The following is a 72089-nucleotide window of genomic DNA, read 5'->3' on the forward strand; positions in this document are numbered from 1 at the left end:
CATGTTGCATATAAAAGCATTTCATTATTTTGCATTAAAAGAAAAGGTGCGAGCAGTTTTATATGAACAGCATGCACAATTGTCCACTGTGTTTTAGTACGACCAGAGTATTTTTGTTTTGAAGCCAGCATAGCCATGAAATTATATATATATTAAGGCAATTGTCCTTGAGTTAATATGGGCCTGGTTGTTTTGTTCTGTTGCTTAATGTAATACTTCCAGGCAGGGATGGCCAACTTGGTGGTTTGCAGAAGGTGCCTGTACTGCTCTCCAGGCTACAGCCAGAGTGCAAGGCATGATGGCATCACTTCTCACCTGCTTCCTCATGCCACTCTGCTCACACATCCTGATGGGAGGAATGCCTGCCAGGTAAACAGTGGCTCCTTACCTGCTCTATTTTGGCCTGGCCAGCCTCACATAGGAAGCAGCACTAATCTGGAAAAAGAAGCATGCAAGGAAGATGCACACGGCTCTGTACCTGGCAAGCAATCCTCTCTTCAGAAGCGGAGAGTTACTGTGAACCTTCTGCTGTGATTCTTATGCTCTGCGGCCAAGCTGCCTTGCGGGGTAAGACAGTTTCATGGCGAGGGAGCAGCAAAGGCCTCATTGGGAACTCCTGGGTTATACTGCATCTGGGAAGTCTTTATTTTTCATCCATTATTTGTTTTAGTGGGGAAACTGACTCCTAAATTCCACGTTCATATAGTTTCTCCGCAAAATATCAGGATGCTTTTATTAACTGAGGCACTCGCATTGATAAAGATATGCCAGAAACATGACAGAAAGCTTCATATATCACACACCTCTTAACAAGTTGAAAATGGGTGGGGTTGTTTTTTTTTTTTTGCACTAGCAGATATAAATTAAATTTTGTTCCTACTATTGCTATAAAAAGGCATTGGGAATCGGATATTGTTGGAGTCTCTGATCACTGCCATGATCTCTGATCACTGCCAAAACTGGGACTAATGGGAATTTGAGTTGGGCAACAGGTGTCCCCCATCTCTGTTGTAAAATTACATTTCAAATGGTATGAGGGAAAAGAGCAGCAAATCTACATGCAGTCCTAAGATGTTTAGCACCAGTAGAGCCCTAAAGTGTAGAGCTTGACTTCATCTAGTATGATTCTGTGGCAACAATCAAACAAGGCCCTGCTAATCCGTTAAGTGCACCTAAGACAGTGTCAGATTGTGGCTTTTGTCTGTTAATAAATAACACATGAAATGGGTGGATTTCTGAGAGCAAGGTTTGAGGCAACATGTGATTCTGTCAGTGTGTTCTGTCGATGGGAAGACATGTTGCAAGTTTATGTTCATTTCTTTCTGATTTTATTGTACGAGGTATTCAAGGACAAAGTTGTGAGGTTACAAAGCCAGCCCTGCTACGTTTGTCAAAAAAGCCTTTTCTTTTCCAAAAGAAAAAAAACAAACAAACCAGTTTTGGATTGCACTTTTGCAGAGGAAAGAATATGTACATAGCAAATGAATGTTGAAGAAATTTAAAATAATTGGTTATGATGCCATTTTTGTGTGGTGTTTTTTGGTTGTGATTTATCTGTAATAAAAGAATAAATTGCAGTGAATTGTGTTCATGATTATTGTGGTGTAATTATACCTCGGCCCAGTATACCTGAAGGAGCGTCTCTACCCCCATCGCTCAGCCCGGACTTCCTCCGAGGGTCTTCTGCTGGTTTCCTCACTGTGAGAAGCGAAGTTACAGGGAACCAAGCAGAGGGCCTTCTTGGTAGTGGTGCCCTTTCTGTGGAACACCCTCCCTTCAGATGTCAAGGAGATAGAGCTACATAACTTTTAGAAGACATCTGAAGGCAGCCCTGTATCGGGAAATTTTTAATGTTTGATGTTTTACTATGTTTTATTATATGCTGTAAGCCACCCAGAGTGGCTGGGGAAACCCAACCAGATGGGTGGGGTATAAATAATGAAATAATAGTAATAATAATTACAGGTCCACCACGCTGTGCACTAGCCCTTCATAATGTGTCACAATCGCTGCTTGCTTTTTAAAATTTTGTTAGGGGCTGAGGAAGCATACACAGGACTGATCCATTTTGTCCTCACAACAATTCTGTGAGTTACTTTAGGGTGGGAGAGGGCAAGTAGCCCAGTGAGCTGCATTGGTGAGATAAACTGATTTCACAAGCCTTCCTGTTGAAACCAGTTGCCACTGCCAGGATTTTGGTAATAGCTGAGTGAACCATCTACTGCATCTTAATCTGGGTTGCCTAGAGCAGGGCTGTGCCCACCAGATATTGTTCGGCTACACCTCCCACCTTCCCTGATGATCAGCCACAGGTAATTAAAATCAAAAGCCAAGTCTTCTTAATAATCTGTTTGATTTTTTTTTTGCCATCACACCCAATCCCTGCCAGTTCCTGCAATTCCAAGGAAAAGGGAGGGTGTTTCTGGTTAAAGATTTACAGTCTGATCTACAATTCCACTTAGGAAGACTGCTCATGTGGCAGTGCAGATGCGTCTGTTGTAGTGGTAACCAAAGAACAGATGAGAACAGAACAGTACAAACTGCAGCAAGTGACTGTGCACTGGAACACAACTGATGTTCAGCTGACCGGTTGTTTTTAGTAACATGGGCACAGCTTAAGTCTAAGGGGGCCAAAGAACAATTTATTTGCACATCCCAATGTGTTCTCCACGGTTGCAGCTCCACCCGTTACTCAAGCCTGTTTTAAAACTGTCTTGCATGTTGTCTTGCTGTATACGGGAGCTACAGTGGAGGAAACTATGCACCAGAATCTCCTGTTGTGTGCTTAGTTGCCTTACACCTATGCAAACATCTTTGTTGAAGGGCAGCTTAAGACGTGAATTTCCATTCTGCTTTATCCCTATGACTGTCTTCTCTTGCCAAGCAAATTAATTCGTTTGCTGATATTACACTTTGAGCCCCCTTACTGCGGAAGTAGTATGTTATGATTGCTTGCTACCCAGGGAATTGCATGACCACAGAAATAAGGTCCCAGACAAGATGTGGGAGTCTGTGATTAGAGTCTTCCAAATGTGTGTGTGTTTTAATAACTGCGTGGCACTTGGGTGTGGAGAGGGGAGAACTGTTGTCCACTAAGCTTTTTTTCTGATTAAAATCCTCCCACAGAAGTTATTGTGGAGAATAAAAATATAATAATAATAATAATAATAATAATAATAATGATGATGATGATGATGATGTTTGTTTGTTTGTTTGTACCCCGCCCATCTGGCTGGGTTTCCCCAGCCACTCTGGGCGGCTTCCAACAAATATTAAAATACATTAAAATATCACAGATAAAAAACTTCCCTAAACAGGGCTTGTGTATCGTGTGCATGCTTGCAAACTTTCTCTGTCAGGGCAAATAGCTTCAGCAACAAATGCAAAAACCCACAATGATGGTGTTTACATCAGCTCCCATATAATGGCCATAATCTCGAGCTCTGAATGGGCAGAGGTTTCCTATGACTACAAATGCTGAGTACCTTTAGTCTGTGCACACATTTAAAGCACCCTTCCCCTGAATCCTGGGAACTGTAGTTTACTCTTCACAGAGCGGCAATTCCTTGCAACCTTAACGAATGATGGTTCTCAGGATTCTTTGGGTGTGTGTATGCTTTAAATCTACTTTAAATGTACAGCCTGTGGGAGCATCTTAGATATTTCCTATTATACGTATTCAGTATTTTCCCCCAGTATAGAAAAGAATGGGCTAACACTTCACAAGGAACGGTTCTTGCTCTCGTTCCAGCATTTATGTTTGACTGTGGGTAGAACAGCATCCTGGAATGTTTTGAATAGTACCCAAATGTGCTTCTAGTCTTTCATCACAGTAGAGAGTCTATGTATGGGCAGGCTGCAGAAAAGGAACAGGTGTGTCAGTCAGTCTGAATGTTGGTAACTTAATGGCAAGGTGCCAAGGAAAGGGAGTGTTTGCAAATGCAAAAATACATTTGGCAGACTCTTTAGAGTGCTATCTGGACACAAAGTAAAAAGATAGGCAGCACTTTCATCTTGTTGCATGAAGCCAGTTTGGGGCAGAAAGAAGCATCAGGCTGGTGCCCCCTAACAAAAATTTACCAGAGTAATATGAAGAGAAGGAACAGCAAGTTAAACTAATTGCAGATGTTGGTCTCATATGTCAGTAACTAGTTTTATTATTTTGGCTAGGAGTACAGGAATATCTACTTCAGCTTTCATGATCTTGCTCATTTATAGCTTCTGCGGATGAAATTTCCTCTCATTTAAGCCATTTTTTGGGGGGGGTGTCAGAAGGAATAGCTTTTAAAAGCACGTAACAGAACAGGACAATAAAAGTTAAGTTGCTTTTTAAAAAAATACTGGAAAGTCTTTTAGCTGTGTGGACAGGGGCTTGCTATTTTTGAACCTTAGCCATGGGCACATTCTGCTCCTTTCCATTTTTGTCAATCTGTCTTGGCTGTTGAACTTAATTTTGTATCACGTAAGGGCTGTGTATGCTGGGGTGTCCCTGCCCAACGGCTAACAATAGCGTCGGCTAACACCAGTAATGATACACCCTTCTGCTGACATCAGGAAAATAGCAGCTTTCTGGAATCAAGAGTGTGAATCACTTGACCTGCTGAGATCAAAATATAAGATGTGCTTCTACTGTCAATTCGTTCTTTACATAAAGGTAAGCTATTTTGGTGCTCAAAGTGTGGGTGGGTCACTAGCTCCTGACAAGTGTTAGGAGCACAAAGGAACAAGCTGCTGGTGTTGCAAGGTCAGAGATTCAAAATGACCTGCAAGTTGGACCTGAATGAAGATACTGTTCTAGCTCGTTGGTCATCGATAATATTGGTCATTTCTGGTTTATTTTAAGATGGCTCTACATTTTTTTAATGCATTCCTTCATTAAAGTTTTGTTTAAATCTGCATGCACAAAAGCATGGCAGTTAATGGTGAAAGGGGTCAAGAGGGACAGCGGAAAACTGGCACCACAGACTTAAAATTGGTCTGACAGTAATTTCCTCTCCCAGAACACCTGGTATTTTGAAGCTTTCAGATATGTGACTTTGCTGTATTCTTCTAGGTATACTTCACAATGCAGGCCAAGATGGTTCAAGAGAGATGGTGTGTAGGACAAGAAAGGCAACTAGGAAACCTCAAAAAGCATTCACAGGCGCAGTCTTTTCCATTTGCAATAGTATGCATGAGCATCTAGCTATTGTTCTGGACCTGTGCCCAGTTTTCAAAACCTGCAAGCTTACGACTCGCTTCCTTTCATTAATTCTGCATCACAGGTGTGGCTGCTGCATCACAGACTTCACGTAGAGACTTGCAGGCCATTAATTACTCCCTTGGCTGGTTTGTGTGGTCTCTTCCCGGATATTATGTGAGAAGGATCAAAAAGTTTGACGTTACTCTGCCTACATGAAACCTTTTCCCTTTTTTTTGGCTTTGTAGTCTTTTATAGCCTTTGTAATCTGTCTTGGAGACTTGCCAGTTCTCACACACCCAGAAATGCCCCCTGAAATAAATTAGTCATTCGGATACATTTGCTCAGAGAAACTTTCAGGTTTATTCATTGCCCAATGCTAAGGACAAGTCTACACCAGTTTAGGCCTACAAAGGAGACATGTCCTCAAACGTGTTTATAGCTGCTAGGCTTCTCCCAGGTGTCCCAAATCTAGCCAGCAGCACTGAAAGGTGAATTGGTGTAGTTTAATGGCTAAGGATTTGTGCTGTGTGGCAGGGAGGGGTCGCTGGTTCAAATCCCTCTGCAGTTATGGCCTAAATGGATGAGTCTCCATCAGGGTGAGATCTGGCAGGTACCATGGGTCCTAATTTCACTTGACCAACTTTGACAAGTGGGCAGGGCCACCCACCCATTAATCACCTGATGACTTCAAAGGAGCTGACCCTGGCACTGACAGAAAGTGTCTTTGAAGGTGTGCTGTCAGTGCTTGCCAGCTGATAGGTCCTGGCAGCAGCCCCATAGGCTGCACTAGGGAGTTCCTGGTGGGGAACTTTCCTAGTGCATTAGATGCTAGCCAAGTCTTTACCTGCCCAGCGCCTGTGACGTTAGGTGTTGCACAGGCCTATGTGGTTTGAGGGAAATGGTCTCATGGGCCTAATTAGGACCCCTTCTGGGCTTAATGACGCCTATATGCTGGAGATTCCCAATCATTGCCATCCCCCCTTATAATGCAAAGAAAAAAAAATATCAACCCACCTTAACAGGTTGGTTTTTTTCATTACTGAATGTGTCCTACGGCTTGTCCATTCTAAACCACTTAATCACAGTTAATAATTAGGAGGCCTACAGCAGATGTGTGTTCCGAACCCCCATATATAATACAAATTTTGTAGGAATGCTAGAAAATGGACAACCAGGCAATAAAAGAGGAAACAAGCAAAGCAGGAAAGTAGTAGGTATTGAAACTGTATTAATTCAGTGTTTAAACTACTGATAAGCAAGCAAAACAGTTAAATTATCAAATTCAGTCTAGAATTCTACAGATTTAATCAATTCAACCCTACAAGGAAAAAGAACACCCCTTCAGTTTTTATGTTATGCAGCCCACCCAGGTTACAGTTACAAGTTTAATTCAATGGGACTTAATGAAAAATTACTCAACTGTGACCAGACTTGTTGAAATGGTGACACTGTAAGTGACATAGGGTAAAGTATTAAAGCAAGGCACATAGGCAAATAGTTCAGTTGAGGCAGCCAACCTATGGTCTTCCAGATACTGTAGGACTCCAACTCCCATCAGCTCCAACCAATATGGCCAGTGGTCAAGTCTGATGGACGTTGGGAGTCCAGCAACACTGAGAGGCCTGTAGGCTAGCCTACAGTAAACGTATAATCTCATTAACTATTTTTCATATCTCACTCTCCGTATCCAACACTTCATTAGCGACTCATAAACTATTCTTCCTTGTGAGAAAAGGATTGTGTTGGGGGTAAAGAAAAGAATGAGGGTCCCAGGGATACACACAATTGCTTGAAGTCAGGAGAATCTGTCCAAACAAAAATGTTTTGAAGATCATAGACTAATTAGTAGTTACTCTGGAGTAAGATTTGACCCTCACCTTATTGCTTTTCCAGCTTCTACTTCCGCAAGTAGAAGTTCCCCATGCAACATTTATTCCTATATTTAGAAGTGACATTGTGGCACCTCAGACCAAACTAACGCACTCAGGTGTTTTGTGAGAGCACGTTGAATTAAAGTGCTGTAGTTCTTAAAGTAGGGAGTCCTACGAATTGTCAAAACGGGTTGATGGGACCAAACACCATGCGTTTTGTGACACTTTAGGGAAGCACTTTTTTGCTTTGATTTGATGAAAAAGTGAGCAAACTGAAAATGCATCGCTACCAACGGGGCTCGATGTCACAGACACAAGACACGCCCCACGATTTTGAGGAGAAAACCTGTGAACAGTTTAAAGCCGCATATAATTAGAACAAAAATATATGAAAGGATGGCAGTTGGGAAAGAAATATAATCACATTAATGCTAATCGACTCCTTCCACGTCAGCATCCAACAACTGCAGAACTGGATGACCCTGAGCAAGTTGTTTCGCCGTGTCCCCTTCATGTTTTTCTGCCGTGGGTGTGGATGCTGCTGGCTGTATGGAGAGATTCTCTGTGTCTTGAGGCATGGGGAGCAATGGCTCGGGGGGACAAACTGGACCGCATGCTTGCAGGCGACACGGTTCTTCAGAGATTTCTACATTAGTGGCTACCAGGGCTTCAGGTGTGTTCACATTAGTGGTTATTGGGAGCATTCCCTCATGATGGGTCACCATGAAAGCTGCAGCCAGATCCTTCAGAATATTCTCATTAGTGGCAGGTAGCTCAGCAGCAGCAGCAGCCTGGCCTGCAACGGAGGAGCTCACACTAGCCTCATTTTTCAGACCATCGTCCTGTCCAGTCAGTTGTGGTGATTGTTCTTCCTCCTCCTCCTCTTCTTCCTCCTCCTTCTCCTCAGGGAATTTTGCATCTTTTATTTTTTTGTACAGCACATTCCTTTCATCCTGAAGAGCTCTGCACAGATTCTCCAGCCTTTGAATTTTCACTACAAAGCACTCGTACTCCTTGGCTCGCATGGCTTTCTGCGATAGAGCAAACAAAGCGTTTGAAGGCTGCCGCGTCGACAAATGGCACAGGACAACCAGAGGGGCCAGTTTAACAGATCAAGCAAAAATCAGGAAGATGGTTAAAGAACGTGGCTTGAAAAGTGACCTCCCCAATCAAGAAGTGGCCTGGCCACTTCTGCAAAGTGTTTTTCCTGCTGACACACAGTCTTATTTCTTGCAAGTTCCACAGGTGTTACAGTTCTCTGGGGTGGTTCTACAGGCCCTGGGGTCTTTATAATAGTTTATGTAAATCTTTGGAGCTGGCCAAATATTACTGAAGTAAACCTTTACTGGCAGAATTGGGGGGGGGGGAAGTCACAAACTACATGTAGCATATACTGTTAAACTTTCACTTCTGCAATGTGAAGTTCAGATAATTTAGAAGGAGTAGAATGTCATGTTAAAACATCTCTGTATATATATTTTTAATTCCCTGCCCGAACCATCTTGCTCAGAGAAAATGTTATAGCTTTCTCCACACCCGACATCATCCATGCAAAGAAAGGTGATACTTTATTTTTAGTTACTTCCACAGCCCAGAGGCCACAAAACAGTCAAGAAAGCACCCTGACCATTCATACTGGCAGCTTCCCCATCTCAGAACTAGGACCAATCTGCTTCCTCTCGAAAGCCTTACATTTCTATGTTAGTCATTCAAGTGCTTAAGCATCCCACATATAGTAAACTACTTGCCCGCCCTTCATTTATTAGCTGCCACTAATTTGCCAAAAACTAAGTTAGAATTTAATTCCCCAAAACATTCTGCAAGAAGGTGACCATCTTTATTTAACCACTCTTAAAAACACCCACCCCAACCCTCTGTTGCTATTTTTCAAAATGTAAAATTCCTGACATCTGCAAAACTTTTTAGGAAGACCCAAAAATTGTTTAGCTTTTTTTGGGAAACCTCCCCCAAAATAGTGATTTTTAAGCTTTTGGAGCTGTTTCCCACTGCTTTTTCCATCATGTTGCCATATGTCAAGTCAGACTGAATTGATCCATCTAGCTCAGTATTGTCTGCACTGACAGGTGCAAGCTCTTCAGAGTTTCAGGCAAGCATGGAGATGCTGGGTATTAGACCTGAGACTGTTTCCATGCAAAGCTGATGCTGTACCACTGAACTAAGACTCCTTTGCGATTGTGAATGCTGTATGAACTTTACAATGGAAGCTGCACCAGAGAGCTATTATTAAGAACTATTTGTGAGATTGTATCATTGACGCTTAATTAATTTAAAATTGTTCAAGGAATGGTTTCTCACCTCTTCAATCATGTCCAATAAAGCTTTATTGCAGTTCTCAAACCTTGCTTTCCATGTAGCTGTATCCTTTTCCAACTTTTTCATTTTCTTGGTCATCTACAGAAGGGAAAAATCCAGTTGGCATCAGGAACAAGCAAGCATTTACACATATCCCATGTGAACAAGTGCTGATCCCAACCTTGGCAATAGTCAAGGGTTCTAGTTTGACTTATGGCAGTACAGTCCTACCTTGGAGGTCGAACGGAATCTGTTCCAGAAGTCTGCTCGATTTCCAAAATGTTCACAAACCAAAGCGCGGCTTCTGATTGGCTGCAGGAAGCTCCTGGCAGGCAATCGGAAGCCGTGGAAGCCCCATCGGATGTTCGGCTCCCAAAAATAGTTCACAAACTGGAACAGTCACTTCCGGGTTTGTGGTGTTCGGGAGCCGATTTGTTCGGGAGCCAAGGTGTTCGAGATCCAAGGTACGACTGTAATCACTTATCATACCATGAAAATGGGAGAACATCAATTTGGGATCAGCTCACAAAAATCTCTGACTACTCTGCCCATGTTAAAATACATTTGATGGGGGAGGGAAGGTCTTAGAATAAAAATACATAGTCAACTAGATCCCCAAGTGCTACTTGCCTGTCAGATTTACTGTTTCCTTTTCTTCAGAGATCAACTGAAAGCTCACACATCAAGGTGTGCATACAGCTATATCTCATGTATGTGATACACATTCTTGCCTCAAAGCAGTAAAAAGTCAGTGATTTCACAAAATGTTTGTTGCAAGGGCAACCCACATCTATAATAGCACTGCCAATCCATTATAGTTCTTTTACTCTATTAGTTCTTGCTTTCAATGAATTAGTCACTTAATTCAAATGAATAACACGAACATTACAGCACCTTAATGGCAGTGTGGTTTTGTGGATAATTAACGCAGGAAATAATTTACTGCTTGGAAATCAATCTTTGAGTGCTTTGCACAAATTACAAGCTGCCCCATGATAGTCTGCAACAGTGTCAGCACCGAACACCTTCTTAAAAAAATAAAAGGGTCAGTTGTTGTGATCCATATTTATAATCTCTGAGTGAATGATAACTAAGTCATATGGAGCCACAGACACTTTGGCAGTGCAATCAGGTACTGGAAGAGGATGCAAGGCAGCTCATAAAATGCTTGACTTATGCAGTGGGAGATATCTGTGCTGCTGTTTTAGGAAGGACAGCCTGGTTAGAATGACACGCTGCAAGTAAATACCTGTGGAAAAGTTAGTATGTCAAGAAAGTTGATCTAAATCTCTTCTCCCTAGCACACTTTCCATATACAGCAGAGCATTCAAAAAGTAGTTACCCTCTCTTACCTATTGCTAAATAATAATAGATTATTATACAGCAGGACTGACCTGCTGGGAGCCTGAAGGGCCCTGCCCTGCTTCTCTCCACCTGGCTTAAGGCGGGGCCTGACAGGCTCTACAAAGGACTGCTGCTGCTGCTGGGCAGAGAGGGCCCGGTTTTCTTTTTTAATTGCTTTTATTTTTTATCTATGTCATTTTAAATTGTGATTGATATTAATGCTGTATTCTTAGTTTTAGATTTTATGATTGATGTGGAAATTGTTTTCCATTTGGTTGTGTTCTTCTTGATGTGTTTAATTATTGTTTATGACTTGTTATGTTGGTAATTATGCAAATCTTGTCATGTTGTAAGCCGCCTTGAGCATGGTTTTAACTATGAAAAGGCGGCATGCAAATAAAATGATGATGATGATGATGAAATGTCTAATTCATATTTGCGCCACTAAATGCAGTTTCTGTGCTCCAACAATGTTTAATGGTGATAAGGTATGCACACCTGTGTGATAGCAATGCAAGGTTTATGATTATTATTTATTAAATTTCAATACTGCCCTTCATCCAATTTTTTGAGTTTGACTCTTAATGGTATGCATTGCACCTTACAGAAAAATGTCAACATGTTTTTAATTGATTCCACAACAGAAAAAGTCTTATATGAACCTGAAGAAAATTCAGTGGCCTCCGCTACCAAAATGGCAAGCCCTCCAGAACAGATTTGAGAGACAAAATGCATTAACTGACCTTATCCATCTCTTGCTTGAAGCTGGCAAACACCTCATTGCTTTTTGTCAAGGTTTTCTGAAACTCCTCAAATCGTTCGGAATAGAGAGCAAGCTGCATTCAGAGAAAGGAAACGTAAGTCAATTCCACAAATTTCATTCATAGTTTCACAACAAGAAAGGTGAACCTTCAAATTATTGTGGGAAGAGAGCAAGATGAAAGAGACTATGATTCTTGGCAAATAATTTATTTTATACTTACAGAATATTTTAATCCATTTGGGGCAAAGGATCTTTTGAGAGGAGGATATCAAAAACTAAAAATAGGAAAAAGGCACTTGGAAGCAAAAACAAACAAACCACCACATATGTTATTAGGCTAAAACACCAGCATCACTCAAAGTAGGTAAATAAGATGTGCTGGATGCTCTGAAGCTTGATAAGGTCTGGGAGGGACCTCTAGTGGTCAGGGCAAAAGACTTTTGCATTTTAAAATGTGTTCTATGTCAGGCACCCCCCAAACTCTGCCCTCCAGATGTTTTGGGACTACAACTCCCATCATCCCTGACCACTGGTCCTGTTAGCTAGGGATGATGGGAGTTGTAGTCCCAAAACATATGGAGAGCCGAGTTTGGGGATGCCTGGGTTGTGTCTTCTCTCCCTTATGTCTTTCAATATCTCTTAAATCCAGTTCTTCTCTTACCTCTGCTATTTTGTCATAAGGACACAGTACATAACAGGGGTGGCTCTCTCTTAATGACCGCTCCCCACATCAAATGGGGAGCGACGTTTGCGTGGTCGCGCGCAGCCCCCTGAATTCCTGGGCGACACCTGGTAGTTCGTCTGGTTGCGCCCTCCCCTAGAGGGGATGCCTGGGGTCTCCGCCTACCCAGTTAACCGTCCAATCCCACCTGGGGGAGGCATTGCCAAGGGATTGGCCAGGTAAGGGGAGGGACTACCCAGCCCACACAATAGAGGGTGTAGCTTACCTGAGAAGCAGCAGTCGGCTACACAGGTAATGATTAGTGGCTGAGCGACATTAGGCATGGCCTTTTGGAATGGTTGGCAGATTGCGAAGCGTCTTTTCAGGTGAGGGTAGTCTGGGCGGCAAGACCACGAGTTTGCTGTCTCGGGTGGCGGTTTCAGGCCTTGGGCGGAATCCTTTAGTCATCTTCCTAAATGGGGGGGGGGCGTGGGGTGGTGACTCCATGCCCCCAGTGTGGCGGCGATAACAGGGTTCCCCGTTAAAGAGGTATTGGGGGGAGGCATTGTCCATACGCTGAGAGGTTGTCATTGCTCTCCCCCACCAGTGGCGGCAAAATGGGGGGTGGGCTATCTGCTTGAACATATGTTCTCCAGAGCCAGCCCAATCCCCCCTGACATTTCCCAGATCCCTGGCTGGGGGCTGGGAAGGATAAATGCCCAATGCCTGAGCCAAGGTCTCCCTACATCTGAATCTTAATAAAGTTGTGGCCAATTTTAATCCCATAGCACGTTGTTGTGTGTCATTATTCTGCTCAGGGGTTGCCTAGGGTTTGGGGGACTCCGCCTGTCCACGCAAATAAATTTGCCACTGGATTAATTCATTAAAAAGGGGGGGGGGACTTGAGTAGCATTTGCATAATTTCACCTCTTTATTGTAAACATGAAAACAAGTTATGGAATTGTGTTACTACTTTGCTGCCCATTAAAACCTTGAAATGCCTTCTTCCATCTAGGAAAACTCCCAAGTCTGAGAGCATTGATAAGAATAGTACTAAGACTATCCCTGCACTCAAGTCTTCCATTTAGTTACTTGTCCTATAGCTGACAGGTCTTGGCACACAAGAGTAATTGACTCGAAAACAGGAAGTAGGGACATCATATATCCATTTTAAAAAACTCTCATCTTGCCATATGATGCCCCATGTCTGCCTCCATTTTTGAGGTATGTGGTATTACAGTCTATTTCAAGCTGCCTTGAGAATCATTTGTTAAAAAAGCAGCATATATAATCTTATAAAACGAGGGAGACTTAACTTTTTCTGGCTGGGGGCTGCACTGACAAAGCATGAACTTTCCAGGGGATACATGTCAAAGTGGACTTGTCCAAAGTATAAAAGGAAGTATAGCTAATTTTTAGTTTGTTTTAAAGGGCACATTTGGAGAGGGGGGTCATAAATATTTTTGCACTTTCAATTAAAAAAAAAACTACTTTTCTAAAAAATAATAATGGGGGAAAGGGTGGGTTGGGAGCCACAAAAAAAACAAAAAACGATTGAGAAGGCTGGATTTGCCCCATGGACTAACCACCCATTAGAAATAAAACTATCACGAAGTGAAACGTACCTAAAGTAGCTTGCAAAAATAATAAAAAAGAGAACAAATAATTAATAGCCTCTGACATCGGGCAATGGAAGAAACCACCAAGGCAGGGGCAGGGACCACTGGGCATGCTGGCTGGGTCTGATGGGAGCTGGTGTCCAATAAAATCTGGAAGGCCGTAGGTTCCCCCCCTCCTGCACTAAATAAATAATTGCTGGTGTAAAGTTAAAGAGAAAATGACCCAATACAGTAAAATAATAATACTCCTCTGACCCTGGGCATCATATGTTTTGATTTTTCCTGCCCCTTGAAATGTGACATAGATTATGGACAGATCAATGCAAATATTTCCCAAGTGCGTGCTCATCTGACCTTTGCTTGCAGAAGATATGCTTTAATGAAGCGTGAAGCACAACCATATATTGAACTCTTCCCTGTCTTTAGTACATTCATTCCCCCCCTTCAAATAAAGAAGCACATGATACAGTCAGCAGCTGTTCTTCACCTGGGCCTGGAGAACTGTCTCTTGCTCCTTCAGCATTTTTGCTTGTAGTTTCGACTCTGCAGCTTGGTTAAGTAGCTGTGTTTGACACAAAAAGAGTAGCAGTGGAATAGGTGGGCTTTTCATTTCAGTAAAAAGTCCTCAGAATCCAGCATTCATCTACAGTCATACCTTGGGTTGCACTTGCTGCGGGTTGCGCGTTTTCGGGTTATGGACACACTGAACCTGGAAGTACCGGAACGGGTTACTTCCGGGTTTCGGCACTCGCACATGCGCAGAAGCGCCGAATTGCGTCACATGCGTGCGCATACACAGCACTGCAGGTTACGGATGCTGCAGGTTGTGAACGGGCCTCCCGCACGGATCACGTTCGCAACCTGAGCGTCCACTGTACTTGTAAAGTGCGCTCTCTCTCTCTCTCTCTCTCTCTCTCACACACACACACACTCAGTCTTTTTTTCCTGAGGGTATACATACCCCTAAACATTTTGTGAATCTAAGTTTGGCCTCATTGAGGGGCAGTATTTCAATATTAGTAGGAAAATGAGAGTACCCCTAAACATTACTATCAGAGGTAGTTTGGTCACACAGGGCACTATGATGTAGAACAGAAGGAAAGAGGCAGGGGGCACCAAATTTTGGCACCGCTGAAATTTGAGACCCCAAGGTCCACCATTGTTAGCATTCTAACTTTCCAAACAACTGCTGCAAAACCTAGAGAAATCAAGCTAAGCAGTATACACAAGGGCTTTTCGTGTGGTTTTCAAAATGATACAGGTGTGGGGTTTTTTTTACCCCCTTCACCAGAGGGTAAAAAAGGAGGGGGGAGATAAAAATAAAATATTTTGGGAGGATTACAGGTTGGTTGTGTTTAATGGTATGAAACAAAATGCTGAATAGCCTGAGGGCCAAGTCGGGCTTCAGGATAGTCATTTATCCTGCAAACTGGGTTTTGACACTGCTTAAAAATTTCATCAAGCCTTCACTGTCACATATTCCAGCAGGGATGTTGAAGAAGTCCAGCATAACTGATGAGGCAGAAATCATTTTTCCTAGTAATCTGTTGTGGCTCACTAATCAGTCCCCCCCCCACTTCTACGGTTTTATTGATGTCCTGTAGCCAATGTATTTTAAGTTATTCTTAAATATTTATTTTTAAAAAAACACCTAGGAGTTACCCTGCAATAAAAGCAAATGTTCAAAGCAGTGTGTTAAATTAACATGGATTTCTTTTTTTTAATCAAAATAAAAATTGCAGCCTGAGGTAATCTTCAGAAGCCAACCTGCTTAGCCAGACAAAAATATTGGTATTTTTTTAATTAATAAAACATGAAGCAGAAACCAATTTGTAAAGAATACAGTACAGTGCTATTGAATGCAGTTTACATGCATAAAGCTTGTTCTTCAGCTTTTGCCCGCTCCTAGAATTATAGAAACGTCCGAAGAATGTTGCTAAAGTTGAACTGCTCCAGGCTAAGCTTAGCACAGCCTCAGTGGGACTGCTCTGATTCCCTTCTGCCTGAACTTTCCTGTCTAAACTGGCACTCTAATTAAAATACAAGATATAGTAAATGACCCTTTCAGAGAAGAACTTCTCCAAACTTCTTATGACCACAGACAATTTTCATTGCTTCAGAAAGGCGCTCTGGTCTAATTTCAATAAATGGGAATTCACAAGACCTGGACAGAGGGAAGTTGCCAATTAGTTAACGGAACCTGGAGTTCATCGGCAATTCTAATAAGCTGACACCACTTGTATTGAGAGCAAATGTTGCTGCGGCTGTAGGTAGCAATGGGTCATGCAGAGCCTGTCGACCACAAGGTTGCCCAAAGAGCCTGGAACATTGAACTGTGGCGACTATCTAGCACCTTTGAGCGCCAGGGGAAAAATACGTATTATTATAAGCAACATTGGGGGGTGGGGGGTGGCTACAGTTTCTCTTGTCACAATGCAAATCTGCTTTGGGGAGCTAGATGAATTCAGAAGGCTAGCAAACACCCCACTTGCAAATTTATAACCTCCAGTCATGCTTGAGACTGAATTTACAACCTCAAGGTTCTGGACATAAAGTTCAACCAGGAGTCACTAAACAACCAGAAGACTGCTGCAGTCATGTGATTAAGAAGTTAGCCTGCTTCTATCTATTGAGTCACATATTGTCCGAGGCAATACTTGTAACATCATCCACCTGCCCAGGTATTCTCCAACAGCCTTTTCCTGTGAAACCAACACCTGCAGACAAAACGCTTAGCAACCCGTCAAAATGGAACTCCTCCCCCTTCTAAAGAAAAAATAGTAATGACCCATCAAGCTGGGTTAGTAAAATGAAACTGGAATTGGCTCCCTGGAGTGACCCCCTTCATGGGAATGCTGAAGCAATACCTCTCTGGGTGAATGCATGCGGTCATGGCCTCCTCTTAAATCTAGACCTGATCTTGGGGGTGAAGTATGATGCTGATGATAACTGGCTACCTTCTGTATCAGTGCTAGATCAATCCCCTCTGTATGGAGATTAAGCTGGTTATCTTAGGGAAATTTGGGTATATCTTGGGGCGGGGGTGTCTTTCTCTCAGCAGCTAAGAGTAGTTGCCAATTGTGTAATGATAAAATGTCTAGGGAGCTCTTGAAATTCATGATAACTAGGAAAAGGGGTGTGCATCCCTGGAAAATGTTTCCTAAGGGATGTTTTAAGTTGTAAGGATAAGAGTACTGCATTGAACGCTTAAGTTTTTAATAATATGACGAACATGACTAGTACAAACAGCCAGTATGCCGTATGAGTGAGAACGGCTTCCCCTAGGCCACAGGGAGGCAGCAGAGCTATTCCATTGTCTGATGGCGTTTGCTTTCATCCTTTGCTTTTTGCTCTCAATTTGTCCTCTAAAAAGAAGGCTGCTTCCAGATCACCTGTTTATTGAGCAGTCATCAGGATTTCTTTGCAAAAAAAGAAGCGTGGAGAGGTCAGACACAGCTGGCTACTGACCATTCACTCCGATTTGTTTGTGGGTAGGTTATAATTCAATCGGAGAGTACTCGACTGCACAGAAGCGGAGACGTTAAAGGAACCTTGTGTTTGGTAAGCTTCATGCTTAGATAGCTATAATTTCCAAGTGCCCCAGTGCACAAAAACATAACATAGCCAGTGTAGCCTAGTGTGAAGAATGCTGGGACTGGGAAGATCTGGATTCAGAATTGTCTTTCGGTCATGGATCTCACTGGGTGCCCTCAGGCTAGTTCCTGTCTCGGTCTAACAGACATCACAAGACTGAAGTAAGCAGAAGCGTGGATAACAACATATGTACCCAGAGAGCTGTAGGATATTGCTATGGCAAACAAACACAGTTTCTCACGGGAGAATCAGATGCTTCAGGAAACTGTAGGCTCGTCCGCACTGGCCTCAGTCTGTCCTCAGCCCACCTGCCTGCTCTCTTACTTACAACCACTCCAGTGGTGAAACTGCTTGTCAGCTTCCCCTTCCTTCACTTCAGTGTCAACTTTGTGGAACAGGGAAGAGAATGGAAGCAAAACTGCCTCTTCCTGCCATTGGCTCAGGCGCCCCCTACTCTTCCTCCCTGCCATCTGCCCTACCAGGCCCAGTGGCACCGGCTTGTGTACTGTTACAGATTATAAACCAGGGTGGATCCCACTCAGTGCTGAGCTAGGAGGCCACTGGTCTCAGTTCAGACCAGGAACAACTGCTTAAAATGGGAAGGTGGCATTCCAGGCCTGTGCTTGGCCTAAAGGGAAAATAAAGCTAAAGGCAAGTACTTACATATTCCTTCTCTCGCTGATGTCGTTCCTCAGCTTCTTTCATCACTTCCTGCGACTGTTCCAGCTTGGCATCCACCAGTTTCTGCTGAAGCTCCCTGTGCTTAAATATCTTATCTAGGTGCTGGAAGAAAAGACATTGCAATGCATTTTGTTTGTAGAGGTAGTGATTTCCCTGCCTATAGAAATAATGGATTTTTAGATTTTAAAAATTCCATATAGAATTGCAGTCCTTATGCACATTTATCTAAGGTTGGCCTAACTGAATATAGCAGGGTTAACAGTCAAGGAAGCATGACATATATAAAATGTTGGGGGCTTCTGATTTGCTCGCCAACACTGCTTACCCTCCACACCCTAAACCCCTCCCTCCACAGCATCTTAAACTCCAACAGTAGTGGCTGCTGAGATGATGCAGGTGGGGCTCTCTGTTTACTGACTTCTTGGGTCACTGACACTTACAGAAAGGGGAGGAGTGTGCCATGGGAGTACAGAGGTGGAGGCAAACTGATGCTCCTGCTGCCACTTACTTACTGCATCAACCTCCCTTCCCCCTTGGTTAGGGGCAGCAGCCAGCGGTATTGGGAAGTGAATGCTCTCACCCACTCAGTCCTCCTGCCTGCCTGGGTCTGGCTCACTTCCTCTGCTTGCCTCCTCATTCGCTCTTCCTGTTTGGACCGTGGGCCACTAGCTGCCAGTGTGGGAATGAAGGGCAGAAAGGCTTTCTTCCCTTCAGTCCCTGCCACCTTCTTTTGGGGCTTCTCTCAGCAGCAGCAACAACAAGGATATTTCTTCCCTTCATTCCACCAGTGGCAACAATGACAACAGGAAGGTCACTGAGAGACCTGCTTGGGTTGACTGCTCTGCCCAGGGCTTCTCAGGCTTCCCTCGCCCTCTTTAAACTTAGCTGCACATGCGCACTCAGTCACCAGCGTGACAACAGCCAAAGGCAAATATTTTATAAAAAGGTAAAGTTATTTCAAAATTATTAATGACTTGAATACAGACAGTGCCAGTGGAATTGAAACCTGGTGATTTAGTTTTTAAAAACAAGATATCTAATTTAGATATTTAAAATTTAGATTTTAGATGCCCTGTGTATGTATACCCATTATGGAGCATACGCCAATAAATAATCAAATTAATAAGCTACTAATTTGTGCTCCAAAGCTGGGCATGTAAGGGGAGAAGGATTCTTGGTTTGTATATTTCTTTAGAGGTGCTTTTTGAAACTTACCTGCAATGAATGGGTGGGTGAGCATATACAATAAATAGCTATGCTGCTGTTTACCAAAAGCTGAATGAAGACTAGAAATTACGGCAACAGATCTGGCACAAGTTAGCCTTGTGCAGTATTTGCATGTATGGTGCCATGTTGTTCTCACCTCCTCTCTGACTTCATACTGATCTATGATACTTTTCAATTTCTCTGCCAGCTCACTGTTCTCCTGGCACAACTTCATGTTCCTTTCACTTTGCTGCTCAATCTGTCCCTGGATATCGTTCAAGGTGCCTTGGAAATGATTAGTGATCTCCTTCCTTTTTTCCTCATCCTCTCTTGCTCGCTGAAGGGTCTCCTCCTGTAATGCAATATCCAATAAAAGCAAATTTAATAGGAGATAATTAGCATCCAGATTTTTGTTACTGTAGTGAATGAGTGAGAGATGCATCCTTTTGCAGGTGGGGGAATTTGGGTGCCCTTCAAACAGGAATGGGAGGGCAGATGAAATAATGACTTTTGGGGGCACATTCATTATTGCGCCACATTTACGATATTGAGATTGAAATGTTTCTTGCTCTGATTTGAGGGCTTAGAATGTGCAACAGCAATTAAATAAACATTACAAACTGGTTTCCCTCCCTTGTTGTCTCTGTGTACGTAAAAAGGAAGGGAAAAGCTTTCTTAAATTTTATTTCTTTCATTGGGAGTAAGCACCACAGAACACAGTGGGATTTCTTTCCAAGGAAACCTGCACAGGATTGTACCACTATGCAAGTTTTCCAGTTGTGTTTTGCTGAGTTTAAAATACTGATGGTTTTATTTTATGGTAAGTGTGGTAAATCTTTGAAGGCAACCTTCAGGATGAAGGTCACAAAAACGGGGTAAATGTATGTGAACACATGCATAAAAGACAACACTTGACTTCCTTTCTTCACCCTCTTTTCCCCACACCCATCCTCCTTCCTGATCCATGAAGTCAACTTTGTAGACACACAGCAGGGATGGAGAACTTGTGGCGTTCCAGATGTTGCTGCAGTCCCAGCTACCATCATCTCTAGCCAGCACAATTTTGGGAGTTGGAATCAACAGCATCTAGAGGGCCACAGGTTCCCCATTCCTACCTCAGAGACTGTAGAGATATGACAAGCACCCACCCTTTGTACAGGTGTGCACTACTTATACTTTCTAGAAACAATACATTTTTGTTTCTACAAACTGTTCCAGCTATATGAAAAAATTGGGTGTTTATTTGTAGTGCTTTTAATCCCACCTCCAGTTGTTTTGTATAGTTTTAAAACCTTTTTTAGTTGATTCTTATTGTTGGATTGCAAATCACTTGGAGAGTTATATAAAAGGCAATTCACAAATTAATAAAACCACCACTGTCATATACTAGACCAATGGACCCTCCTTGCCCTGTCACGTAAATGAGGTGATAAAGCTGACAAGTTCATTTGTGGCAGATTTGGAAAAAGCAAACAATCAATCAAAGAGAGGCTGGATAGTTCTGTCCTCTGATGGGCTTCATGCTAGCAGTTTCAGCAGGATCTTTTGCATTTCTCAGGAAAAAGCCAAAGGCTTCATTGCAACAGGCTGGTGATATTTTGTTAAGACTCATTGTGTCTTCCAAGTTGAATGCAAGCAGTCAGAATCACTGAGTCCAGTGAAAACCTCTCCCTGGAAATTTTATATAGTAGTAGTAGTAGTAGTAGTAATAATATATTATTGGTACCCCGCCCATCTTGCTGAGCTTCCCCAGCCACTCTGGGCGGCTCCCAAACGAATGTTAAAACAATACAGCATTAAATATTAAAAACGTCCCTAAACAGGGCTGCTTTCAGATGTCTCTTAAAAATAGGATAGCTGCTTATTTCCTTGACATCTGATGGAAGGCGGAGGCACACAATTAATTTCAGTCACATTCTGCCAAAAATCAGGCAAAAGCTGACAGTACATTGACTAAGAAGGCAGTAACTAACAGCCCATGTCTGTAGCTGGCATTTTATTCTCAGGATACATGGGGTTTTGGAACAAAGGATTTCCTACCAGAAACTGCTGGCCGTGTGCTGGTGGGTTGAATCTGAGCAATGAACTTGTACCACAGTGCCTGGCAGGGCTCCTGGCCATTGATATAATACTGGCAGAGTTGTGGAGCTGGGCCCTGTATTGTACTCAAGACAACAGTTGGCCAGAAGACAGGGATAGAGCTGCATGGCTCCATCTCACTTGTCAGACTTAAGATGCCACTTTAATTCAGTTTACAAGAACAAAAACAGCAGGGCAGCTGCTTATATGGTTCACTTTTGCTGCAGAACAAATGGGAGTTGTCACAAGTGTATCCTGCAAAAAAGAGTGCACCGTGGATGCCAGATAATGAGCATAAAAACATCCACTAATGAGATAGCAGCTTTGAAAAGAGCATCTGGGCAGACCAACACAAACAAAGATTTATTGTTACAGAAGATATAGTAACTGAATTAAGACTAAGGTTTCTAGCAGAGTACTTTTAAACTGAAGGTAGTCCCCATGCCACGGTATCAGGTAACCTCAACGGACAAAAAGTACATTAAGAAAGCAGTATTTGGCTGCAACTCATTTCCAAGCACAATTCAAAATGTTGGGGCTGACCTTTAAAGCCCTAAATGGCCTCGGTCCTGTATACCTGAAGGAGCGTCTCCACCCCCATCGTTCAGCCCAGACACTGAGGTCCAGCGCCGAGGGCCTTCTGTCGGTTCCCTCACTGCGAGAAGCAAAGCTACAGGGAACCAGGCAGAGGGCCTTCTCGGTAGTGGCACCCGCCCTGTGGAACGCCCTCCCATCAGAGGTCAAGGAAATAAACAACTACCTGACATTCAGAAAATACCTGAAGGCAGCCCTGTTTAGGGAAGTTTTTAATCTGTGATACAGTGGTGCCCCGCTAGACGAATGCCTCGCTAGATGAAAAACTCGCTAGACGAAGGCATTCATCTAGCGGGAGGCTGCCCTGCTAGACAAAAAAGTCTATGGGGCTGTCATTGCCGCTTCACTAGACGAAAAACCCGCTAGACGAAAATTTTCACAGAACGAATTATTTTCGTCTAGCGGGGCACCACTGTATTTTAAATGTATTTTAATATTTGATGGAAGCCGCCCAGAGTGGCTGGGGAGACCCAGCCAGATGGGCGGGGTACAAATAAATTATTATTATTATTATTATTATTATTATTATTATTATTATTATTATTATTATCCAAAAGGCACAAACATGGATGTGTAGATTGCAAAAATGTTGCCAAGACTCCAGTTCTATGCACAGACTCCAGTTCTAATTGGGATGAAGTTCTATTGAATTTAGCAGCCCTTCCTTTGTAGTAAGCATACATAGGATTCGGAATGATTACCTCCCCACTTCCACTGCTGCAACACACTAGAAGGATTGTTGATATAATACGTTGAAGTTATTTCATTTGTTTGTTTGTTTTCTAGCTAGGATTGGGAGCAGTTATCAGACTATGCACCCATGTACTGGCTGGCCGTTTAAAACATTACAGTGGCAGCATAGCATAAATTCATTGCATATAGGTCCCCATTGCCACTGTTTCAATATCTTCCCATTTGAACATGTGCAATGTTATGTCAGAGAGACACATGGGAAATACAAAAAACCCCAGAGGTGGGTCAAGTAAAAGGTCTTTCCCAGTGCCTAATTCGTTTATCAAAATTAAATGCATTGGTTACACTTATTAGATCCCAGTTAGCATGGTGAGACAGGCATGCAATCTTACTGAATGACTGGATATACATTCTGTGGCTTGTGTTGCAATAGATATTTGCAGAAGTGCCTCAGTGCTAAAATGCTGCTGGCAAGAAGGACACAAATATCTAAAAAGCACTTTGGCCTGGCAATACAAATAATTCTGTCATTTGCTCCACTGGTGCAACCCAACTGAGCAAAGCACAAAGTGCCCACCTCAATGCCTCATAATTTGTTTCCTTAACAGGGAGCAAAGCTGTCTTCTTTCGCTCCAGGTGTAATCAAAAGCACTGTTAACATGACACTGGTTTCCATACAATAATGGATGGGCATCTGTGGCCCTCCAGATACTGTTGGACTATAATTCCCATCAACCCCAGGCAGCATAGTCAATGATTGATGATAGAGTTGTGGTCCATCAACATCTGGAAGGTTCCCCATATCTGTCATACATAAATCAACAGGGATCCCAAAATGCAATCCAGAGAGATGCTGGGTAAATTTACCATATGCTCAGTCTGGGCCATATCCCTATGCTTACGGTTCAGTCGTTTTAGCACAAAACTGTAAATACGGGAAACAATAGCACAGCCCAAAAATTGCAATTATGGCACAGCATTAATAACTAACTAGGAGATGGTCATTGTTCCCAGTGTGAGAGGTGGGAATAAGGGAAGGTTAACAGACGTCCCCGTTTCCCGGGGACAGTCCCCAGATTTACAAATCGGTCCCCTGACAAAATCCATCCATTCCGACTGAAGTTGAAAAGTGTCCCCAGGTTCATTGGGAAAAAAATCTGTAACTTTAGAATAAGGTGCACTCCAATCAGCATGCTTGTCACTCAAAAAAACATTAATCAGGGAACACACCTACATTATACTATTGTAAAGTTGCCTGGGCAGCACAAAATGGGTTTGGAGCAATGGAAACCTACATTTACTTTGCTTACAAATGTACAAATATGAGCAAAAATTGAGGCAGCGTGCCACTACCAGGCTATTCAAAAAACGGTCCAGCATTTCCAGACTTGAGCTAATTCACAGTCCTCTTTTCTCTCCATTCCAATAATGTAAAAACTGCCATTTCTCCACACAGACACACTCCAAACCTGTCAGAGTTTGCCAGTTGACTCCCAAACACTGACCGCCATTGAAAAACTACTGCACAAGAGAATCCTTGCCCATCAGCCACAATATATTTAAACTGATTTGAAACAGTGTCATGGCATCTTCTGAAGACCATTGAACTGAGATTCGAGAATACTTAAAATTCCTTGCTAAAGACAGTTCACTTATCCACAGGACTACAAATTGCCAGACTTTCTGGATTGGGAATAGACAAGTTAGTGCGGTTGTCAGTGTGCTCTTTTCAGGCCTTGTTCCATGCCAACAAAGCATGGCTCTGAGTGGTTTAAGAGTGTCTTTCCTAGGGGGAAGCAACGGGAGAAGTGTGGATAAGCCCTCTGTTTTACCTTCAGGGTTTTGTTGTGTCTTTGTAGCTCTCTGCAGAGACTTTCCAGTTTGCTTCGGGCAAGGACTGCTCTACTGTGTTCACTCTGCAACTGGTCCTTCTCCTTTGTGAGCTGTGTCTGCCTTTTCTGCAGATACTTTAGTTTCTTCTGTTCAGTACGATGTTCCTCCAGCTAAAAAATAAAGGGGGGGGGGTTTAAAGGGAGGACAGAAACAGAAACTAATATTTATTTGACTGCGAGTTCTGGTTTGCTGCAGGGAACCATTAAATCATCTGCCTCCCATGACTGCTGGAAAACCTTTCTCGTTTTGTTTCTACAGCAAAGAGATAAAATGAGAGTTGTGCTTAATTGATTGATAAGTTGCTAGGACAACGATCCTGTTCCTAATAAACCACTTTCCCAGCAAATCAGGCCGCCAGCTGTATAGTGGTTTTTACCTTTAGAAAGCAGAACTCTTGGATGGTGGCCATGACCGGCATTTGCATCTGCCCTGGGAATGGAGGGAATTGTCCTGGTTGCCTGAGCTTGCACCTTTTAACAGCAGCTTGCTATGCAGAAATCACCAGGCAAAGCTTTTTATAGAACTGAGATAAGCATCACCACCTACTAATGGCTGCACAGCTGGTAAAGAGGCACAAGACTAAAATTCACTTTAAAAGTTGACAATTTTACCCATGACATCACTGCAAGACCTTTCAGCAGATTCCTTGACCTCACTCATCTCAGCCCAGGCATAGATTTTGCTAAGCTGTCATCCCCCTTGGGCATAGCACAAGAAAATGATAAAAGAAAGCAGCTGAAAAACCAAGATTTCAATAAGCATTACTTGAAGGTGGATAGCTCCAAAAGAAATTGTTCCAAATTAAATAGATGCTGGCCAAAGGAAATATGAGGTCAGACCAAAGTCTGGTTCCTGTAACCTGAAGCTGTAACTGTTCACTTCGGAATAGGTGGTTTGAGGTTTGTAACTGGCCTTTTTCATTTTTTTAAAAATGAAAAAGTAATTTTAACACTTGCTGAAAGGAAAACAATTATCTGACTTGTGGTCACTCCTTTACCCCCTGGATAAGCTGGAAGGCTTTCATTGGTGGTCAAAGCAGGCTTTCTTCAGTCATTCCTGTCCAAGGAATGGACATGCAGTTCAACAGCAAATGTTCTGCCTATCAACTTTTACAGTCTCCTTTAAAACCATTTAAAACCAAAATGATGTTTCCCCTCCCTCAGCCCAATTTACTCCTGAAAAATATTATGAATAATGCTTTTTAAAAGTTTTGATTTTAATATCTTATGGCTTATTCTGTATCTCTCTATAATATTAGACTCTTTGTATTATATGATGTCTGTTGAACCTGATCTCTGCTTTTATAATCTTCTGAGCGGTGTGAGATTCTGGGGGTACCAGGCGCACTTACCAGGGTCTGTGTTTCCTTTTGGACAATGAGGCACAGCAGAGACTGTGGTGTCTTTATGATATATGGTTTATTTGCACATATATACAACCTGGGTGTAGATTTGAGAGGTTCTGCAGCATCAGTTTCCAGTAAGTTTCTGTTCCTCTCACAACAACTGCAGCCTTGCAGCCAGCAGCAACCAGTCATGTCTCTCTCTGACCCCTAACTTCCTCCTGTCAAACAGTTTCCCCTTAGCATTTATTGTCTCTGCCTTCTCTAACTTAGGGAAAGGCCCTGCCCTTTTGATGTGCTAGTGGCTCATTATCCCCAGGCCATCCCCTCAAAAGAAATTAGTCTGATTCCATTACCTTTCAACCCCTGTTGATTTCTAAGGATTAAGAACCACCTAAAACACAACTTAGGAAGTTTGCCCAGCATAATTAACTTTCTCACATGTTAATTAAATGACTAGAAGTGTCTAGCACACAGGTGAAATACACACATGAATCTATCTTAAAACACAGAGTCCGGTCCGTCCCCCGTCCCCCCGGTTCTAACACACAAGCTCTAACTAAATTCCAACTACCAAACCAAGGCATTTAGCACCCACAAACCTCTAACAATTTAACGTCTCAGAACTAAGCTTGCCAAGTTGCAACCCTGATAAAGCAAGACCAGGACATGAAGGAACTGAAGCTATGCTGGTCTATTCATTATATATGTCCTGCTCCTTCATTCTCACCCCTCACCTCTACTTGCTGCCTCAAGCAGGACCCCAACATCAGACCTCAGAGGGGTCAAATGAAAGGTCCAAAGGAAAACCATATGTGTGTGTGTATGGGGGGGGATTCTCTCTTCTTATTGCTTCAGCAGGGCTCTTAGAAGCATAATATCAGTCCCCAGGTTGTAATCCATGAACCCTACATTGTATCACATATAAAAGCACACAAAGTGCCCTGCTTGCTGCATAGGACCAAGTCTGGGAATATGCTAAGAACATATAAAGGCATATTGTACCAAATCAGACCACTGGCCCATCTAGCTCAATAGTGGCTCTCCAGGGTTTCGGCCAGGAGCTTTTCCCAGCCCCACCTGGAGACTGAACCTGGGATCTTCTGCCACGGTGCTTTGCCCCTTCCTAATGTTCTCACAGTGGCCAACCAGGTGCCTAAAGGAAGTTCTCAAGTAGGACATGAGGACAAGTTGCACCCCAGCAACTGGTATCCTGTGAATAATATATTGCCTAATTCCCTTTTATAGCTGTCCATGCTACTGGCCATCACTACATCTCATCCTCATTGGATGATCCAGGGATGTATTCTATGAGAGATGGAGAAAACTTCTTTCTATCTACTTTCTTCACACCATGCATCATTTCAAACACTTATCATGTCCTTCCTCACTTGCTAAAAAGCCCCCAGGGTTGAAAAGTTGTTTCAGGACCCCTGGTTTTAGCTGTCCCTTTTCTGCACTTTCACCAGCTCTACAATATTGTTTTTAGATGCATACACTTTAAAGTGGGGCTGTCTCTATCCTTTCTCCGTAGCTGCTATACTAACCAGTTCAGCATACTTCTTAAATAGGAACTCCAGTTTCTCTTCTGGGGTGTTCAGCTTGTTCAAATGTTGCATCAGCAGGGTGGCTTCTTTTCCTGAAGTAATTTAAAAAAAGGACATTCTCACAGAGAGAGCACTTCATGCAAAATAGAAGAATTTGTAACAACTGGAAGCTGCATTTTAGATTGGTTTTTGGCTTCTGTATTCAGAAATGTTAGCAGCAGTTTGTGTGGAACATTTCTCTTTAGATTTCTGCCAGGTGCTTCTGAAGCAACTTTAGGTGACCTTCTTCTAAGTACGGTAGTAGCGTAGGGATTGTCACTGTAGCACCCTTGTGCTACACTGGTTGTGGCTACCCACACATTACCCAGGTGCTACACGTGCTTTCTGGGCTCATGGGCTCCAAAAGTTTGGTGATCCTTGTTGCAGTGGTTCTATTTCCACATTTTTTCCAGGCAGCCTAACAATTTTTAGTATGATGTTTAGTGCAAGTTCAAGATGGATGAAACACTCACTGAAGAAGACACTTTAGCAATTAAGCAGTATGTAAATCCAATACAGTCGTACCTTGGTTTTCGAACAGCCTAGTTCTCGAATGTTTTGGCTCCCAAATGATTGAAATTCGGAAGTGACTGTTCTGGTTTTTGAACGTTCTTTTGGAAGCCGAACATCTGACGGGGCTTCCGATATGGCTGCAGGAGCTTCCTGCAGCCAATCAGAAGCCACACTTTGGTTTTCGAATGCTTTGGAAGTCGAACGGACTTCTGGACGGATTCTGTTTGACTTCCAAGTTACAACTGTAATAATAACAATAATAGCCTAAATGCTGCTTTGCATTATTGCACCCACAAAATATACAAGTCTAGGTGTGATGTGGGGACCCAGGTGGCGCTGTGGGTTAAACCACTGAGCCTAGGGCTTGCTGATCAGAAGGTCGGCAGTTCGAATCCCTGCCACGGGGTGAGCTCCCGTTGCTCGGTCCCAGCTCCTGCCCACCTAGCAGTTCGAAAGCATGTCAAAGTGCAAGTAGATAAATAGGGACCGCTCCAGCGGGAAGGTAAACGGTGTTTCCGTGCGCTGCCCTGGTTCGCCAGAAGCAGCTTTGTCATGCTGGCCACATGACCCGGAAGCTGTCTACGGACAAACGCCGGCTCCCTCGGCCTATAGAGCGAGATGAGCGCCGCAACCCCAGAGTCGGACACGACTGGACCTGATGGTCAGGGGTCCCTTTACCTTTACTTAGGTGTGATGTACAGAATTGTACCATCAGTTATTATTGAAAAAATAAATAAATTGGTTTCTTGCCAGGGACAAGAAGCAAATGTGTACTTTTGGTACCAAACAATTAAATGTTATGGAGACAACCACTGCGGTGCCTTTTCCAACATAGCCAATGAGTCCTACTAAGTTCTGCATTTCAGTTACGCAAGGAGCTACTTGCCTAGTCCCTTCAGGATTTTCTTTTCCAGCTTCTGTTCTTTCTGGCTGCTGGATTCCTTTGATCCGGACGCATCCCCGGAAGCTGCCTGTTCCTTCTCAGCCTCGTCATGGGCATCTTCATATTCTCCATCCTCATTATTAAAGGATTCTCCTTTCTCAGGTCTGTCTGTTGTCGCTTTAGCATTCCTTTCCTCCACCAGGCTGGCAGCTGACCCGTAGGTTTTAATAATGTCCTCCAGCTGTCGGCTCAGCTCCTCAGATATATCACACAGCTTTATTTCAGGCTGAGAATGCGCTGCGTTCCCAGGGGACAGAGGCCTCGGAGGCGACTTTTCACTTTGTTTCTCTAAACCATTCTCAGTAGGCAGAGCTTCAGAGCTGCTTATGGGAGGTGGTGGCTGCTGGTCAGGCTGAGGGCCAGCTCCATTTTGGTCACGCTCCATTCTTGGGATATTACCTGGGTGTGAGACAAAGTTAGGCTTTTATCTACACCAGCAATCAAGGATAGAGTAAAAACTGCCAAAGAAGGCCATGCCTGTTGATAGTAGTAAAGATTATATTTAGCACAAGCTTCATTGGCATCTTAGACATCCTAGATATCTATTTATTTAGCCCTTTCATGTATCTTCCTTCCACACACATTCAAACAGTTTTGCCATTCACTGCCAGCCCTCTGGAAAAGCTGTAGGTTTTGTGCATTTGTCCCAATTAATGGCAATTAATCAGAAACTACTTGGCCAAAGTCTTTCTTTTAGCACCAATGGATTTATCGAAACAAGATTCATTGGTCATAGTCATTGTATTCATTGTTTCGTTTCAGCTTTGCCTAGTCTTTTCAGAGGACTGTTTCATTGTTCAAGAAATGGGAAGCTGAGAAGAATTATTTCTTTAATCAATAAATCACAATATTTTGTTGCAAAAAGAGAGAGAATTTTTCCTTCAGGCAGTACATTTATTCTTATTACAGCTAATTCTTTATGTTCTGGCGTAGCCAAACTTTCCATAGTTCAACAAGAAGAAAAGGATGAAGATTTTTTAAAATCGTATCATTCTTTTTCCTGAGATATATTTTTGTTACATCATATATGAAAGTAATCTCTTTCCTTTTGGCACTTCCAATGCGTGGGAGGCTTATTTTTATTTATATATTTTGTATTTGAACCGGGGTGATAAAGGAATTTCCTCTTATTCCCATATCTAAGGAGAACCAATGTGCCTTTTACCACAGAATATCCCAGGTAACCAGTGGTATGTTTTCTCCCATTTTGAGCCCATTTTGAGCCCATTTTGTCATCAGGTGTTTTATTTGCTCTTTTTCTGTGTCATCTCTATTAAGCAGGCGATGTATTTTTGCAGACATACGTTTCTTGATCTTCATAATTACTGTGGTTCAAATTCTGTCACATGTCTTGTCTGCCAGTTTGATCCAACGTATTACTGTATGCATGATCTAACTTGAAAGTACTCCTAGTAATTTGCCGTGAATTGCTATGTAAGAAATCATTTCCCATTAGTAAACCAAACTCTTAATCCCCAAAAGATTTTTTTCCCAGAACAAAAAGCCATGCCCCATTATATTGCCCAGTGTTGACTCTATCTCTTTTTAGTACACGTTAGTAAAAAACAAACAAACAAAAAAACACACCTGTTTGATTTACTGTGGCAATTTTATCTTTGACAGAGGGCATCATCAAGAAATTGCTGGTAGAAAATCACTGACATTGTGATTGGAACATAAGGAAGGAGAGAGAAACTGGGATCAACATATCACAGAACAGCTTTCCCCAATCTTGTTGTTAGACTACAACTCCCATTATTCTCAGCTATTTGCAATGCTGCCTCGGGCTGATGGGACACGTAACCCAAAACATCTAGAGGGCACCAGGCTTATGGTATAGTGGGCCCAAGTCACTATGAAGAAGACAGTCCCCCATGTGCTACAACAGATGCAAATACAGTGGAACCTCTACTCCTGACCACAATCCGTTCTGGAGGCCTGTCTGGAAGTTGAAATGGGTCGCTGAGAGAGGTGCCGTTGTGTGCAGGTGCAAGCGGCGATTGTCTGCTTCTGCGCATGTGCGAATGGTGATCACCGCTCCTGCGCAAACGGCGGCAAACCTGCCGGTTACTTCCGGGTTTGCCACAGACGTTGGGTGAAATGGACGTGAACAGAGGCGGATGTAAGAAGAGGTTTGACTGTACCAAGCAGCCTTCGAGGGCAGCTCAACGTAGAAGAAGAATCCTCATATTGTTATTTAGTCTCGGGATCCATGATGGCTGTCAGGGCTGAAGCGAAATAAAAGGCTGCAGGCTCCTTACTAAGCGGTGGGCCCATGTAGGGCCCATGCAAACAATAAATAAATAAAATGCCATTTTAGACACAATAGACTGCAGAACTGCAACCCACACCAGTCATGGGCATAATCTCCATATCTGCCTCAAGACCTGCTGACCATTCACAGTTAGTTAGTAGACAAAGACAGAGTTCTGTAATCTAGAAGTAAAGTAGCAAGGTAGAGAGAGAGTCAGAGCAATGTTTGAGAGCAATGCTTGATTTCTGTTTGAATCCAAGACTTGAGCTATGGGAGAAACAAGACCCTTTTGGGGTGTTAATGCTGTGAACGCCTCCATCGTAGGCTCAGGTTGTATAAATGTGCAAATAAACCATATATCCTAAAGACATCACAGTCTCTGCTGTGCCTCATTTCCAAAAGGAAACACGAACTCTGGGTATGCGCCTGGATACCCATGGATAGCATGCAAGAATATATTGCTTTTGTGGCAGAAAGGAAACTGATCTAGTTTATAAAATAAGCAAGCCATGTACGGCTTTAATATATGCACCTATGTCCACTTGCTAACCACAGCTTGATAGTAGTGTATCCCATACACATGTGTACTGATGTGGAAAGAGTATGTTTGTACAGGGGGAAGCCCTGTGCTGTTAACCTGTATTTGACCCACTTCAGGAGGTTGTGGCTGAAACCAGTTTGTTTACCACAAAAAACACAGCAGTTATTTAACACATTCCTTTCCAATGGTGTTCTTGTTAGCAGTCGAGCAAAAGCTTTCTCCCTTTCTAAGAGGGAGCTCCATTTCTAAGCTTCTCTTACCAATTCATTACACTTGGCACTCATGATAAAATAGATTCTGAACAACTGATCAACGAACGAAAGCAAGCTGCCTAAAAAAAAATGTGTTTTGCTGGAAAACACAGGACTTGCCTAAAATAGAAGAATGGCAAATGAAGATGATGGGATATATGGAACTGGACGAAATGACTGGACGAATCCGCGACCAGAAGGAGGAGACGATAGACCAAGATTGGAGCAATTTTAAAGTGTATTTAAAAAAGTATTGTAATATTTTTTTAAAGAGGAAAGTTTTTGGAAGAAACTGAGGCTTAGGTTAATTTTAGAATGGTAAATAATTATAAAATAGATAAAAAAGTGAGACAATGATATGATATATATAAATTGAGGATTAGAATTAGGAATGTTTAAAATGAAGTGGAAGACTGCTAAAGATGTAATATAATGAAATCAGCAAAGAGGGATCTGAGGAAGTCAGGAAACAGAGTAAGAAGATATAAGGATGTTTATATATGTATTATGTGAGGAGTTATATATCTTTTTGTTATGGAAATTATGTTTTTATATGTTTCAATAATGTTAAAATCAATAAAAAGTTAATTTAAAAAATGTGTTTTGGGTCTTCCTCTTTATTGTAGGTATGAATTACAGAAAGTGTCACTTTCCTTGTCACAAGGTCTTTTTCTCCCAGTAGAGGAGTTTAAAAGTTTGCAGGACCTGCCTATTTTTAGCTTCCTGCCCCCCTCCCTTCAAATCCAACAGAAAGACACATGGCACCTGCTCTGAAGTCATAAGTTATTTTAAGCCCATCTAAAAAAAGGATGACAGTGATGATCCTTGATAACTGCCTTTATTCCTCACATTCACCCAACAAAACAAACGAAGAATTCTACCATGCCAGCTCATCATAGGTATATTTCACAGCCCAAATCCTAGGCCTATGTGCTTGGAAACAAGTCCCACTATGTTCTGTGGGAATTACTCCCTAAGTAAGCAGGTATATAGGCTTACACTGTCAGCCACTGAGTGCAGATATTTAAAAGTTAAGCATCGCAGAGAAAAGCAAACAGTGCGCCTCTGTTATTGTTTGTTGTCAAAAGCTAAACAACACACCTGTCAAGTGCCCAGTGCTGCTTTTGCTGCATGGTTCTTCTGTATACAGAATTACAGCCGTGCAATTTCTGTAAGGCTTTAAGCACTGTAGTTTGTCAAAACGGACCTCGGAAAGGCATTCTGACGCACAATGAATTCACAGAGATGTGAAATCCATAGTGCCAGAGTTTCAAAATAGTCCCCAAGCCAAAACTGTTCTAGAAACACATATAGGCTGCTCTGCTTTGTGCATAAATCTTAACTACCATTATTTATTTTTGCAACGAGAACACAAGAGCTTTCTCATACCGCACAGTTTTATTTTAGCCTAATCCTGCTTAAAATTTCCCTCCACCAAAAATATCAACTTCACATTGGTCTCCTTCACTGGAAGCTCCGGTAGGGCTATTAACCTTACAATGCAATCCTATATGTGACTACTCAAATGTAAGGCCCACTGAATTGAGTGGAGCTTATTCCCAGGTTAGTGGATACGGGCTTGCAGCTGTAGTTTCTTCCCCCATAGTCGCAATCACATGCTCACACTATTTAAAGCTCATGCATCAAAATATTGTTTTAAAACTTCCATAGTTGTCTCTCAACCATGCTGCCAGCTATCAACTTTGTCACACTTACCTGGGGAGAGAAAAAGGAGCAGAAGAGAAGAAGATGGCAGGAGGAGGCCCAAAAGAACGACAAGAGAGGAAGAACCAACAGCAATAGGAAACTTTCCCTCTGTTCCTGCCACAGAGGGCGGGAGGAGTGGATGACACAGCAGGCAAGAATACTCCTCTCCAGAGTTTGGCTGCAAGCTCCCAAGACCAAATGCCAAATAGAACAGAGCTCTTGGGCCTTTAACAGCTGTGTGGAATGATGAAGGAATTTCAGCAGGTGCAGCTCAACACACAGGCAGAGAAAAGTTGCACTCTGCACACACCGTACATTTAAAGCATGCTCCCCTGCTCCCAAGAATCGTGAGGCTTGCCTTCTTCCGGGTAACCAAGGGAGAAGCCCCTTGTCCTCCGCTTGCCCTTTCTCCAGAATGCTGTTTCCAAATGGCAGCAGGAAGTTAAGGGTGCTGAGACTGCTTAGGAGCACGGGTGGAGGAAGGGAGGTGCGGTCTGCCCCAGGTGTCATCCCTGGGGTGTGTGTGTGTGTGTGACATCGCTGCGCCACCCCCCTGGGACGCTTGGCCCGCCTCCATGGGTGGCTAGCCCTGTCCCCGGGTGCACAGCATGTGCCCCGCTCCGGGAGCCAGAGCAGCTAGCCCCGCCTCTGCTTTGGAGACCCCCTATTTCCCCCCACAGAGGTGCTAATTTTCGAAAGCTTTCACCATCAATCCCTCTTTCCCAGGGAACTCTGGAAATTGTAGCCCTGTGAGGTGAATAGGGGGATTTCCTAACAGCTCTCAGCCCCCTCAAGGAACTAAAGTTCCCATGATTCTTTGGGGGAAGTGACCACTGATTAAAGTGGCAGGGTGTTGCTTTAAATGCATAGTGCCGACTGGGGATGGTGGGGAGAGCATCTGATTTGTGGATAAGCCTCCACTGATGCTTTCTCCTTCTAAATAAGGTGAGAAAACTAGGAAATAAGCCTTAAACTAACTAAGGATTGACCAAGAATTACTGCTGCTTTTTATGGTATATAAATAAAATCAAAACATGAGTTTTAAAATGTAATCCTATACTAGGGGTCAGCAAACTTTTTCAGCAGGGGGCCGGTCCACTGTCCCTCAGACCTTGTGGGGGGCCAGACTATATTTGGGGGGGGGGGAAATGAACAAATTCCTATGCCCCACAAATAACCCAGAGATGCATTTTAAATAAAAGCACACATTCTACCCATGTAAAAACATGCTGATTCCCAGACCGTCCGCAGGCTGAATTTAGAATGCGATTGGGCCGGATCTGGCCCCCGGGCCTTAGTTTACCTACCCATGTCCTATACTCTTTTACCTGTTAGTAATAGTTGGTCTCCACTAGGGTTCCCATATTTCAAAAAGTGAAAATCTGGACACAAAAGTTGAGTTTTGCCCAAAGTTGTTGAACATTTTCCCCCAAAATCTAAAAAAACACAACACATTAAATCGAGCTTTCTAAAAGGAAATTCACCAAATACAGTATAGACTTCCAATATGGGTTTGCCACATGTCCAGCTTTTCCTGGACGTTTTGGCAGTTTTTGCCTGGACACTGTTTCCGACTGCCATATTCTGGCTATATCCAGGAAACTCTGGACATATGGCAACCCTATCTTCACCAACCTGCCTACTGACCAGTGGTTGGTGCTGTCCGTCAGCTTCCTTCTCCTTAGCGTCAGTGTTACTCTCTCTTCTTCTTCGCCAGACCATTATTAGGCATTGCAAGTATAGGCAATCTTAAAGCACCCATATAAAATGTTAAAATATATACAAATAAACAGCCATGCAAAATATGTAATAACAATTATTTTTATTGGAATTTCTTCCCGTCCTGCTAAATACTGCCATTCGCCACTCTAAGAGATACTATTGACAAAAACTCAGCCACCCTTGCAGTTACTCTTATAGAACAGAGCAATAGAAAAGTAGAATTGGTTGGCTCCACCAGCCATTGTCTCTGACTCCACTTTTGTTGGGGTCCCTGCCGTCTCACCAGTCCAAATGGGCACCAGTCCCTAAAGGAAAGAGAAAGTGGGATACTACCAAGGATCTTCCAACCCAGAAGCTCTGGAGCACAAGACAACATCATGAGGTTGTCCTACATTAAGGGCCACAGATTTTATCCTACAAAGTTCTGAACGTAGTGTTAAGCTGACTTGGTCATCAATAGGAACCAGTACATTTTGCTAAGTGAGGTTTTGATAATATACATCTTTTGAATGTTCCAATCAGTTTTCTTTTATAACAGCTATTTCCCCAGTTTTCCACCATCAAATTACTGAAAAGGTTTTAATGAGCTGAACAGCTTCTTTGGTTTGTTGGCCTTCTTCTTCAGTACCCAGGTGGTGGAGGCCAACTATTGCAGAACCAATTAGGTGACACAGAAAACCTTTTAAATATGACAGATTTATTGAAAATAATGTAATTCTAAACCCATGTATAAAGTTGGATTTGTGTAAGAAAGCTGCTCCAAGGATCTGGAGGAATTCTCCACTGGCTCTGGATTTAAGAGTTCAGAAATTTCCCAAGTCTTTCAAGGTGGGTGGGAATTAATTATTACGGTTTCATTTATGCAGCACTCTGCGCTATTCAAGTAAGTTAGCAAGTGAGTCTGTAGGAAGTGAGTGAGTGAATATGTGAGTGTATCCCTTGGGTAAGGCATGTAATCAGACATTAAGTCACAGATACAACCCACAGATGCACTGCACTGATATTATTATTATGAAAAATCTAGGAAATATCCCTTGAACTGACTAAGGATTGACCAAGAGTTACTATGGCTTTATACTATGTAAATAAATCAAAACATGAGTTTTAAATTGTAATCCTATACTCTTTTAACTTGTTAGTAATCCCTAGTGAGCTCAGTAGGACTTTCTTCTGAGTAGATCCGCATACACTTAATGATGGTAATTTCAGTGTATATCATCAGTCAAAGCTGAAGGAGCCAGAATCAGACCCAGTGAAAGCAAATCCATCCATCCACATTTCAAGTGCAACCTTTCTCAGTGTGGCGTATGCGGAATTATCCGATTTTTAAGTATCTCAAAACAACCATGTGTGTGTAGTGGTTAAGAGTGGTAGACTCATAATCTGGGGAACTGGGTTCGCATCTCTGCTCCTCCACATGCAGCTGCTGGGTGACCTTGGGCTAGTCACACTTCTTTGAAGTCTCTCAGCCCCACTCACTTCACAGAGTGTTTGTTGTGGGGGAGGAAGGGAAAGGAGAATGTTAGCCGCTTTGAGGCTCCTTCGGGTAGTGATAAAGCGGGATATCAAATCCAAACACCACCACCACCTTCTTTCTTCTTCTTCTTCTTCTTCTTCTTCTTCTTCTTCTTCTTCTTCTTCTTCTTCTTCTTCTTCTTCCAAACTGAAAGATCACCTGATAACCTTCATGAATTAGCAGGGATTTGAACCTAGATTTCCAACCCCAACACCCATGATAATTACCGAGAGACACTAGATTGTATTTTATTCAGAATTAGGAATAATTTTGTGCCCTAAATGCAGCAGAGGTTTTTGAAAGAAATCAGATAATAGAAGGGTTGTATAACTGTCACCTATATTGTTTAGAGACATTTATTGAATTATGTGGTTTAAAATGTGGAATTATTTTTATGATGGTTAGTTAGTACAGTTAGATTCCGAATGTGGAATTTCTCTCCTCCTTAACCATGATCTGCAGCCAAGAACAAACCTGGGCTATAGACTGGTGAAGGAGCAGAATTTTCCAACTTTTAAAACAGAAGGACTTATAACCCATCTTTCCTCCCAAAGCAGCTCAGGGGGGCAAACGCACAAGGGATAAAGTGAAACATCTAAAGGTGATTCTGATACAGATGCAAAATGGGAAAGATCTTTACTTAGAAGGCTTTTTGGAAGAGGAAGGTCTTCAGGAAGGTGATGAAAAGGCAACAGAAATGGCACCTGTCTAATATTTAAGGGGAGGGGATTCCAACACTAAAAACCCAATTCAAATCTAGCGTGGAATGGATGTCCTGATAAGGCGCTCACCTGCAGTGCACAGCGATGGATTAGCCGTATAAGAGGCAAGACAAGCTTTTAGGTATGCTGGTTCAAAGCAGTATAGGGCTTTATACATCAGAACCAGCACCTTGAACGTAGCCCTGTAGCTAACTGGGAGCAATTGCAATTCTTGTAGCAGCAGCAGCAGTGGCGGCGGCGTAACATGGTAGTAATACCCCGCTCTGGTGAGTGGCCAAGCCCCTGCATTTTGCACTAGCTGCTCCAAGGATTTCTGGATCACCCTCAAGGGCAGCCCCACACAGCGTGCATTGCAGTAATCCATCCTGGAGGTAACCTATGCATGGCTACCCTGGTCCAGAAACGGCTGTATTACTAGTCCAAGCTGATAAAACGCACTCCAAGCCACTGAAGCCTTGCCCTGTGTGCAAGGGCATGAGCTCCTGGGGGCCGAGACACTAGGGGCTCCCCATTTTATTTATTTATTGAGGGGGCTGGGCACTTTAGTATTCAGAGGGCTCCACACAACAGGATGTTGTGTTCAGTCCACTCACTTAACCATAGAAGCTGGTGCCTCTGCTTGTGTGTCAGACCAGCGACAACTTGAGGCAGCCCCATGGCCCTCATGGATGCCTTGAAGCCCCAAGTTGAAATCATCCAGAACTGTTGTTCTGGGCACTTCCAACAGCACACCTGTCACCAAAGAGTCATTTCTATGCAGAGAGGATGTTTTAAATGTTTTAAAGCCATTCCCAAATGAGGGGAGGGGTGGGTGTGTGTGGAATTACTGGCGGAAGACTAAATTTGATTGCAGATCCACCTGCCTTTCTGAGCATCGGTTCATTTTAGAAACCTGACACAAGAGTGCCTGCCTTCCACACTAACAGTGGAAGAGGCTGAAAAGCATTTTTAAATAGCACAGGTGAAATTGGGCAGAGCAGGACATTGCAGCACAAATTGAGGCTTGTATTAGAAATCCATTTACAACCAAGCTGCAACCCAAAGTGCACAGAGTGCCAGCTACATCTAGTGGCTGCAGGTAGATCACTGCAGATTTCCCACAGGCACAGCCATGGCCTGTCATCTATCATGTCAAATCACTCCTATTTTGTTTGAACTATGCAAAACTCGACTTGAGATCAAAGATACTCTGGGTTTAATGTCCCAAGAACTCATGAAATCTCCTCGACATATGTGTATGATGCTTTAGACTCTATTTTTAAAGGGGTCACGCTCGACTGACAGTCTTGGCAACTGTTGGAAAAAGCCGCAGCTTTTAATGAACATCCACTGCAGTGAGATAAAACCAGCCACCGAATGGTTAATATACTGTATACCAATGAACAAAAAGCTAAGTGGCATCCTGAGCTGCCTGCCTAGTTTCTCTTTCACTTTCTTGATTGCTTTTTTATATCTAGAAACTCCTGGTACTGCTGAGTAAAATGTCCTGTTTAAAATAGGCTGTTGTGTCTGTCTTCGATGTGGTGAAACAAAAAGCTATACTGCAGCAATAGGATTCGTCTTTCAAAAATGACAGATGTTAAGCAAAGCAGTTAGAGCCACTAGGAACTGACTTAACCCTTATAAGTCATATCCCTTCATTTACATATGCTTGCATGTTCTTGGTCATGGAAGTGTTTAGCATTACACGGAAAAGGACAGGTAAGAGATAAGTTTAATGAATCCAGTGTGCATAAACTTTCCGCTTTAACACTAACAAAAGAACAATCTCATAGGACCCCCAATCCAAAACAGGCTCCTTACCTGGATAGAGCCTCACATTGGTTTCCTGCTGAAAATCTCCTCCCCAGTTGATATTTGCCTAAGGGGTGCCTTTTGAGGCCAGATAGCAGCGGGGAAAGATGCTTCTCAGCAAGAAACAGACGTGGGCCTCCAACACGGGTCATTCTGCAGCAGGTCCCCACTTGGCTCATTTTCTATCAGTATAACGCCCTAGAGGCAAATGACGTGTTTACATTAACAGCACATTTAGGACCAGCCACACCTCTTAAGAGCATAGGAGGGGCCTGCTGGATGAAGCCAATGGCCCGTCTACTCCAGCATCATGGGCCAGCCAAATGCCCGGGAGAAACTCACAAGCAAAAGGGCTCTCTCCCCTCCTGCAGTTTCCAGCAACTGGTATTCGGAAGAATTCCTACCACCGACCATGGAGACAGAACATCGCCTTCATCATGGCTAGTAGCCATTGATTGACGCATCCTCCCTGGATTTGCCTAATCCTTTTTTGAAGTTATCAAAGTTGGTGGCTATCACTGCCTCTTGTGTGGGCGAGCACCATAGTTTAACTTTGCAAGGGGTGAAGGCATACCGTCCTGAAACTTCCAACATTTAGCTTCAATGGATGTCCACAGATTCTAGCCTTATGTAGGGGGACAACTTTTCTCTGTCCACTTTCTCCATGCCAGGCATAATTTTATAAACTTATTATCCCATTACCTCCAACTCACCATTTCTCTAAACTGAAAAGTCCCAAATGTTGACACCTTTCTTCATAGGGGGGAGTTGATCCATCTACTTGATTATTTCATTTGCCCGTTTCTCGAACCTTTTCTCCAACTTTACAACATCCTTTTTGATGTGACGCAACCAGAACTATAAACAGTACAGTATTCCAAATGAGGTCAAGTCATAGATTTGCATAACGGCAGTATGATATTGGCAGTTTTATTTTCAATTCCTTTTCTGATAATCCCTAGCGTGGGGACATTGATGCAGATTGGGAGCCTGGCCTAGGGAGAAAGGTTTTTTTAAAAAAAACAACAACCCTGCTTCTGTGCTGCAGTCCCAAATCTAGATCACAGTTGCTTTTGTTAAAAAAAAGTAAGAAGCATGGTCACTCCTAAGCATGCATCATTTGGCATTGAGTTAGAATATAAAAGCCAATTTTCAAAGTGCTATGGGCTAAATCTACTGCACCAATAGAATTGAAACTTTAAAAAAAAATAGTATAGGTATCAACTAACTCAGGAGTATGTTGAAAGGTAAATGTCACATTGGCCAGAGTCATCATTTCTTCTCTCTCAGGCCCAGTTTTCCACACAATTACCGGTCTAGTTAGGTATTTGCCTAACATCTCTATATGGCTCCTTTTGTGTGGAGGATGGGGAGAAAGGAATTCTTTTCATGAATTCTGATCTACATTCCACAAGGTGGCACCAACGCCTAATATATTCAGGCACGAAGAAGAGTGTTTACATTTCAAAGCTGACCACCCATAACAGATTAGCGGATTAATATTTTGCTCTAAAGGATCTGGCCTTTACTGTTGACATCAATTTATGCGTCGCGTAGGCTTTTGCAGTTGTAAAAGTCACCCAGACTATAAACTGCACAATAGATGTCACCTTATTCTTAGTGTGCCTCCCTTGAGCACCTCATAAACAGCTGCGAGGAGCTAACTGTTCTTGCCAGATGCATCGCAGCAGCGAGACGTCTTTCTCAGCACCAGCAAAAGTGGCTGTCACCGCTCGTTTTCCTCCAGCCGCAAGAGAGCGACGCTGTTTTATTATTCATCAGCACCTATTTTCTTAACAAGTGTCTCTTGTGCTGCTTCTGCGCACGGCTTATCGTTGATCTCCATTGCAAATAAAGAGCCGTGTCTATTTATGGCCAAGGCTTAAAGAACAGTAGAGCTCATGTACCATATGAGAACTTTTTGAAAAAGAGCCAAAGTACAGAGGTCAAGTTTCCTGTGCTATAAGCAACTTAAACAGGAACGTAACACTCTTTCCCCTAGCCTAGTTTGCAAAATAATCTGGCAATGGCTGGCAAACTAGGTCACTGCACACATCATAATTATACACTTTGGTCTAGTGTAAATAAGTGGTTTAAATTATTTTTATTATTATTTAGAGAAAGTTACAGTAAATATTATGGAGCAGCTTGGACCTGATCTGTTCTGCCAGAAGTTGAGGATTCAAGCTTTGACGACGCTTCCCAAACTTCAGTTCAGAGACAGGGTTCACGGAAATGTTCGCAAAACGTTGCTTTTCAGCTGTATGTGAACCTGTGTTGCGACTTTATATACTGTTACAAAACAAACACTAGAGTAATACAACTCCCAGTATATTTTAAGCTTCTCTAGGAGCTTTGGGTTGCTTTATATGGAAAGATCTGTGAAGGTTGCAGTTCTGAAAGCAGTGAATGGAATTTACTACCAAGTAATTGTACACAGGATTCTGCTGTAGGTGTACCTTTGAACTGTCATATATCATATGGAAACTCAAAATAGCCAATATTGGCTATAACTCCCTATCAAATATACACTCACTGGAAAAATCTGAGCTTGTGGCTATGTAATACATGAAATTGTTCTCCCTTTAAATAAGTTTACAAAAACCCTAATTTTTTAAATAAAAAAACACTTGATAGCAGAGTTTGACAGCTTTGGAGCACCTGATAAACTGAAACTTACTATGCAATTTGGTGCATGTAAACAAGAAGTTTTTCCTTGTATGATCAAGAGATGCCAATTATTGAAGGATCTCCTACCTAAAGGAATACCTAGACACAACTTTATAGTTCTTTGCTCTATCAATCACCAAAGAAAGCAGAACTATCCTATGAAGTTTACACAGAGTACCGGTATTTAAATTCCTTCTAGTTTAAAAACATGTTAAGTAATGTTAGACCCCTAAGTTGCTTTATTAGCCAGGCAACTATTTTTTAGAAGTATAGAATGTCAGCCATCTTGGATCCACACACTTTCCTAGCCAAATACCCCAAGCCAATGCCATCCAGGTCAAAACTTGACCTCTGTTAAGTCTAAGCCAAAGATGCAGATTAAGAGAGCCTTAAAATAAACTGAAGCAAGATTTCAACACAGCTATACCTGTATTCCTGTAAATAGTACCAGCAGACAAAAATATAAAATCCTAATGTAATGGTAAGATGGATGGAAGCCTCTGCAATTACTGCTTGAAACCAAACATGCACAACCCCCAAATATTGATTCTTTGCTTATGCCAATGCCCTTGTTCTCAGTTGCCCTTGCCATCCCATATTCAATGATTTTGTTGATGCACAAGCATAAACCATTGGGAAATTTTTGAATTATCTTCATATGGAAGACTTAGAAAAACCAAAGTAAGTTCTAGTCCAGTTGTTCTCTCTCTCAAGGCACAACCACCTGATCCTCCATCACCACCTCCCCCCCTCTATAGGAACCTATCCCAAGGCCACATGGCAGAGAACAGGCGCAGGGCACCTTGAAAGAAAAAAATGTTGATGGGCGACAAAAGGCAAGCCTTGTGTTACAACAGAAAAAGTACAGAAATCAAGACACACACCCAACCAAGCTCACTGCCAGATCTAGACGCAGTAATAAGAATGGTTGGCTAGCTTTTCTATTTTATAAATGCATATACAGTACAAGAAGAGTTCAAACCCAATAATTCTTCTGTTCCCAGGATGTTTTCCCACATGGAGTCTTGAAGCATGACATGCCGCCATATCTGTATTGGAAGTTACTATGAGACAGGGGGACAGGTCTAAACTTGTTGCATATATTTCAGTTTTACTCTACAAGAGTTTGGTGAACGAGGAGTCAGGTCAGCACATTCAATTGCTGTGACCTTGTAAAAAAAAATTGTGATTAAATCCATTGTCAAAGCCACCACCTCCTTTTTCTCATATTAGTATTGAAATGGCATTTCACCTGATCCTAGCTATTGTTGGGGGGAAATAGTGCCTACATTTGCCTTAATGTATATACACTGTTTCTGTTCTTCTATGCCAAAATGTGGAAGTTATTCATTTTTGGTGTCAGGATTCACCTTCTACTTCAACTTTGCCCAATGAAAACATTTCCCACCAAAGTTCCCCTTCTCTTCTTTCTGCCTTCTTTCTGCACAATGAAAACTCATGGAATGCAAGGGGTTTTTTTTTATCATTTGCTAACAGCATAACCTGCCTTTTGTTGAACCCTTCTGCATGACAGCAAATATATTTACGTGAAGAATCAAGTCTTATGGATAAGATAAGTGAGAGTATTTATAAAATTAAAGTTTAATAGATAAATAGAATAAATACTTTTATGCATCATAATTCTGGACGACTACATTTAAAGCAAGTAAATTGGCAAAATCACAAAGTTGTTGCCTCTTGGCAATTTCACTTTAGATAAAATCACACAGGCATGTTACAATGTTACTTATGAGACTGATGTCATAATTAGGCTTAAATCCTTTTTTAAAAAAAACTTTCTGCACCGATCATGACATATAGCATACAATGGTGTCATGTAGATTTTCTTTCAGAATGTTTCACACAACCCAACAGCTCAACAAGTTAAATGGGTTATATGTATCAAACATTTGTGAGGTGGAGAGGAGGGGGGGGGGAAATTAAAGAAAAAAAAATTGGTAACTGGTATCTAGAAAAAAAATTAAAGCATGTAACTTTTTTATTGACATTGGCAAATTAAAATAGAATAAATTAACAAGTATGTTCTCAAAAAAATTGTACAAAAATACTGTCAAATTTTCTAAAAAGCTTTCAACACAGTAGTTTGCCCCCCTGTACTGAATAAACTATGTAAGCACAATGCCAAAATGAAAGTATGCTGACGATAGAACCAGAATAAAATAAAATCCTATGAAATGCTTTCCCCAACAACTAGACACCATTCCATTCACACTATATTATTGTCTGTACAGATGGGGGGGAGGGGGGAGGAAAGAAAGAAAGAAAGAAAGAAAGAAAGGGAGCAGAGACAGCAGAGTTTAAGTAACAGTACTATTTTTCCTGATCAGAGAGGGTTTGGCCCACATTTGTTAAGCTTCCAGTTCAGCAGACTAAAAATAAAATAAAAATTAGTTTCACTGCAAATGCATAGTTAAAAACAAAGCAAGAGGGCAGTATTTGTGCAGGAATCTACCCTGAAGTTCATGCAACCAACTAATGCAATATTTTTGTCCTTCAACTTGGAATTTGAATGCAGTTTTCAGTCATCTGTAATGATAGCCTATAGAAAATCCACAATATTAAGCACTTTGCCAATATCCCTATCTAACAGTTGAAATAATTGGTATGTTGCCAGTGAAGAAATTATAGCTGAGGAATTACTAAAGACGACTGAATCAGTTAAAATTATTATAGGGAAGAGGAGAACATAATGGAGTGTCCACGTTTAAAGAAGAAGAAGAAGGAAAAAAGTGGCAGCAAATTTAAAAGGGGGAAACAATTATACAAGCTTATAGTTTACTCTGCTTCCCAGATACTTGAGCTCCTAAAAGCCTTTGAAATACTGTGTCTAGAGGGAATGTTTTCATTCATACAGATAAAAAAAGTCATCTTGTTTGGCAAGAAGTCAGCAGCTCACTCTGCTGGACTGCTGTTTGCAAACGAAGTCCGTCATGAAATCAAACTCGTTCTGTCCCAACCACAGCTCGGGAAGCTCCTTGATGCGATCCAAGCCCATTTCTATGACTAAGGACATAAGCACCTCCTCGTCGATGAAGTCAGTGTCTATGACATTGGGAGGCAGCATTGCTGCAGGGACGTGGGGCACAGAGGCCGGCACGCCGCTGCCTCCGCCGCCGCTGCCTCCACCGTGCTTTGGGTTGCAGTCTCTGAAATGCTGGGTGGCTCCGTTGAGCTGGTGGCTGGCAGGGTGCAAGTCCGGCATGTAGTGGTTGTGAGGGTACGGGTGGTGGCTGAAGTACTGGTTGTTGAGCTTCTGCAGCTGCATGCTGGCCGTCAAGGGCCCCCCCTGGGTGGCCACCGTAGGAGCCATGAATTGGGAATTGTTAAACCTCGCCGTCGGAGGCAGGGTGCTGGGAGGGTGCCCCCCGTTCACGTTCCCTGGCCCCATGGCGTGCCGGATCCCACTGTTTGCATTCATATTTCCACCTCCGTAATGTATATGGTCGCTCATCAAGGCACTGAAGGCATGTTGCTGCTGCTGCTGCTGCTGGTGGTGGGTGGGAAACTGACCCATTCCCATTCGATGCGCTGGGTGGTGATGAAGCCCATTGGTTCCGTCGGGGAAGCGCCCGTGGTTCATGGCCATCATGTGGTCTGCCATTTCCAGCCTTTAAAAGTTAATGTTTACAGAGAAAGAGAGAAAGAAAGAAAGAGATAAACACTATGTGTGCGTGCGCGCTTGCCAGCAACCAGCGCCGCTTTTCTCACTAAACTGCCTTTCTCCTTAGGAAGCCGTCTGCAGGATAATCACGCCTCGCGGCACGAATCCTACCCCGGACAGGTCCTTCCCTCCTGACAGCAATGTTTCCTTACAGTTCTCAGGCGGCTCTGGGTTTCTTTTCTCCAGCCTGCAATAGGCAGGAAGGCACCTTGTGCAAAGGGGAAGGATACAGCCGCCTATCCCTCCCACCGCAACTCGTGCACACCCCGGAGCTAAATGAGCGTGCACACCATCAACAATCCCCCTTCCTCCCAACCCGAATTCATTTGCCTCCAACCGCGTACGTTTCTTTCATTAAAAAAAAAATTTTTTTTAAGCATGCCCTTGCACAAAACGGCTTACATAAGAAAGGCAGAGCGGCGCGCGACCTTCTCCCTTTCTCCTTGTCAAGAACAACTTTGGGAATTTAAAGTCTGCAAGGGTTGCTTGCAATCCGAGAAGTGGATTGAGGGGTCCTGCTGTAAATGCACTCCATGACCCGCTTCCCCTCCAAGCATCCCCACTGATTGCATTGCAGGAAGCCCCCCCCCCGTCAAAAAAGAGACCCCCACTTTGCGCGCCACTCACCTCACGCCCTCTCTCTTGTTTGCTCCAAACGTGTTGCTAAAATCAGTCAGTAAAGATCTCCCAGCATAGAGCAAGCGGTTGTCTTTTCCCCTCCTCCGTGCTCGCGTAAGTGGAGTATAATCTTTATATTATTGCTATCCCTGCTGCTGCTGCATAAACCAGTCTCAGAGCCGCTGCTTTGCCTCCTCGGCGCGTTTCTCATCAGCACTTGCCAACAATGAGCTGTATTTCCTACCCAGCTTTGGCCACAGCTAATATAGGATTTCAAAAGGGAGGAGCGAAAGCCTTCACAGGCAACCAGAAGTAAAACCTGGAGCGGGCGAAGAAGGGGGGGGGGGAGAAAACCCAACAAGCCAGGCGGAACTGGAAGGAATCCAAAGAATCCTGTTCCTTCTGCCTGAGTGACACGTGGGTTTGCTGATGTCCTCCGGTCGGCGCGCTTTGCTAAGGACCTCCATTTCACAGATCTCGGAAATGGATCGGGGGGCTGCCGGGGGCCAAGAGCGATGAGAGGGAACAGGAATCCTGGCCGCGGCGAGAGCCATCGCTCACCATTATGGATGAAGCGGCACTTCGTGTTCAGCCGCGATCTGTTTACATCCCATCCCTCGCCCTGATCTATCACGCTGTTAGGGTGCTGGCTGCCGTACATTCCCAGCGTGGACGTTTATTGCAGGGTTATTTGATATGGGTATTATTATTATTATTATTATTATTATTATTATTATTATTATTTAACCCCAAAGTATCTATATCTGTATATAACGTCACCGTCCTTTCCCAGTCCTGGAGAGAGGCAGCTATGAAGCCCTTGCATTTTCACAGAAAGCGATTTCAGGAAAGCTGGCCCCCTTCTTTATCTTCCCACAATGGCTGCGCTCCCTTCCAGCACGTGGTAACAGGGAGGGCTCTTCAATAGGGCTACTTTGGAGCAAGGGCTAACTTAATCCCAGTCTCTCCCCTTTGCCGACTGCACACACGCACTGGTGTGTTGTGTTGCGCGCGCGCACACACGCGCACAAAAAAGAGCCTGCAAGATTCCTGGAGGAGCGCGTCCTCCGGGGCACGCACACCCAGATCCAAGCCACGCTTTCGAGGTGGCGCGCGGCTTCTCAGTGCACATTTTGCTGGTAGCTTTGGCAGTCAAACGGAGGCGTCTCTGCTCTGCAAACAAATCCAGAGATCCTCGGCCCAGGCATCCCCCTCCCTCTCCCCGCCTTTTTTTTTTTTAAGTAAACAAACACGAGCCACAGCAGCGTATACTTGCCCTTACTTCGGGAGGTTGGGGCTAAAGGCGGCTCTGCAGGATTGACCGGCCTCCCGGTATCTACGGAGGCAATCGGTTTTGCAGTAAGCAAACACCCATGGCAGGTTTATATGGCTGTAAAAAGGAGGCTACGCGATAATTGCTCTGTGAATAAAGCACGTCCCACCCGCCCGCCCGCATGTTTTCTACATCTGTGGTGCTCGCGCCCTCTTGGAAGCGTTGCTTAGCAGGGTCAAGACAGTTGATAATACAGGGACGGAAACCCATCTCTGGCAGCCAACCTTGCACACCTCTCTCTCTCTCACACACACACACACACCCCAACACCCCCACACAGTGAACTTGAAATATTAACCCGCAAGTTTGAAACTTTACCACTTTTCCCCATGGGCAGCATGTCTGCAAATTACCCCACAAAAACAACTCTAGAGCTGAGGATGGCTCACACTAAATGGTCTGGGTTCGTTTGGGCCGGATCTTTGATAGAGTAGTATTGACTTTGACTTAAAGTATTGGTACAAACAATCCATAGTGTACTGATGTTTTTGTAGCTTCTTGAATACTAAGTAGAAGGACAGAATGGGGAGCAAAGTCCGGTATTGGTTCCCTTTGGATTATCCAAAAGTAATGAGGTGCACAATCATTCATCCACAATAGTATTGGAATATTCTTATTCTGAGTACTTTTTTTTGTGGAGGGGGTGTTATTGTTTTGTTTTGTTCTGTTCTTGATTTTATTATGCATCTTGCATTTTTATCCCGCATTTTAATGCTGTGAATTGCCCTGAGATCTATGGATGAAGGTTGGTATACATATTTAATAAATAATAATAAATAAATGCATCCTCAACTATTGTGGCAGTTAGCAAAGGACGTGCTTCAAGGCACCATGCGCCTCCCTATTTAATACTGCATTTGTTTGTTTAATGCAACTGGTGCACAGCCTGCCTATTTCCTCCCCATTGTATCCTCGCAACAAGCCTGTGGAGTAGGTTAGGCTGGGAAGAAGTAACTGAGCCAAGGTGAGCTTCATGTTTGAGAAGGGATTTGAAGCCAGGTGGACTCATAAGGTTGTCCCACCTACCATAGGCATGTTGCCTTCTTGGGCTGTCATCTTGTTATATACAAGGGTCAGCTAACACACACACACACAAACACACATTCAAGCAAATAGACCAGCCAGGGGTGGGCTTCCAGCATTTTGCTTCCCATTACAGTGTTGTATTTTTCCCATGCCAAGGAGCCTCATCTTCTGGTGCTGTGCAAAACAGTCTTAGGAATAAGTGTTCTTTCCTGTTTCCTGTGCTCTATGGCCTTCAAAGCACTGTGGCCAAATGGTTAGAGTGCTGGACAAGGACCTGGGAGACCATGGTTCAAGCTCACTGGGCAACTGTCTTTCAGCCTCACCTACCTAGGAGGGGTGTTTTAAGGATGACATAGGGGAAGGGAGAATGGGATATAAATGTAATAAAGACAATAATATAATATAATATAATATAATATAATATAATATAATATAATATAATATAATATAATATAATATAATATAATATAATATAATATAATATAATATAATATAATATAATATAATATAATATAATATAATATAATATAATATAGGTGCTGCTGCAAGGTGACTCAAGGCAGAGGGCTGCTGAGTCCTAAACAACCCGGCAAACAATTTCTTTAAATAAACAATGTGTTTTTTTAATTGCCAAATTATTGGGGTCTTGGAGAGCCCAAATCTAGCCTGCAAAGTAGCCATTCTTGATATACACACAAAAGTGACAGTTAAGTCTCATTGAAATCTGCAAGGCTTACTTGTGAGTAGACATGCATAGGATTGCTCTGTTAATGCTCTACATTGCTACATCAGGCGTAGCAAAAGTTGTACCCTCCAGATGTTGGCAGTCTACACCAACCCTGACCATCAGCCATGATGGCTGGGAGTGGTGAGAGTTGAAGCGTAACAACAAATGTTGGGTATCACATTGGCTGCCCCTGATCTACTTGGCTGCTGGAATGAGAAGATTCTGATGAGAACGGAGACTATGCTGTCAGTACCATTATCACTAAATTAGAGTTGGGCAAGCAGAGAAAAGCTATGCCAACAACAAAAAAGTATCTTATTCACTAAAGTAAGGAAGTTGACTTGTCTTTACAGCTACAAAGTAATAGAACACAATGACATAGTCAGCCAGCTAAAATAATTGCTGGAGTAATTTATCTTGCATAATTGCCAGATCAAAGTTATAGACAGATACTCAGGACTCTGATATCAGGTGTGTATACTCTCCTCCATCCTTTACATTTTCAGAGGAAAATGCCATGCGTGAAGCAGTCCTGAGCGCAGGGAGTCTCCTTATGTGGAGCTTTGTTTGCCAAGACCAGGGTGAAGCTGACAGCGTAGAGTTTTGTCCTGGAAGAAGGTTTATAATTATTTGACCTTCCTTTTTTCTGGTATTCTTATGGGAATTCATCTGAACACACCGTGAGTTGCGGGGGATTAAACTGCAGTGAAATGGGATGCTTGGTCCCAGGGGATGCTGAGAACTAAATTATGTGGGTGGTTATTTGGTAGTATTATTACTGTTGCTAAACAGGAAAACAATGGGCCCTCTGGAATTTAATCTTGGATCAGTATGCTGACCTTGCATGAATCACGGAGGGAGGAGGGCAGGAGGGTGTGTAGTTTAACTCTTCCAGTTACATTAACCGGCCTTTTTGTTTTTTTGGGTTTTTGTTTTGGCAACAGTATCATAGATCCAGTGGGGTCTATCACAATTCCACCTTGCTTTTCAGGTATTGTGTCCAGCAGCCCGCCAATTTTGGGTATATGTTATCTGGTCTTGGGTGTACCATACAGGAATTCTGTCACATTGCCTAACTGTCTCCTTGCACAAGAGGTGGCTTGGGGTATAGTGTTGGGGACACCTAGGTTGGTGATCGTCTGAGAAATCAACATTGATGCTGTGACGTCCCTTGTTAGTCACTGGCAGCAGGAAACATAATCTGGCCAATTTAAACTGTGGTTCTATCTGTGAGGTTGGTCTCTTGATATAAAGGTTGCACCAGCAGGGAGCCACTTCAGAAACAGGATGGGGAAAGGTGATGCTGCTTTCAACAGCTTGGGTCTCCTGGTTTCCTAGTCACTCATGTCTTGACTTAGGTTTTTACTAGGGACCGGGGACAAATCCTGAATTCACCTGATTTGACCCACTCATGAACCACACCAGTTCTTCAGAATTACTAGTCCTGCAGATCCTTTTACAAAGCAGACCTGACAACTGCATTGCTAACTGGTCTCTTCCTTTATTTATTTATTTTAAAAGACAATCCAGCCATGTTCCCCGCTTCCTGCACATGACGGCACATCATCAGATCCTGTTGCTTCTATGGAGACTTGCAGTATTTCATTGCAACGGGTGGTGGGAACGGAGCCCCATGTGCCAGCTGCCTCAGATAGCTGGACTAAAGCACATTCAAAGCACATTTCACCCCTCAGAGAATTCTGGGCACAGTATTTTGTTGAGCGTTTCTGGGCACTGTAACTCTGTGAGTGGTAAACCACAGTGCCCAGAATTCTTTGAGGGTGAAAATGTGCTTCAAATATGCTTGAAAGGTACCATGTCTACACGGAGCTCATATAACCCCATGGTATACCACAGAGCTGCAAAGGGCCATAGTGGAAGGAAACCCATGATAAATCTAATTCAGCATGATCTAAAGTCCATTTGAGGGTGGCAAAGAATATTAATTGTTCACCACTATTGCATCTGCTCAGTTCAGAACATGAACAGAACAGAACAGAACAGAACAGTGGAGTTAATTATATTTAAAGTGGTGAGGGGCAGGGAGTCCAACCACTGCTCATTATTTTTAAGTACATTATTATGTTGTTGATATTATTATTGAAATGCTCATTGCTGTCTGTCAATGCATTGTTGTTGTTTTCTATACTGTAAACCAACTTTAACATGAATCTTGTGTAGGAAGATTGCATATAAATTAAAAGTTCAATCGAAAGTTTAAAATATGAATTTAGTTCTGGTTCTTATTAAATATTTTTTAACACATTACTTGCCTTAAAAAGTAATGTGTTAACTGATACAGACACAACTGATCCAGACACTTTGAATCACTTTAGACCCATTTTGTGCAGAACAAAATCAAACTTGAAGTATAATTTGAAAAAATAAATATAATGATAACTATTTAACTTGAGGATTTTTTAAAAAACTGCTTATTTTTTATTTTTTAAGAGCTTTCACAAAGAAAATACATGCAACAGAACAAAACACACACACACACACACATGAAAAGAAACCATTAACTATATTGTTGAAAGTAAAATGGGATTAGAGGGCAAATATTTTTTAAAAAACATACAGGTGGCGATCATTTTGCCCATATTCAATTGACGCATGACCACCCATGTGGGGATCCTTTTGGACCTGGAAGACGGTAGAAAGGGGGCGGGGCCATAATGGGCTATGTGCACTCCACTGACACGCACAGAGGCCAGGAACGCAACTCCAGCACAAATCGGGGGTTGCCTGCATTTACTCACACACAGATACTACATTCTCTGGAATTCTGCCAGTCACATTGGATAACTGATGTTGCAGAATGAATTTAAGGCCAGGACAGGCTCTTTCCACCCTTTTGTAACAGGAGCTGCAAATACTTATATTGCTAACTAGTGCAATTCAGGGTTTGGTTTTCTCTGAATACTGAATATTTTGTGTGTTGCTGTTGGTTTGTTTTTTAGAAGAAGCCTGTTAACCAATCGATTCCAGGAAAGAATCAATATGTTGCAGACTTTCTTGATCAAGGGCTAAACCAACTTAGCTACCAATTGCACTATACATTTAAAGCAGTATCATTTCACTTTAAACAATCATGCTCTCCCCCAAAGAATCCCAGGGGCTGCAGTTTTGTCAAAGGTGCTAAGAGATCCCCATTCCCCTCACAGAGCTTGGGGAATTGTAGCTGGGCTCCCTTACAATTCTCAGCACTGTAAAGAAACTACACTTCCCAGGATGCTTTGAGGGAAGTTGTGACTATTTAAAATGGCACGATACTGCTTTAAATGTATAATGCAGATGCACCCTTTGACATACACATATTGGCTACTTTGAAGTCAATGGACTTAAGGTGGTCGTGTCCATTGATTTTGGTGTGTCTACTACTCTTACTAAGGGACGTGGGTGGTGCTGTGGGTTAAACCATAGAGCCTAGGGCTTGCCGATCAGAAGGTTAGTGGTTCGAATCACCGCAATGGGGTGAGCTCCTGTTGCTCGGTCCCAGCTCCTGCCAACCTAGAAGTTCGAAAGCACATAAGCCAGAGCAGCGCACGGAAACAACGTTTACCTTCCCACCGGAGTGGTACCTATCTATCTACCTGCACTTTGATGTGCTTTCGAACTTCTAGGTTGGCAGGAGCTGGGACTGAGCAATGGGGGCTCACCCCATTGCAGGGATTCGAACTGTCGACCTTCTGATCGGCAAGCTCCTGCCAACCTAGCAGTTTGAAAGCACATCAAAGTGCAAGTAGATAAATAGGTACCGCTCCGGTGGGAAGGTAAATGGCATTTCCGTGCGCTGCTCTGGTTCTCCAGAAGCGGCTTAGTCATGCTGGTCACATGACCAGGAAGCTGTATGCCGGCTCCCTCGGCCAATAAAGCGAGATGAGCGCTGCAACCCCAGAGTCGTCCGCAACTGGACCTAATGGTCAGGGGTCCCTTTACCTTTACCTTACTACTCTTACTACTTTGTTGGATTCACCCCTGAGTGTTGTTTCTCACATGCTTTTAGGAGAAGAGGGGTCTAACTTTTATTTCAAGTAGCCAAGAACATTTATGAGCAAAATCAGAACAAAAGTGATAGAATGGCAGCAAGTAAAAACTGCAGTGACAGGGAAACATGGACACTTCCAGCATCACTTCAGGAATCTTCTTCACGGAGGACTTCTTTGATGGACAGCAGCCTGTGAGTGGCTGGCAGGGCAAAGCTCTACTTGAGCAACAAGAGAATTACCAGGCCTGGGTATGTCCACCAATCTTTCCTATTCTTCCTTTTTATAGATGACTCACTGGGAGCTATCATTTCTGAAAATATAGTTGGAACAGAGAAGAGCCTTCACTGTCGCTCAAAAAACCTTCTGACTATCAACGCACAAACATTGTTTTGGGAGCTGGATAAATTCTAATAAATGTTCCATCTTTTCCCAATTGCTTCCCTGTTATATCCTCATACATACATATATACATTTATTCTAGGGATCTGTGGGCTACCACAGTTTCTCTTCATAAAGAACTCAAAGCAGCTACTGACAATAAAATTAATAAATGGAATAGCATCCAACTAAAATGGAAAACATTATTAAAATATCAAAAGCAGCATAAATGAAAAAAGAGCTAGGTCACCATCCATATACATCTCAGATGCCTGCAATGAAAAATACTGTGTTTGAGCTGATGTGAAAGTTGTATGTACTGTTGCACAGTGAGGGCTCTTTTGCAGCTACAAGAGCCCATGTGTTACTGTCACTGAGAGATCAACAGGAACGTGTTGTTTTGTGACTGCATCCTTTAACTAGGGGCCAATCTTCACATCTATGGCTGTATCTCCCAATGTTTGTAATCTTTGTTAAAAAGCCCACAAATTGGATTGGGTGGGTACTGGTGGACTTGGCACTAGTTCTTCATTTACAGCATTTCCCTGACTAAAATTTTCCCCACTATAAAGCAGGGAGATAGATACCTGTATTGTACTCACCTTCTCCCCGCCTGTCCCTGTGGCAATTAGGGTGTGCGTGTGTCTGTGTGTGATGTCAGCCAGCCAACCGACACACCAAAAAGGGCTACCCTTTTCTTCTCCAATACTGTTGCCCAGGTCCAATTGTCCCCACCCCCTCAGCAGCTGTTTTTAAACCACAAAAAAGGCAGGAGGAAAGGAAATGCCATGTTATGTTTAGTTTAGACCTAACCTGAACCAAATTAAAGCAGATATCTGGCATAAGATAAAAACTTAAGTAAACAGTCATGAACTGGAAGTAGAATGAATCTGAATTATAATTTTTGTTAAGCATAGCATGCATTGGATTTTAAACCGCAGAGTGAACATTGCTGTTTGCACCATTTGTTTCCTTCGGTTTTGTTCCAGCACACTTAAAATGCTTCATCTTCCTTTAAAGTTAAAAGGATTAATTTCATGCCTCTGGAGGTTAGCCATCATTACCCTATTCCAGAGCTTCTCCCGTATGAAATTGGAGACTGGGAACAGCTTTTCTCACAGTGAAGGAGATTTGAAAGAAAGATTACTGTTTATGAGTTGTATATTCAACCAACTTTAGAACTAGCAAGCAAAAGACCCCAACCATGACCAGTCATATTTCTAAGCAGTCAAAATTAAAATGGGGGGAAAAAACCTCATCCAGATTTATTTAACACGTTTGACATATACATGGGCAGAACATTTAGGACTATATATAGCATACAAGCTAGAACAAGCAAATTGGAATCCTTAGCATATATTATTTATGTCAGAGATTGCTTACTCTTTTCAGGTATGTATGTGTATGCACTATCATTACTTTTTAAGGCCAGCATGAGATGAAGAGCACCACAGTTTAAGAAGGATATTGACAAGCTGGAATGTGTGCAGAGGAGGGTGACCAAGATGATAATATTTGATATTTGATATATTTAGTCTAGAAAAGTGGAGACTGAGAGGAGATATAATAGCGATCTTCAAATATCTAAAGGGCTGTCACAAAGAAGCAAGCTTGTTTTCACCTGCTTCCGAGGACAGGGCCCAAACCAACAGCTTCAAGTTACAAGAAAGGAGATTCTGACTAAACAGGAAGAACTTTCTGATGGTAAGAACTGCTTGATGGTGAAACGAACTCCCTTGGAAGGTGGTGGACCCTCATTCCGTTTAAGCAGAGGTTGGATGGTCCTATGTCATGGATGCTTTAGCTGAGATTCCTGTGCTGCAGTGGGGATCGGGCTAAATGACCCCCAGGGTCTCTTCAAACTCTATGATTCTATGAGTTTCTTGCAGACGGTCATACTGGAGGAGGAGGATGGAAAGCAAGAGATCGAAGCTAACATCCAAACAAGCCCAATATGTGTTTCTGTCAGAGGTGGTGTATTAGTCACATGCTTGTGTGTGTGTCCCTACCCCCTGTCCCTATGCCTTCATGCAGCCCATGCTTTTTACACTACAGTACTAGTTTTCTGGTGTAGAGCTTATGCATAGTGACCAAGTAACATACCAAGCATCCTATTTGTACTGTTACTTTGGCTTAGTGTTTGTAGCTGAGAAAATATACCGTACCAATTTCTGGGCTGTCCAAGTTCAAATGTGGCAGCTCACATGACAGAAAATAATAATTACCAAAACACCCAAGCTTTTCTATACAAAAGTTTTGTAGACAGCTAGATGTCAAGGTGAAGGTTTCTATTAGCTTTCTCCCTGATGTGCTAGTTTTTCACATGAAGGCTTGTTTGATGAGTCATTCAGTGATGTCATCGCTGACCAGTAGTCTGAAGTGGTGTAGCCCAGAAACAGATGTATCTCTTCATCTGCTTTTTGTGAAATGTTGGTCTTTGTTAACATTCTCTATACCGGGGGTCTGCAACCTGCAGCTCCGGAGCCGCATGCGGCTCTTTTACACCTTTGCCGCGGCTCCGGGGCGGATACGCCTGTCCACTTCTCCAGCTGGCCAGCGGCAGCGGCCGCCCTCCAGCTGGCTGGTGGCCCGCCCTCCGGAGGCTGAGGGTGCTGCTGCTGTGCTGCTCTGCTCATGCGTTGTGCCTCGTTTCTGCCAGCGCAGGCGCAGCAGCAGACAGCAGCAGTTTCCCTCCAGAGGTGTGGCTGCTGCTGCTGGTGTGGAGCTGCTGCTGGCTGCTGCATCGAGGCGACGATGAGGTAGGCAGCTGTGGGCTGGGCCAGGGGCGGCGGGTGGTGGGCGAGGGCGAGGGGGAAGCCCTCCTTTTAAAAATGGTCGAGGAAGCTGTGCCTGTTTCCCTGCCACTGCCTCCTTCACTCCTGGTTCCGCTCGCAGCCTCAGACCGCGCTCTCGCGGGCGCGCGTCTCTCTCCGCCCCGGAGCAAGGCCGGGACTCGCCCTTGCCTGGGACCCGCGTCTCAGGAGCCAATGGGTGCATGTGTCGCGAGGGGGCTTGGAGGCGCCTAGGAGCCCGAGCACGCACAGCAGGGACGTGGCTGCTTAAAAAGGCTGCATGGAGGAAAAGGCAGTTGTGCGTTCTTCCGCAGCAGCGTCGAGCGGAGCCGCCGCCGGACCTCACCAGGCAAGGTTAGTCACGTCGCCCCCGCCTTCCAGGGCGCAAAGCTGGGCTGTCTGGGCAGAAACCACCGTCAAGCTCTCTGCCTGCCGTGGGCGGGGGGCTTTGCAACCCCCCAACGAGTCCCTTGGGGTGGGGGACTGGGACTGGGGAGGGGGAGTCCTCTGCCGCTGCTTCCTCAGGTGTGTTGCTTAGGCTGCCGGGCGGAGCGCGGGAGCGCAAGTTGGCCGCCTGCGCCGCGCCCTCTGGCTGTGGCCTCTCCAAAGTGGCCTCTCCAAACGCGCGGCGCAAAGAGCGGCGCCTTGGCTTTGCCCCGGTTTGGTTGGGCAGCCTGTGGCTGGAAGAGATCCGGGGGATTCCTCCTCGGCGGCTGAAAGAGGGGCTTGTTCTCCCGCACTTTCTTTTCTCCCAGTTCTAGGTCACTCGACCCACAATAGCACTTCTTTAGTCTCCTTGCCGCACGCGCTCTGGCAACTTTTCAGGCTCTGGCTTGCGTAAAAACTGGGAAAGCTTTCTCTCGCTTCCTTCCCCCCTCCCCCTCTCATTTCCTTCCCCCCTCCCCCTCCGATGCTGCTCTCCAACCACCTACCTGCTTGTCACAAGTTTTGACCCCCCCCTGCTCCTTGGAAGGGTTTCATTATTGGAGCTGAGCTTGTCCCCTGCTGAGGTAAATGACTTATTGCTCTGCTTCGACCGGGAGGGGGGGGGGACTGGTAAAGAAAACCAAACCTGAGTAACTTATGCAGAGGCAGAATTTACTAGGTGGGGGAGAAGCCCCTGTCGTGACTTCCAGGTGTTTGGAAGCACGGACAGCCCACCAAAAAGAAAACTTGTGAAAATGCTTCCTTTGAGAGGGCAAGGAGTAATAGGGGTGGAGATGGGCCGAAAGTCCAAAGGAAATGATTTCTTGAAGGGGGAGGATGTACTACGGGAGGCAGAATAAAGGGCTGGTTCTCACAGAGACATGGGTAGGAGAATGACGCCCCAAAAGGTTGCAGTTTTTCCTCTGTCCTGAGTGTGTGTTAGGGGAGCCTTGACAAAGCACCTGTTGGCGTGGAAGAGAGGAGTCCTAACTTGGATCTGTGTTCATGTGCAAAATCTATCGCCATTGTCATTAAGGGGGCAGGGAACTCCCCTAAAAAGGTTTGAACACTATGAACTACTACAGCCACCTGTATGAAAGTCAGCACAAACATCACAGGCTTCTCTGGTGCAATTCTGTGCTTTATTTAGCAAGAGAGGAGGTTGGAAGAGGTGAACATAGCCTCTGGTCTGGAATATTAAGGGTAAAAGACACTTAAGATTATTGTAAAAGCCAGCAGTCTTCAATTAGACATGGGACAAACATTTAACACACGTGTGCAGTTGAGGACTCATTTTTTTAAAAAACAACAACAGATCAAATATTTGTATGCTGTTGCAACCCACCTTGGATCAGGCTGTGACCTGGTAGTGGTCCCCAGGGTGGATAAAAATGAATGATTTAAAAAAAAAAAATCAAAAAAATTGGATGTTTTTATTTAAATCAGATTTTTTAAAATAAAATGCAGTGTTATATTTGTTTTAAATGTCGCAGTGGTTTTGCGGCTCCCAGTTTCTTTTTTTTCCTTCAGAAACGGGTCCAAGTGGCTCTTTTTGTCTTAAAGGTTGCAGACCCCTGCTCTATACTCTCTTATCTCAATGAACATATTTGTTCTTGTACATCCTCGCTTTGACTTGTATATTCAGTATAATCCAGAGAAAATGAAGAGTAACAGAGGTGCCACATACATGGGGCATTCTATGAGTTTTACGTCCATTATATAGCTCCTGTTAGCTTCTTTTAAATTGTATATATCTTTATAAGTTCAAACTACAACTAAAAATGATCATTGTAATAAATACAGCTTACATGTGGATAAGATTGCACCCAAAATGTTTTGAGTACTGCTGCTGTTTTTGGATGAAAGATACATTAGTTTAACCTTCTCCATGATCGTTTGACATACAGGAGTGTATATCTTAAGTTAATGAAATGCAGTAGATGTTAATAATAATTAGCAGCAGGAGGTGAAAAAGTATTAAGACTATATTGGTCTTCCAGTTTTATTGAAGATTAGTTGGTTAAATACTTTCTGCAATTAATTTATCACTTCCAAACCCTTACCAGTAATTCCTTCCCACACTAACTCTCTCCTATTCTTCTCTGTTTTCAGATACTTGACACCCAGATCCTTCTTAAATTATCTGTGCTGTTAGCCCTTGAGGCCCCCTGCTTCCCTTTAAGTTTCCAGAATCAATTATCCCTGCCAGCACTGACTGCAGTGTCCTCAGGTTTTACCTAGAAAGCTCTTATTGAAAATTTATTCCTAAATTGCCAGTTTACTCTGGATTACTTGCAGTACTATCAGACAAACAGCAAATAATAGAAACAGGCCATGTCTTCCATAACAAACATAATTGCCAGTTTTACACAAGGAAAAAAAATGCCTTCATCATGCTGAAATCACCCAAATATATTATGAAGAAATTATGTTGTATATGTAGAGTGACAGAAATGTATGTTGGGGTCATTTCTGGCTTAACTCAACTGGCAATGGCCATGTTCAGATGCCATGCTAAACAACAGTTCAGCATGATGAAAGCAAGCCTTGGACTGTGCCCTCCCTCTGCCCTTCAGTAGGACTGGGAGGTGCTTCACACATAACACTAAGTCAAAGAATGGCATAGCACAAAAATGTGAGGATAAGGGTTCCTGAAGAGGAAATGGTTGCCACCGCATTCTCCACCTTCGGTTCTTCTACCGCTGCTCTGCTGTGACCTAAGTGACGAATTGGCTTAGTGTGTTGTCCGAACCTGGGCCTGCAGCTTGTCAAAAACTGTAAATCCAAGATCAGATGTTGGTTGTAGCTTGCGGTTGATCTGGAGGGAGAAAAACTGTGAGTCCAAGTTCAGAGAACATTTTAAGTCAAACTATAACTTTGCTCAGAGGAGCTCAGTAGCAGGGCCAGAGCAGCAAAGTGACTGCGATTTCCTTTCCTGGAACACACACATTTGCATATTTATGTTAAGTCATAGAATCGCAGAATTGTAGAGTTGGAAGGGACCCCATGGGTCATCTAGTCCAACCCCCTGACATGCAGAATCTCAACTAAAGCATCCAAGACAGATGGTCATCCAACCTCTGCTTAAGAACCTCCAAGGAAGGAGAGTCCACAAGCTCCCAAGGGAGTTGGTTCCGCTGATGAACAGCTCTTTAGCCTGTTCATACTAGTCCTAATTTAGTTAGCGTTATGTGTGCACCAGCTCTGTGAGTAGTTCAAAAGCTGTGCTTCTGGCTGAGATTAAATGCAGATTGTGTCATCGGAACACGACAAAATGTGGTTAATATTTACTATGGTTTGTCTGAAACAAGCAGAATTCCCTCTATGCATTATGATGCTGGCTTGTTTGAAGCAAACAATAGTTAACTTTAACTACAGTTTGCGGTCCACACAATTTATGAAACTGTGGTTAATGAAAATCAGAAGCAAGAACCAGTGTGGTGTAGTGGTTAAGAGTGGTATACTTGTAATCTGGTGAACCGGGTTCGCGTCTCTGCTCCTCCACATGCAGCTGCTGGGTGACCTTGGGCTAGTCACACTTCTTTGAAGTCTCTCAGCCCCACTCACCTCACAGAGTGTTTGTTGTGGGGGAGGAAGGGAAAGGAGAATGTTAGCCGCTTTGAGACTCCTTCGGGTAGTGAAAAGCGGGATATCAAATCAAAACTCTTCTTCTTCTTCTTCTTCTTCTTCTTCTTCTTCTTCTTCTTCTTCTTCTTCTTCTTCTTCTTCATTAATCCTCATGGCTGCACTGAAGGAAGAGGGGACATGCACAAATCCAAAACATGCTGTGGCTCAGTAATAACATAACATAACACTGTTAGTCTTGTCATCACACTGGATGCTGATGCTTTTACCTGCTTTTGTTTATTCATGCAATAAATTTTATTTAGGATATCTTATATTCAATAGAATATGAATGAAAGTTTTTAAACACCGCATGACTGGTGGAGTTTTTTTTGGGTTATATCCAACTAAGTCATACTCAAGCCATACCCAACGAAATCAACGAACACGACTGAGAACCCCACTGATTTCAATGTATCTACATTGAGTTGGAGTTACTTGGACAGAAACTTTTCTTAAATATTGACTATGGATTCAAAACCTATGTGTAATTTAAATAGCTCTCACTCAATGTTTGATTTGAATCCATTTGTCTGATTGAAATCTTATCTAACATTTTGGTAGATTTATTTCTTGCCTTATCATCTCTCTGTATTGTCCTATTCTGCTGCAGCTACAAGATTTCATTGCCTCATTCTTCACTTTGTCTTGAAGTTCTTTAATAAGCCTATCAAACAAATTATTCTCATTGATCCTCAGGGTATTTCCAGTTAAATTCTTTTTAGTGTGTGGTTTGAACATTATTTGTATTCTTTCCCCCCCTTACCTCTCTCTATGCTCCCTGCCCCCCAGTTTGGTGGGGATTTTTACACAGACAACTCTTTTTTGCTCTGAGTCACAGTCAACTGAGGCTGCTTTTCATTTTTAAAAATCCCACTGAAGAGAGACACTGGATTCCATGTCATACCACCGACCTTGGCCCCCAGAGGTTAAAAAATAACTTGATACAGGTTTAACTAACATGGGCCAGTTCATTTGTTGCATCTGGATGTCAAGTGAAATCGTGTTATTATGGTACTCATTCTGGTATTGAACAGGCTGTCCTTGTTTACAGAAAATCTCCAGGGCTGCAATATTAACTTCTCACCAGGAGCATGGGGTCTTAATGGAGAGGAGGAGCCACAGCTTCATCTCTGAAGCCCTGCCACTCATGGCAGGCCAAGGCTAAGGAGCATTAAAACTGTCAATATTTGCTGTGCCAGGTCCACACTGGAGTCATGGCTGGTAGATAGACTGGCATACATAACAAACAAAAGCAACACCCACCCACCCCCATGGTTTAATTAGCTGAAGACCTGACAGAACAGGAATGTTACTGTAATGTTTATTCCTCTAAAGTGGGACTTTGGGAGTAGAAAGTTTGAGAAATCTTGGACTATCAGAAACCCTGAATTGCTGCTGGAGAGGGTGCACCTCCACAGGCACATACTTCCACATGTGGTGGGAGTGCCCCAAAATCCAAACATTCTGGACAACAACCATACGAGAAATATGTAAAATAACCAAGCAAGTGTTAGAAACCACCCCAGAATTGGTCTTACTAAACATCTTCCAAGACAATAATGCCCACTTACAACACAAAGAACCCATAATCCATCTACTCTCAGCAGCCAGAAACATCATACTGGAAAGATCTGGAAAGATCTGTCAGGAGTAAACATGGACCAATGGTACCAAGTAGTATGGGAAACAGCCCTACTAGAAAAACTAACCAGTAACCTGAAACTGACACGGGGATAAACAGAAGAAGGCACCTTCACCCTAGTATGGTTCCCCTTCATCACACACAATGACAAAAATCTACCGACAGCATACAAATCAATATGGCTAACCTGATCAAAAACATCCACCAACCCCACTCACACAGGAAACCAAAGATCACCACATCCAACCACAAATGAACAATCACACCCTACGCCAATCCCGACCTCTCTCACCACCAAAGAAACACAAGCGAACAACAGAGAACCTACACAAACAACGCTGACACCAAACCCTACATATACTAAGGAAAATAGAAACACCATCACCTCACCTCACCCATCCCCCCATCCTACCCACCTCTTTCCCCCTTCTCTCCCTAATGTCTCAACAACCAAAACTGAGTTGTAAAAATGTTACATGGAAAAAATACGAGAGAGACATTGCACACACTTTTGTAAATCAAGAAAATCTTTAATAATAAAAAAGAAACACTGAATTGCTTATATTTGTTAATACATTACTGAGGATGAGGATAATACTACTATATTCCAAACATAAAAATGGAAAGCATAATGCTGGTGGTCAACAAAAGAGGTTTAAAGACTCTTTCAAGGCAAATCTAAAAAAAATGCTGTATAAACACAGACAACTGGGAAACACTGGCCTACGAATGCTCCAATTGGAGAACAGCCTTTACCAAAGATTTTGTGGGCTTCTACCAAATATGTCCTAGGCTTTGAAGATACTTGAACTCAGGATGAAAGGGAGAAACGTGCTACGAGAAAAGCACTCTTGGCAAACCCTCACCGTGATCAACTCCCACCCAGAAATCTATGTCCCCACTGTGGAACGATACGTGGATCCAGAATTGGCCTCCACAGTCACTTATGGACACACTGTTAAAACCGTGTTCTCGGCAAAGCAGCAGCAGCAGCAGCAGTAGCTGTGATACCATGCTGGATTCCTTTGGGAAGAAGGGTGGGATGGAGTGTAATAAATAAAGAATAATAAAATTATGAAGAGGAACTTGAGTACCTAAGTCCCTGCAAAATCCACAAATCATTTTATGTGAGAAAACACATTAATTAAGAAATATATCATCCCTGAGATCCAGGAATAATGAGCCTGCTTTCTCTTGGCTTTGCAACTGAAATAACCTCTAGTTCAATCTTGCCCTTCCCTCTATGCCTCAAAGACTACCTGCCTTTGCTTTTTTTAAAAAACTTTAACCTTAATTTATAAAGGTTTATATATTTGTTCATCATATTAACAGCTAAGAAAGGAAAATTGTTAGACTGCAAGCCTGCTATGAGGATTGGGTGGTGGGTTACTGCAACATCTGGAGTGAGGAAGGAAAGTCAATTAGAACTATGCGCTGCTAGTTTCTCCTTGATATTTTAGAATACACTGTATATATTTCCCCCCAAGCTCAGATCTGGAAAGAAATAGGTACATTTGGATGGGACACAGAGAATCTCTGCTGTTCTAAAAATGTTACATCTTCACCCAAAAGCTAATGGATCTTAACAGAGTCCCTACCGTACCTGACACATTATATCACAAGCCTTTATGATAATGTTTGCTTATGATGTGGAAAAAGAATATGTACATCTTCTCCTTTCCACACTCAGAGTCTCGTGTTAAAGGGAAATTTGTGTATCTTCCCCACTGGGGAGATAAATGAGCTGCATCCATTCTAGGCATGAGTTTTTCCTTCACATGGCACTACAAAAACAAGGAAATAACATGCACAACTCACTTGCACATCCTTTATGTGTACCAAGTGGTTCTCAGTGAGCCTGAATTAATTGTGTATCTGTCCCAGAGATAATGTTCACAAGTGTCATTCAATTAAGAAGTGGAAAAAGATAGGATTCACCATTTAGAATTTACAAGAGCTACTCATGTGATCGATTTTTGCTCTTGCCTGGAAGCAAACATTAAGAGATGAACAAGCATTTTAATTTCTCCATCATCAGTGAGAGGTGGGCAATTAGCTTTGCTTGTTCTAGTGAGAAGCAAATTGCATTTGAGATGCTCTCAATGCAACACACTACCCTAATTTTTGACTTCGCCACCTTGTCTCTTTCTTTAACCACTGGACAGTTTGTCTTTAATAAGAAAGCTTACCCAATTATGTAAGAACTGCCATTCATCTCTTTTAATGCTAGGATGTTTACTGAGAACATTCAACTACATAATTAAAGTAAATAGGTTAATATTTTTGCGACAGGTAACTGGCTAACATTTCTGAACTTTTAACAAGATTTTATTCAGGCAAATTGACAAGTAAGTTAATTAAATTCACTCTTTTAATTTCCTCATTCCCTTTCTCTCCTCCTCCTCCTCCTCCTCCTCCTCCTCCTCCTCCTCTTCTTCTTCTTCTTCTCCCCCCCCCCCTTCTGCTTTGAAGAAGGGGTAGGAAGCAAAAAGGAATGGGAAATTGAGTAGGGAAGGATGGACATGCCTGGAATCCTTGCTTACTTCATAGTTAAGATTTATCACTGTAGCTGCATTGCTGTAATTGTTTTGTTTGGCATACCACTCTACTGAAATCCCTTCAGTAAAATTTAAATTAAAAAGTAACACAAAAGATGCTCTTCTTGGTAACACAAATGTTTTCTAAAGCAAGAGTATAGTTTTCTGAGTATATAATGAGGGAAACACTTCTTTTAAATTTAAATGCAAATCCCTAGAATTATCACACTGTTTATGTGAATGAGTTCTCACGAAGGCATATTTAAATTATTGCTAAAAATCAACAGGTTTATGGTATTTAGGATTAGGATGTAAGAAAGGATGAAAAAATGGTCTTATGGCTAAAGAGGTGGGCTGAAAACCAACAATTAAATGCCATTTATTCATTTAAGATTGTACACTAATGCAGCTTCCCAGTACTAAAATATAGTGGTGAGTTAGGAATATGAACATTCTGTATCTTGGAAACACACAATAAAAACAATGTGATATTACCATCAAGATGTGTAAAATTTAAAAAGCCATCAACAGTAGCAAGAAGGGCCAACTTCGTATACGGCAGGTTCTTGCAGTATGACAAATACATGGCATTTAAGCGCATCAGTTTATATAACAATTTCTTTCCCTCCTTTATCCACAAGAGCCCATCCATACTTTCCTACATCTTTCCCCTAAATACCGCAAACATTTTTCAACGGCGCTTGATTTCCATGTACTGTAGGTAGATACTCCTACTTCGAGTCCCACTGAATTCAGTTGGAATATTTTGCTAGGTAACCCCGACGGGGCTCTAGTTTTTACTTTGCATTTGGTTCAAATTAACAGGCACTTTTTTTTTAAATTGATCCTGAAAGTGAAGATTGGGACTGAATGTTTCTAAAATACACCCTTGCTTAGGGGCAAATGAGATGATATGTTTTGATGCTATAACATCACATGTCATATTAAACAGGAAGAGCTGCTTCTGAATACCTGGCTGGGAATGGAGTTGAAGGGTGTTCAACCCCTCACTTGCTGACAGTTTCCCCCTTAAGGTTCGAGCATTAAAATGGTCTGAGAAGCCCTAATTATCTAATAAGAAATGATAGTTCTTTTGGGCAGAATCGCCTTTCTCATACCCAGGGCTGGATTTAGGTTTGATGAGGCCCTAAGCTACTGAAGGTAAAGGGGCATTTTATATGTCCAGTTGTCCTTTGTCAACAACAAATTGTCACTTTTTTGTATTGAATATATGCTATATGGTAATTTATGGACCTAATAGGTATCTAAAGCCATTTGCACATAACAAAATATGTATTTTATCAAAGTAACTGTTGAACTGAAATACAATTAAGAAGAAGTATTATATTTTGGGAATGTACATCCAGTTTTTACCCCCTTTTATTTTTTGGCCCCCCCCCAAGAGAGCGGGGCCCTAAGCTATAGCTTGTTTAGCTTATATGTAAATCCGGCACGTGTGTGGCGCTGTGGGTTAAACCACAGAGCCTAGGGCTTGCCGATCAGAAGGTTGGCGGTTCAAAACCCAGCGATGGGGTGAGCTCCTGTTGCTCAGTCCCAGCTCCTGCCAACCTAGCAGTTCGAAAGCACATCAAAGTGCAAGTAGATAAATAGGCACCGCTCTGGCGGGAAGGTAAATGGTGTTTCCGTGCGCTGCTCTGGTTCGCCAGAAGCGGCTTAGTCATGCTGTCCACATGACTGTACGCCGGCTCCTTTGGCCAGTAAAGTGAGATGGGCGCCGCAACCCCAGAGTCATCCGCAACTGGACCTAATGGTCAGGGGTCCCTTTACCTTTACCTTTAAATCCGGCACTGCATACCCTTAAAAACCTGCAGCTAACCTCTTCCTCTTTCAACTGCAACTCTGCCAAGAGTTCCTATAAACTGTTTCCTTGCCTCAGAAAAACTTAGGTTTTTTACCCCCATTAGCCTCCCTTTCCCAAATGTACAGTTCCTTTGCCCAGAGTCTGAAAGTGGCCAAAGCTATGCTCAATCCTCCTCCTTCCCACAATCCTTTGCGGCCTCCCATTCCTCCTGCTCTTTATCTTGCCCTTTCCTATGTGAGTACAGTAGGGTGGGATTTGCACCATGTTACACTTTTGGGGGGGGGGGTGTCGCGATTTCCTTTTTATTACAGGTGGGTAGCCGTGTTGGTCTGCCATAGTCAAAACAAAATCGAAAATTCTTTCTAGTAGCACCTTAGAGACCAACTGAGTTTGTTCCTGGTATGAGCTTTCGTGTGCATGCACACTTCTTTTATTAAACTAGCTCTCTCTGTCTCTGCCGAGAAAGATATCAGCAAGAACTGTGAGCAACTGCTCCTGGGCGGCAATGCAATTGCCACGCGCCCTTTGCTCGCTCCCTTGTTGACTCGTTGTGTAACAGCAGCAGATGTTCGCGGTTGCAGCAGCAGCGGCGGCAGCGGCGGCGGCAATCAGCATCCTTGCTAATGGCAGGAGGAAAGCACCGCTGTGCAGAGGACACGTAGGACACGTCGAGTCTGCAGGCAACCGCAGTCGAGGAGCGCTTGCTTGAGGAAGGGGTGGCAGGCCAAATGGTCCGTAAGCAAAAAGGGGAAAGCTGCTCACTTCTCCTCCCTGCACAAGGGCTTGTTTCTGGGCAAAAAGAGGGGCGGGGAAAGAGAAAAGTTTCCCATGATTTACTGGAGTGTGTGTGTGGAGCAGGGGAGAACAGGTCGTTAATCCGATTCAGGCACACATGTAATTATGCCAAGTGCGTGTCGTTTGGTCCTCATTTGCCATATTCATGAATCCCGAATATAGTTTGCATTCACAGCCTCGATTGCTGTGTGCCCCTTCTTATAATAATTCTCCGCCCACGTTTGAAGTAGAGGGGGAGCACCCGCTTCTAAGCAAGGCTCCTCTTGCCTTTTATTAATGCACTGCACGCAGGAATTCCCAATGGTGAATCTTGTTCCTGCTGGGGAAAGGCGCAGTTGTTGAATTTCTCACGAAGACACCAAAAAGATGCTCTGACCTGCAGGAGAGGCAGCAATTCAACATCTTGCACACCTAGCCTGACTCATGACATGGCCAGGCTGTTCAGAATACTTGTTTGGGGTAGAAAGTGAGTGATTAAAGACTGTTTTCCCATCAGATGATCTCTCTGCTTGTATTTCTCTGGGATGGGAAGTTACTGTAATGTCCTGGGGAGACCCTCAAATCACTTCTGCCCACAGGTTGGCATGTTCTTTAATCTTGCACTGCCTATGCTACTGTTTTCAGTATGCCACTGCTGTGGCATAAATTTGCTAGGGAAGGATGTCCAGTTCTATACCAACTTATCTAAGAATAAGCTCCACTGAACCCTATGTGATTTGATTTCTGAGCAGATAGGATTATACAGTCAAGGAGTCCATCATAGATTTATAGGGTTTATGAAGCCATGGCACTAACTTACAATGCAGAATAAAGGTGAAAACCTCCAAATTTGACTTGGCTCCTGTAAAATAAATACATTCCTTTTCTTGTAGTTTCCCAAAGATGTTGCATGTTTTCTTGTAGTTTCTCAAAGATGTTGCATGTTCCACATCCTGTGGAAGTGAACAGATTTCTTGACATATCTTGGAGGCAGGCAGAAACCACATTTCAGTTAGTCCAGTAAGAAGTGTGTGAAGATCTTCTATATCTCAAGGACCTCTCTGTGCTCAGACACATTTATATTCCTTGTGGGGTACCTGCCACTCAGGGACAGGCCACTCAGTATGATGGGTAGTAGCTGTGGTTATGCCACAGGTGCAACATTGTCCTCCATTTTAATTTGCCCTGTAGGAATGAATGAGCGCAAGTGAGTTATGCAGCAGAAATTAAAGTAGGGGCAGGATTCTTTTCAGCTCAAGACCTTCATTTACTTCTGGGCAACTTTCTGTGAACCACAGTGGTGGATGGAGCCAAAGACAAATGTGGGCAGAGCAATTAATGTAATTTATGTTTATACAGTGGGTTGATTTCTAAACATACACGTTCACTCCCTCCTTCCATCAGAGCACCATCAGAGCAGGGTACAAATGTTCCAAACAAACAAAAAACAAACTACAACACAGAGCAAGCAAAATTATAAAAATGCCTTGTATTGCATAAAATAAAGACATTGAGCGGCTTTAAATGATTATATCTCACCTTACTCAATTGTTGTTTTTGCATCAAACCCCTTTTCTCTCTTCATATGAACCAAGATTAAGCCAGGAAGCTTTTTATTGCCTATAGTTTCCAGTTTCACCAGCACCCAGTAAACTATGGTTACCAAACTCTGGAACAAAGTAGGCTATGAAAACAACTGGTTCAGATGAAGTGGGAAGCTATAGTTAATAGGAGTGTGCCCATTTTAATTTATTGTGCTGCAATGGGTCTGCATTCATGGGCAAAATGCTTGTCTGATCATCTGAATATCCCCATGCAGTGGGAATAAATGCTTTCACTGTAGTTATCTCCTAATGCTAATATTCTATCTTGCTTCGTTCTGAGCTCTTATCTTCCCCTTTTGCTCTTAGAGTTTTGTGTGCGGTATGTGTGTCTTTCAGAGGAGGGGGGAAAGTCTCAAAAGGAACATATTATTTATGAAGGACAAAAGGGGAAATAAAAGATAATACAGTACCATCTTTTCTGAGTGACTAGAGGGTTTCTGGCTTTGAAATATTTGATTTCGTTTCCTGCCATACAAAAGGTGATTGTATTTTTCATCATGAATGGGTGGAAGGGAAAAAAAGTTGGGTTTACTGTGCAGAAAAGGTAATGTTCCTTTTGAAATTAATATAATATTTACTAGGTGCTGTGCCCCTGCTCACTTTACTCACCAATCCCACATACTCCCCTCCTGCTTCCCACCTCCCCACACTCTGTGTCTGTCTCCCCCCCCACAGTAACCCATTAGATCTTCTCATTTCCAGCTGCTGCTGTTGGTAAAGATTCCAAAGCTGCTGGCTGAGGCAGAGAGCAGGAGAGTTCCCATTAACAGAGTGCTGTAACTTGGATGAGGGAAAGACTGGAAAGGCATGGCGAGGCTTCCCTCCTGCTGAACCTAGACCTTTTCCCAGGAGGAAGTGGGAGGCGGTGCCCATGCAGCCTGCAGAGGAACACCTGACTCTCTTTAAAACTTTTGAGAGGAGGAGGGAGGTGGCAGAAGCCCGAGTGAGCTGTGGAGGAACCATCTCACTCCCTTTAGACCTTCTCCAGTGAGAAAGAGGAAGGTAGTGGTGGGTGGCTTGGTGGACAGGCTGGGATGGCTCCTCAGCAACTGTCCTCCTTGTGGGCGAAAGCTGAAACAACATCAGTGAGGCATGTAGTCATGGTGGCTGCAGCAGATCAGGATGATTGCTGAATAACTACCCTGACTGTTCTTTCATGGGTTGGCTGGGCTGCCTGCTTCTGTCCTCCATTGTTGCTGAGATGGCCCAGCAGCTATCCCAAGGCTGTTGTCACACTGTAGTTTACAGCGGTCCCTCTCTATGGTCAAGCAAGCTGCAGCGCGTGACACACTTATGTTTTTATTGCATTTTTAGTTCCTTGATATATGAACACTGGGTTATTATAGGCCATTTACCTATAAAGTAGTCCTATTGAAGGAGAGTGCTTATTTGGGGTGAATGTGTTGAAGATTGCTGCCTTAATATATGTAGATTCAATTTTTTGGGGGGGCGTTATATTCCTATTAAAATTATTTTGCAGGTGGATTGCCCTGACACCCCTGGGTATAGGGCGGTATATAAATTCAATAATAATAATAATAATAATAATAATAATAATAATAATTTCTAGAGCACAATGCAGACTAGCACCCCTCGGTAAACACTCTTAGAAGAAGACACTCTTCTCATTTGTACAAACCTTGACAATAACTGATTTACCTACTAAGAGGAAAATATTTTGTTAGTTTCATATCACTCTTGCTTCTGAAGATGAAGTATAACTTGCTGTGGGTCAATTTGCTCCATAGCAAATAATTCCACGTTTGAGTGAAAGTTATTCTTTCCCTTAGAAGCAATTATGAAATTAAACTATAGCTTCTCCAGTTACACAATCTATTGCAGCAGCAGGGATGTAATGAGATGTTAATGAGACACTTTACCTTGCTGCCCATTGCTAATGTTGATGTGAACAAGTCCTTGAGTGTCCTATTGGCCTCAGTGGGGAATATATTTTATGACCATGATCAATAAATACTTAAATTGTTGATAAAAGAAAGCTCTGAGGAATCAAGTTCCTGAAGGCAAGCTGTGGTTTTGTTGTTGTTGTTGTCCCACCTTTTCTCCAGAACTGGGACTCAAGGGAGCTCAGAAAAATTAAAGCAAATATGGATAAAACACAGATAGCTAAAAACATGTAGTTAAAAAGTAATTAAATTATAATAGAATTAAGATAATGTAGAAACAAATTTATTAAGATGCAGATAGTGAAAACAGCACAGCACTATTAAAAGCCCTATCCTTATTAGTAGTCAGTTCTCCAAAGCCTGCCAGAATAAAACAGTCTTACCATGATGGCAGAATGACAACAATGAGAGAAGCAGTCTAGTTGCTCTAGGAAGGAAGTTCCAAAGCCACCCAGAAGGCCCTGTCCTGCGTCCCCACCCAATGTCCCTGTGAGGGTGGTAGGACAGGGCCTGAAGATCTCAGAGCACAGGCAGGTTCATATGGGAGAATATGGTCCTTCAGATAGCCTGGGCCTAAGCCATATTATATGGGGAAAGGTTAAAGGAACAAGTATATATTCCGTATGGTTAACTGGGGTGCTGCTTAGAAACCACTTCAGCATGACAAATCTAGCGCACTCGTTCTATATTTAAGAGACTCAGCACATGAATTGGTACTACAGTGAAGAAGATTTTCACACCAGTGCATCACCTTCCATGGGGCTGTTGGAGTCATCATTGGAATATGTTATGAGAAGCACCTAGATATGGCTTTTGTCAGCACTTTATTGTGAGAATTACTATGCAAATTCTTGGATTTGCAGTGCTGATCTAATATCCCAATATAAGGGCCAATTGATATGATATTTTAGTGGGCTAGTTGCTGCCACTGCACTATTGCACTATGCTTGGCTATCACATTGTTTTGATAATTGGGTATAATATGAATGAACCACTCTGGGCAAGCTTTTTGTGCACTATTTAGCAGCTTAGAAGCAATGTATGTCAAAGGAATGCTGTGTTAATAATTACAGAAGTAATATAATGAGTAAATTAGTGTTGGCTCCTATTGAAGACAACTCAGTGGGATGTTTCCTAAGGTCAGGATTGTGCCT

The 72089-nt window shown here is 42.9% G+C and overlaps 2 protein-coding genes across 2 annotated transcripts; both read right to left on the reverse strand.

Moving 5' to 3' along the window:
* Window positions 1-6390: 6390 nt before the first annotated feature.
* On the reverse strand, window positions 6391-33936 carry TXLNB (taxilin beta). The gene is made up of 10 exons (XM_033143901.1): window positions 33640-33936; window positions 28821-29276; window positions 27383-27474; window positions 24433-24603; window positions 19392-19586; window positions 18011-18130; window positions 14241-14315; window positions 11454-11546; window positions 9370-9465; window positions 6391-8084 (listed from the first exon to the last, which is right to left on the reverse strand). Exons 2-10 carry the CDS (start codon window positions 29260-29262, stop codon window positions 7485-7487), a joined length of 1884 nt encoding a protein of 627 aa, XP_032999792.1. The 5' UTR covers window positions 29263-29276; window positions 33640-33936; the 3' UTR covers window positions 6391-7484.
* A 9696-nt stretch (window positions 33937-43632) lies between these two features.
* On the reverse strand, window positions 43633-46821 carry CITED2 (Cbp/p300 interacting transactivator with Glu/Asp rich carboxy-terminal domain 2). Its single transcript, XM_033143902.1, has 2 exons — window positions 46364-46821; window positions 43633-45683 (listed from the first exon to the last, which is right to left on the reverse strand). The coding sequence occupies exon 2, from the start codon at window positions 45674-45676 to the stop codon at window positions 44960-44962; it is 717 nt and encodes a 238-aa protein (XP_032999793.1). The 5' UTR covers window positions 45677-45683; window positions 46364-46821; the 3' UTR covers window positions 43633-44959.
* Window positions 46822-72089: the final 25268 nt, after the last annotated feature.

Source organism: Lacerta agilis, chromosome 3 (genome assembly GCF_009819535.1).
Source record: "Lacerta agilis isolate rLacAgi1 chromosome 3, rLacAgi1.pri, whole genome shotgun sequence".
NCBI classification, from domain to species: domain Eukaryota; kingdom Metazoa; phylum Chordata; class Lepidosauria; order Squamata; family Lacertidae; genus Lacerta; species Lacerta agilis.

What these genes read in the sequence shown, in the direction of transcription:
- TXLNB (XM_033143901.1), bottom strand. Translation starts at nt 29,262, where the DNA reads ATGGAGCGTGACCAAAATGGAGCTGGCCCTCAGCCTGACCAGCAGCCA. An exon ending in GAAAATCCTGAAGGGACTAG is followed by an intron (nt 27,475 to 28,820) that starts GCAAGTAGCTCC and finishes AAATTACTTCAG; the next exon opens with GAAAAGAAGCCACCCTGCTG. An exon ending in ATCAGCGAGAGAAGGAATAT is followed by an intron (nt 14,316 to 18,010) that starts GTAAGTACTTGC and finishes TGTCAAACACAG; the next exon opens with CTACTTAACCAAGCTGCAGA.
- CITED2 (XM_033143902.1), bottom strand. Translation starts at nt 45,676, where the DNA reads ATGGCAGACCACATGATGGCCATGAACCACGGGCGCTTCCCCGACGGA.